This window comes from Diadema antillarum, unplaced genomic scaffold, assembly GCF_040938485.1.
Source record: "Diadema antillarum isolate AM-2024a unplaced genomic scaffold, OU_Dant_1.0 scf00000181, whole genome shotgun sequence".
NCBI classification, from domain to species: Eukaryota; Metazoa; Echinodermata; class Echinoidea; order Diadematoida; family Diadematidae; genus Diadema; species Diadema antillarum.
Window position 1 is genome coordinate 1388176 of NW_027271070.1, and position 72089 is coordinate 1460264.

Consider the following 72089-nt stretch of genomic DNA (forward strand, 5'->3'; position numbering starts at 1 on the left):
TGGTAGAAAGAAGGCATCAGGGAAGATGAAGAAACAGCATGTCAAATGAAGCAAACATCATTTGTTCTTTTTTATGGTCTGTTTTGTGACAAGTTTGGACGAAGCAGTTTCCTGTACCATTTTGATAGTCCAAACTTTGGATTTGTGTCAAAAAAAAATTTGCTAAAGTTAAAGTAAGTTGTTAGAGTAAGTTACGTGCACATCAAGTTGATATTTTTTTCTTGTAAGATCTTGTAGCTAGTATTTATAGAGTGTCCATACCCTGTTCCTTCATTGTCTGGATTTCATGATCTGCGTATCATGCAGTCAGCTCTGATTGTTTTTGTCATCCGTTGATAAAATAGTGGATAAAACTCAACAGGTAAGCAATGGATGATTCCCTCCTTGTGGTTCAGAGTGAAATTGATGGTCTTTGATGTAGAAAGAAAACTACACTAGTGAACTGAGACCCCAGAGGGACCTTGATGTTTGCACCTGTGGATTGTGGTCTACCTTGCTTGCCACTTCTATTACTGACCCAGCAGGGAGCAGGGAGTTAACATACCAGATTCTGGAACTAGATTTCTTTGCTGCATTTGGCCATGGCTTATTCATCCTGTGTCTTATTCATCCTGTGTCTATGCACTCATGCTGGGCGGAGCCAAAGGGAGTCAACCTCTGAACTCAAAGCACAACTTTCACTTCGAAATGCTCTTTTATAGCTGATTTATTCTTTGATTCCAGCCCCTCCATTGTGACGCTGCTCCTCCTATTCACACACAGACAGATACACAGACAGACAGACAGACACACATATATACACATACACACGCTCTATCTTCCTTCTCTCCAAGCGCCTTCTGTCTGTAAGGCATTTAGCTATCTCCTTTTTTTTTTCTGTCCCATACATTGTATATCTATTATATTTGGGGATTCAAAGGTACTTGATGTAAGGTTAAGCAAAGTCACAATTTACTAGCTGCATTTAAGAGTTTGAGACAGTACCTATCCAGCCCTTTTTATTTTTTTTTTTATTTTTTATTTTTTTAAAGCAGACAGGAAAAACAAGTCAAGTATAATGATGTGTTGAAACCAGCACTTTGTCATTCTTTTGCTTTATACTTTGTGTCTTCAAATGCATAAAAGCAGGATTTGTTGTCAATATTTTTTCATCAAACCCGTCCAACCATCCAGAGTCGGCAGGATGTCAGAGGGTGGACCAAGGCAATGTTACGTCAGTGGAAGTCACAAATCTCTCCGCCAACCACACGTACCAGTTCAAGGTGCAGGCCTACAGGAACGGCAAGCAGGGATCAGCGACAGAATTTGTGGAGGCGTCGGGAACACCACCAGGTTCGTTGCTCCAACTATCGTTGCGTTGGGTGCATGTGTGTGACTTGTGAAGTGACACTTATGTATGATAGCTGTGTATATGTGCAGGGAGCAACATTGATGCACACTTTGTCTGCAAAGTTTGTTCAGTGTTTGTGGTTGACAAATGAAAAAAAAAAAGAATATGCAGGATAAGCAGATTATTAAAGTAACAAGTTTCCATCTCTGGAATCTGTTCATTGCAAAAGAATTTGTCCAAGTGAGAGAGTAAGGCATTAAAATCTTTGTTTCTTAAAAACAAAACAAAAACAAAACAAAAACAAAACAAAAACAAAACAAAAACAAAACAAAAACAAAACAAAAACAAAAACAAAAAAACCACTACAGTTTGGTTAGGTCTGTTTGTGTGTGCTTGTATGTCTGTACATGAATGTAATGAAACTTGGTTTGCCCATTCCTGGGTGAGTTTCAGAGATGCATTTGCTTTATAAGTGAAGTAAAGCAGACAGGGAGCATGTTGGGGGAAATGGGAGAAATCACAAACATACACTCACAAAAATCCTGCAATTGCTAGATCCCTAAGGCCTACAAGTATAAGTAGAGTGGCTGAGAGGGTTGGAAGGAGCAAAACTTTGATGATGAGTGGAGGAAAGGCAGACTGATCAAAGTGCCAGTCATGCAAATTACCCACTATTTGCAAGATCGGAAGACCGACTTTTAGCGGGGATGTATGGAGAAATGAATGCTTGTAGCTGCCTCTCTCTTTTCTCTGCAAATGATTGACAACAGAGATATCTAGTCTCCCAAGAATCATCACCTCTCCCCACCTCCTCCCTACTCCCCCACCCCGGTCGGAAGAGCTATCAGGAGATCACCTGTGTAAAGCTGATTCCCCAGACTTGCGTGCCTTGGCCATACATGGCTGTGATAAACATGGCAGTCTATCTAAACACGAAAGCCATGAAGACCAAATCAACGAATTGATAACCCGTTTGCAGATCCCTGGGACAGGGCGTGTTGTCCAATCCTTGGACTTTTTCCCCCCTCTTCCTTCTCTCTTTGCTCTTTTCTGTACTTTTTTCTTTTCTTTTTGGTGGAATCTGTAAACATGCTGTCAGAGACTGGGGTAGGCATTCATCATGGCATAGGTGGTGACGTGATACCAGCTGAGAGTGATGAACAAGGATTTGTTTGTATCGGGCTGTCATCGAAAACGGGGCTCCTTGAATTCTGCGCTGCCACTCGCACGAACAGCAGAGATGCCTCATGAATAGGGAGGGATTTGAATTGCATCACCCTGGCCATGCTCTAATTTCACCACTGGAAGAGAGAACCGTATGATATCAATTTGATTCTAAAATGGCATACTTTGGACATAATCAATCTTTACAATACGTCTCTCCCCTTACCCTCCTCCCCCACCCCAAAACATCAAAACAAAATGGGAAATATTAGGTGTCTTCATGGAAAAAAATGACTTACAGAGTATGTAATTGTAACATGCATTATGTGGCATTGTAAGGGTACTGGAAAGTTTTGAAAACTAACTGGGCCCTGTTGCATAAAACCCTTACCGCTGGACTTACCGCTCCTTTCTAGCGGTAAGTCTTCAAATCAGCGGTAAATTTTATAATCCTTGATGCTGATTGGCTGTGATGCCTAATTTTGACGGTAGTTACCATTGATATTCAATGATAAGTTTTATGCAACGGGCCCCTGGTATTGCAGGGATTGCGTATTGCATATTAAAATGTGTAATACATTTGATTGATTGGATGATTTACTCATGATGTGTTTGAGCTGGGAAAAAAAAATCAGTGGCAATTACCTGTCATTTGTTATAAAGTGCCTCAAGTGGTCATCCTGTCTAGGAGCATATCATTTATACCTGACAACTGTGCAGGGGGGGGGGGGGGGAATGGATGCTTCAGCTGAATGTAAGCTACCAAAGATTTCAGCAAAGTTTCAAAGTTAATCTAGCCATATGAAGAATCCCTACCCTGAACCAATATCCCTGGTGTCTCAATCTGCCCTGTACTGAATCCTGAATAAATCACTCTGCTGGATATCCACACCCACAATCTTCTTCAGATGTGAACTGAGTGTCCCTGCCTTATACAGCTGTCAGACTAAATGAAGAGCCAATATTTATCTACCCCCACATGTATGAACCCCTAATATCATTACCTTCTTCATTTTCCCCCATCAGGATTAAAAAAGTGAGTTCTTTATATTGGCTTTGCATAGACTGTCCTCGCATTTATCCAGCTACCATTGTTGCAATCATCTTACTGTTTTAAGTAGTATCAGTAGTTTAAGTAGTACTCTTTCATTATGGTGCATTTAAATATTGTCACTTACTGTAATTGAAGCAATCATGCCCACAACTAGCCGACCAATTTACGGGAGTGGTTTTTCTCCCCCCCCCCCCCCCCCCCCCCCATTGCTATGGTGTTAAACTTGTTCTAATGACACTACTCGGAAACATTAATGGGATGAACAGGTCCGTAGAAGAACACATTTTGTATGACCACATTTGGAGTGAATTTTTTGAAGTATTTCTGCTCTACTGGCCTCAGTGCGATATTCCTGCCCCTTTCCCATCTATCTGCTTTTTGCCCAACTTGCCCCCTTTTCGTGTTCCCATTTCTACCGCTTGACTCCTTTTCTTTTTATCGGGCCCAGTTATTTGCCCCATTCATGACGTCAGGAATAGCTTCCGCTCAAACGTGGAGAAGCAATTAGCAGTGATGTACAGGCTCTCACTTCTGCTAGAAATCATGCAACAAGCCCTCTTACCTTGGGCCTCAGACTTCTGGCTTCATCTTTTTTTGGTCCCTCCCCCCTCATTTTCTCTTCTTCTTTCTTCTACTTCTTCTTCTTCTTCTTCTTCTTCGTCTTCTTCGTCTTCTCTGTCTTCTCTCTCTCTCTCTCTCTCTCTTTTTTTTTGGGGGGGGGGAGGGGTAGGATGGTGGGGTGGGTTGGGATGGTGGGGGCGGGGCTCTGATATGATCTACTACAGATGTACAAATGGAATGAAATATCATCCTGCCATCCCAGTTGGAGAATGCTTTCGCTCAGTTTTATTCTCAGTTCACAACTTCATCCAAAGGCCTATAGATTGAAGGGATTGTTTTCCATCTCTCTGTCTCTTTCTCTGTCTGTATGGCGTGCTTTTGCCCCGTCTTTTTACATGGAGATCGACATATCAATATCTCTGTCTTTGCGTTACCATAGAGTGAGAAACTGTGGTGCAGGTTATCAATTTCCACCATGCAAATGTTCAAGTCTATGAGGAAGTTGTTTGTTTGTTTGTTTGTTTTTAATACTGAAGAGATCAAGTTATCCTACCCATCTTCTCAAACCTGCAAAAAAACTTTCGGACTTTCTTCACAATTATGGTAGAGACATCTGCAACATAATGGTAATATTGTCTAACTTATCTTGATGAGGTAAACCTGCCCTCCTTGGTTGAATACTGTAACTCCTTTTGAGCTGTGTGTTGCTACTCACTTTACTTCTCTTGAATTCCTTGTGCAGATGCTCTATTTACACCTTCTACATGTTGTAATATTGATTTTTTTTTTCTCCAGCATCAAATCAGTGCAATATGTTGCAAGAGGCGTGCATAAAATGAATGGATTCCCACCCCCCCCCCCCCCCCCCCGTATTTCTTGAGGCGGTTGGGGTGGGGTCACATCAAATGCATGTAGTAGCTACTGTATGAGTGAGCTTGGAATAATGTATAAATTGAAATAATGATGGCTGATGTATTGCTTAACATACATTGGGATTTTGAACGTGTTGTTTTTCAAAGTTATGTTTTAAAGACTGATCCATAACTCCCTTAACGTCAGTAGCAGTCTACTCCATCACCGTGACATTTGTGATATTGTTTTTTTCCCTCCAGAAACTAGGGGAGGGCAGGGGGGAGGGCTGCACGTATCTCTCAGACCAAATGCGTGTGTGCATGTGTACAGAGGTAAATTAGCAGCCTTTTACGTTTGTGGCATTGGTTGGTAAATAGCATTGGTGACACGACTCCCTCATTCAGAGGAGTCTTCCCCGGGCAAACAGACGGCGCGGGATCTGTTTTCACGCCACTTTAGAATCACTCTGCGTCAAGTGTATGATTGCCAATCAATTGCTTTTGGCTTGGGCTCTCCAGGAAGAAGTTTTCGTTGAAAAATATGGATCGATGAAGTGAACAAAAAGGCAACTTGGGGAATATGCACGAAAACTTCAGGCATGATAAGTTCTATGATGTTCACGCTCAGGGAAGATCGATCAGTGCTGGAAGGTGTCTCATGCTTAATGTATTTGCCACATATAAGGACTAAATAGTCCTCTCTTATTTCACGGAATCAACTTGCAGAATGAAAAAGGGGGAAAAGAAGAGAAGGGTTCTTTTGATTCCTGCATTATATCACATCTGATTTTTTGAGATGAAATGAAAATATCATTTTTGCCACCATGTGCCAGTACTTTTGTGAATATCCTATATTTGATCTATGTGACTGTATGTGCACATATCATGAATATCAGGGTACCACAACACGGTGCCCCTCCTAGCTAATTATCACGTAGGATAAGTGACAAGTAGTCATTTAGAGTTATCATGACTCGGGGGAGGGGTTGGAGTCGTGTGAGAATGTCTCGTGCGAAATTGATAATGTTAACTCTATGGATGAATGCGTAGATGAACATACGCAGAAGGGTTTGATGACGGAGAGAGGACGTAGACATAGAGACAATGATAGAGGACAAGAATGAGGAGGAGCAATGGAACTGCAGTTAGTTTGTATGCACGGACATGTATAGTAATCTTTTAAAGTGCTTCTGAGCCCAAAACGCCCTTGATTGCCCGTTTCGTGCGATCGGCCGCAGCCTTGGCGCTAATTAATGACAGAGGAAATACTGGAATATCGTATCTGCCTGTCAAAATCCAATCGCACGCTTCTCATGGCAGGCCATATTTGCTCTCTTCTCTCTCAGTCTGGTTGGTTTTTTGAAAGAGATTTCGTTTTTCCCTCTGTTGTCGTGTGATTCTGTTCTTGGCACCATGTTTTCATTGTGTGATGTTGTTTGCAACTTGCACGCATGGGTAAGGTGCATTGAAACTTGCTTGTGTGATTTGTGTACAGTTTGTTTGTGCAGCTAACACAAATTTTACATATGTCTGATCCAACCTAGTAGTAGTGAAATAGTTTCTTCATCGTGATCTACCGAGTAGGTTTTGTTTCACCAAACCCACACAGTTATTACCAGTTTTAAAATCTTCCAAAAAAAAATGTAGTGAGATACCACTTCAAATATCAGCTCATTTTGACCGACAAGGTAAAAACAAATAAAGTAGGAGGATCAATGCTTCATTAGAACTGAACAGAAAATAAGTTATTGAACTGCAAAGTTCATGTTGCCCTGAAACTAGTCACTGCCACATATGCAAACTGTGATCAACGATGTCATTGCTATACAAATCTTCCAATTGTTATTGCACATTTATATTATCTTAGTAATGTATTAACTAACTGTACAACTCTAACCACCAACCCCTGTTAAGTCAAAATTTGCAATGTTTTTCCAGCCTTAGAAAAATTTCAGGCAAAGGAATACATTTCACTTTCACGAACAAAGGAACTTAGTAGACAGTTATGTGTGGACCAATAAGGGACTTGCAAGGCCATTACACGTCGTCTCAAATGCACATCTTGATTGAGTGAAACAAATATCCCTGTTTTGTGAAGTTTTGAACGAACAAGCTTTCTTATGACAAGCTTTCTTAAGTTCATGCTCAGTTCTAATTCAGTATCTACCATCCTGTTTGATTTTGTTCCACTGAAAGTTAGCATGAATATGAATAGAATTTCACAATATGTCATCCTGAAATCTGCAGAAGAAAAAGAAATGAATATACTTTAGGTTGCAGAATGACACTCCATGCATCAGAAAGCTGGAATGACTATGAGACAACCACATGCAGCTTTGATTTTTCTTACCCTCCCTTCATCCCAGTTTTGTTTTGACTTTCAAGCAGCTTGCAATGGAAAAAATAGTCTGGATTGTTGATAATTGATGAGGTAGCAGGCCAAAATAAAAAGAGGAAACAAGACAAATGACAAGGTAATCTTGTAGGCAAGCCACTGATGTGTGGTCTGGGCAGAAGCAGTCAGTAATCAGCCGTGAGCGACGGACTAAGTTTTTACCGTGAGCAATCCATTTGGCTAAAGTCAGCCAGTGATCCAGAGGGAATTATGTTCCACTTGTGGCCTCATGGCGACTACATGATCACAGTGATCAATATTGTCGCGTCGTCCTTTTTGGCATTCAATCGGGACAAACTTCTTTTTTTTTTTATCTTGGGGGGGGGGGGGGGGGGGTAGCGTCAACAACAAAATTTCTTCAGCATATGTAATGGCAGTATACGATATTGTCAGAAACAGTTATGATAAACATGAAGAAAATACAGTGCTGGAAGTTGTGATTTCTGTATATTTTCACTTTTGCAGGTTTTACACATAAAAAAAATTACCAAAAAATCGGTGCTGGAGTTCTACTTTATTGAAATTATACAATTACAGCACTTGTCGTTAACCAGAATCAATGAGTAATAATTTTTTTGTAGTTTTGTTGTTGTCATTCAAATCATGCTGATATTAGTATGTACATTACATGTATAGGCTTGTTTTGTATGTGGTGGTGGTGGTGGTGTGTGTGTGTGTGTGTATTTGTGCATGATTTTCCAATGAATTCAAACTTCACGATCCTGATTACGCCCCAAATTTTGAAATTCTTTGCAATGAGGATGTACGTATGAGATTTTGAAAGTGGTAATCTCAAGGAAGACATGAATGGGTATGTGGACGGACAAACTCATCCAAAGTGGGGAGTTTGAGTTGGATCTGCTCACTCCAGATGTCAACAGGCAATATGATGCATTAACACATCTCTGTGTTATGATTGTTTTGAGAGGAAAAAAAAAGGAAATACAAGATATAGGTCAAAGAATATTCCCCTCTTTTACATGGTATATCCTCCTCAGGATGATATTTGCGTATGTGAGTGTGTTCTTGTGTGAGAATACATCTACTATACCCATTCGGTCGCATCTCCCCCCCCCCCCCCCCCCCCCCCCAATGCCTGTGGCAGGGGTTAGGTCACGACCTCTGCAGTCAGAGAAATTGACAAACACACAGCCTCTCTGTTGGAGAAAATGAAATCATGCTGGCAATGCTAAAAACAGGAGAATGAAAGAAAAAGAAGATGAGAAATTCTCAGAGTTTTGGATTGTGATGGGGGAATGGGCCAATTTAATGATCATTGGTGACTAGTAATTTCTTCTTGTGATAGAGGTTCTATTTTTTTATTTTTTTAAGACTGGAGAATTCCCAGATTGAACACAACAAATTTGGCAGTCATGACAATGTGCTGTGTAGTTGATTGACTGCAATATTTGGGGGAATGGGTAGTTCTGTTGTTGTTGTTGTTTTTTTAATGATATTGCTCCGTATTGAATGTCCGGGGGGATATTTGTTACTAAACAACAAACAACATGGGAGATGCAAAATCCAGAATATTTTGTTTATTCATCAGTGAGAAGACCATCAGTCTGTCCTGGAAGAGAGTCAAAAGAACCTTTTGACCAATAGGCCTATTTCTGTTTATGCTTCTCCCCTTGATTAGTGTATTAATCAGGGCTATGGACAAAGGGGATTTTGAAATCCCTTGCTTTCCCATCAGCATGTGCCACTAGCTATCTTTGCTCCCCATTTTATTTGTCCATCATCCATTCATCCCCATGGTGTAATGACTTTAAAGATTGCTTTCCATTTTTAAAAGACTGTCTCCTTCCATAGCCTTGGTTGTCCCCCCCCCCCCCCCACCCTCTTCTTTTTGTTTTGTTTTCTTGACTTTTGTAAGTCTGGCTAGAGTGAGCAGTGCTGTTTCGCAAACCAAAACATGTTGAATTGACTGTCTGTCAAGCATGTCAAACTGCCTCTTGTTTGTGCAAATTCACTACACCAGAGCTCAAAACTCAACAAGCAAACAAGACGTGTCTCTTCTCCCCCCCCCCCCCCCCTTTATGTGTCTCTGTCACAACACCTTCTCAGCTTTTATTTATCAGTGTATTTTTTTTCTCCATCTCCTTTTCCTTTTCTTCAAAAATGAATTTTATTTTGTTTTGTTTTTTTACCACCCTTGATTTTTGACATATTTTACTGTCCTAATCATTTTGCGCAATCTGTTTTATAACATTGCTTCATGTTGTGAATGAAGTTAAGTTTTATTTTGCGTAAGGAACTCTGCAGGAAAATATGATTGACATTTAATAATTATGTTCTCTTTTTACTTCATACAGATGTATACAGTTGTCATATTGACTGACTAGTTTCACTTTAGCATTGATGAAGAAACATTGACGGAGTAGCATTTATATTACCTTGGACATTCTTTTTTTTTTTTGATCAGATTTTATGCTTGCACAAACAAAACTACAAAATTTTATTACATGATTGAACCAAACTGTTCTGTTCAGTCTCATGACACCCATGTTATACTGAATATGAGACCGAGTACTTCAGTTGCAGCTATGAAGCACTCACATTCACAGTATATGTAGGCCTATAGGCCTGAACGGGCTTGATAGCTATGACACTCTGAAACTGCAGAGGGCGCTCTTTAAGGTGGTTCAGGGATACTCATCAGAAGAACTTTTAGAGCAGGGAAAATGTCAAGGAGTGTCTTGTGTGCTCATAAATCTAGTGGCCTTTAACTGGAAATCATATACCATTCCCAGGGTGATTCCTCCTGTGAACGTTATCAAATGCCTGTGATCGTTATCGAATGTGATACGCAATATATTGATACACAGGAGAAACGGCATTTGCCACCGAGAGTTGCTGTGTATCATACACAGTGATAGTGTTTACTCCCAATCGGCACATGCTCACATTTGCGCATATGATGTGTAGGAGGAGAGCTATGAAGTCAAGCATAATGTGAAGGAAACTACTCAGCACAAGGGGGCTTCGTAAAGATGATGGCATTTTGGTATTAAACATAAGCTCATAAGATAGGTAAAAGCAGGGGTCTCCATTACTGTATACGATCTTGGACATGTCTTGGATGGTTGGGACAGGGTAAAATAATTACGGACACATGGTAATGCTCAGTATAAAAGAGTCTCCCATCAAAGACTAGCTGATCATCCGTTCTTTGTTCTTTTTTCCTCTTATTTTAAGTTGTTGTTTTTTCTCCCTTTCTGAGATCAATAGAGAGTGTGTGTTGGATCTTTGGCTCAAGCCAGGTGTATGAGGAAGGAGAGAGGGGGAGACTGGGAGATACCCTCTCACTGCAGGAATTCTCTCATTACTTGCTTGTCTTGCCAGTGGCACCCATAGAGCATCAGGCCTGATCGACCAACATTGTAGGAGGAGGGGAGGTGAGGGGGGGGGGGGATCAGAAGGCCGCTGTCACACGCAGTGACGTAGCAGGAGGATGGGAGGGGGGTCAGAAGGCTTCTGTCACGCAATCTTTGTCGTCACGTCACCCCAGAATCTTCGTCCATCTTCAGTCTCTTTCTCTTTCCTGCTCCTCCTCCTCCCCTTCCTCCTCCTCGTCCCTCATCTTTCTAGCTCTATCGTCTTTTTTTTTTCTCTCCTGTAAATGCAGTAATCTTCTCTCCTCCCCATGAGGTAAACCATTATGGAGTTGATGAGGCTTGGTCGTTCAAAATTGCATCAGGATGCCAGCCATAGTCCCCATACCCAGTGAATTGTGTGTCCGTGTGTACTATAATAGTTGAATTTCAGAGTAGCGTTCCTGCTCTCTTCCCCCTTTGCCCCCGCCCCCAGACCAAATAAGAAATGTTTTTGGCAGGTGTGATACCCATTTCTTGATGGATAAGGCCTGATGGCCGTGCATTATGAATGAAAGTGTTTGTTGATCCTGTTTCCTAAGATTTGGGATGGTCATCGGCTTGTCGAAATTCCAGCCAAGCTCGCGTTAGCGTGCCTCCTCCTGTCTTTCATCCATCCAAGCCAGAGGTTGATGTACCTTCCAGCCACTGATTCAGGGGAACGGGGCCAGAGGTATTTGTGTATGTATTTACTTCATTGAGGGATGATTTTGCTTCACAAGCAGCCTGTCAACAAGTCTGTCAAAAGCCACCAAATATGAGCATGCAGTGCCAAGCGGGCCTGCAGTTCTGCCATCCAATCGTCATGCATGTGTCTGTGTAGATGTCAGATAGCCCCTCTAATACATTTCCAGGAAGAAATCTTCGATGTCCCAATAACTAACATTCAGTATGAAATATGTGAGAAGTGAGTACTTGTGGTTCATTTTGGTGCATCAGTATTTATGGAATGGCGTGATCTCTGTTTGTCTAATGGTTATGAATTTTGTGCTGTAAAATTACCAACAGCGACTCTGGGGTTAAACAAACATTCAGGCATGTCAATTTGGCAAGAACTTTGTATTTCCACTGGATTTTGCAAACCTTCAACTTTACCTGTGCACTTGTCAGTAAAACAGGAGGCGGAGAAATGCATATCCGAGCTTTTTCTATTGTTCTTAAGTAGGAAGCTCCAGGTTTTGTGATGACAAATGGTCAGCTTATCTCCACTGTTGAAGATGCAAAAAGAGTATGCTGGTTACTTGACCCACATCATTTCTGTGCTGGTAGTGATGATGGAAGAAAAAAAAAATTAATCAAAAAAAAAAAAAAAAAAACCACCTTGGCTTCTAGCCCAATTGAAGTCCTGGGGCCCGTTTTATCAAAATATATAATCGATTCTAAATTTCCATGCGACACAGGCTGCCATGGACTTACCATAGAAATCAACTAACTCTTCCTAAAACAGGACCATGGTCATATTTTTGCTGCTAGGCACTAGTGATTTTGTAATGTATGGGGGTCCAATGGAGATGAAAGGGAAAAAATTGCCTACTTTTATTTTTCTATTAACCACTTACAATTTTATGGCGAGTGTTATGCTTTCTCAGTTCCTATTTTCTTTCTTTATTTTCTCAAGTGCTGAGATGCTGTATTGCAACCACTTTCGTATGATTTATTGCTCATTGCATTTATGCTTTTTGATGTCCTCAAACATTACGGCTCTCTATTTGCTATTAGTGTTAATGCCCAAGCCCACACGAAGTATTATCAATTTGCAGTGCTGTATTTTCCTTCCTTTGGAGATCCGTGCTGATACTGGTATCCTGTCAGGATTTGAAAAAATGCGTAATTACGTTCTATGATTGAGTGTGCTGTATCTGAGTTCTTTTATACATCGAGGGATTTTCTATTTAAGTCATAGCCAAATAGGTATTTTCTTCTCCTCTCCCCCCCCCCAAAAAAAGATACACAAATGTGTAAATTGCAGTGAATAACATTAGATCTGTAGTCACATGAGTGGTTGATGTTGCCTGGAGTGTTATGCTCAAATTGTTACTTTGGAACCAGAAGGCTTTTAGTGGCGTACCAGAACCTTGGAAGTTAGGACCTTGTCTATGAAATTATGTGACTGTAAGGATGATTTATGTCCTCACATATAAATGATATGATATAAAAGATTAAGAATGTACTGTAAGTGGTATAGATGACGTGCGAGAGCTTCAGCAGGATGCTAAGGTACCCCCCCCCCCCACTTTTTAAGGCATCTGCAAGTATGGAAGTTGTTCACTACTCTTTAAAAAACAGGAAGGAAAAGAGAATAAGTGAACTGCAGCAGTATGCATCTCAGCCAAATAGTACTGAAGAGTTTACATCCGTTTTCCTCACTTCATGGCCATGGTCTTGCCCATTCCTCACCCATCACTTTTTTTTTCTACAATTTTGTTTTTATGTTTTCATAAGCAACTGAGAGGAGAGGGATAGAGAGAGAGAGAGAGAGAGAGAGAGAGTTGAAGAAGTTGTGGATGGGCTGTTTGCATGTACTCACTTTGATTTTCTGGTCGGAGTTGTATTATGATTGATGTTGACGAAGCACAGGGTTTACTCATGATCAATCAAAGTGGGGCATGCCACGCACGTCCTGGTTGTCTGTTTCTGCCAGATAGTACTAGTGCTCAGAAAGATGTCGCCACGGACCCCACCCATTCCCCACGGATACCATCATCATCGGAAGCAGAAGAGGACTTCACCATTTGTCCTTATAGCCTCCTTGTCTTGCTGTTGCCGTCTTGGGAGTGTATGGTTGTTTTAAACATGCTAAGAAATTACGAAAAATATTGTGAGAATAAGCAAATTGCTCTATTTAAAGAAGATTGGCATTAAGAGGGGAGAAACCTAACTGGGAATGAGTAGCTTAGTCATAATAAATGAATTTTTAACCAATTTGGTCTCGTTTTTATATCCCTATACTTCTGAATCGAAACTAAACCGCTATACAAAGAAGAGCACTGCCTTCTGTATGTCCACAGGTGTTCTGTTGTAAACGCGGTGCGCTTAGTCTTTATTCAAGGCAGCGAAGGAATATCCAAAGGGTTATGATGTCCACAGCTGTCACACGGTGCGCTTAGTCTTTATCTAGACCAATGTACCGTTACCATATCTAAAGTTCCTCTTAAAAGGGATTATCTATACTGTTTTTATACTACCCTATCAACAAATACATCAGTTTTAAACAAAAATCACTCTGTATACCACAGAGCTGAATTTTACAGCTCTATGGAACATACAGAAGACAGTGCTCTTCTTTGTATAGCGGTTAGTTTCGATTCAGAAGTATAGGGATATAACAACGAGACCAAATTGGTTAAAAATTCATTTACTATGACTAAGCTACTCATTTGGAAATGCTATCATAGCTTGATAAGCATATCTATGCCCGACAAACAAAATGACACCAAAAAGGTTTTGCCACCTCAGATGGTACCAATATCTGGCCTGGCCCATGGACTACTAATTTTGTTTTCACAGGTGGCCCATTCGGACCATGCATCACTGAAATCTTTAAATGAGAAATTTTGGTGGCCCGAAATATTTTTTTCCGCACTTTACGTAATTTATTTTTCTTTCTTTTCACTTCAGTTTTCATTACAATGTATAATTGATATAAGGTTTCACAATTAATGAATACTCTTTTCAATTTCAAATTGTTTTGCTTATGAAACCTCATTTTTTTAATTTGTATGTGAAATCTTATTCTCTGTTACCAAAGGAAGAAAAATGTTCTTGTCGAAAAAAGAACATAGAGTTTGAATTGAATCGAAAAATAAGATGGATCTTAATTACTTCTCTCGGCCACCTGAAGATACTTAATGTAATTACTTCACACATAAAAGCGCAGAAATCTAGGTTTCTTGTTGTTTGTTTGTGTGCTGTTTTGATTTGCTCCCTGGAACCGCTCGTGGTTAATGACATTGGCCGTAGCCCATGATTTGTCCTCTATTTTCGTTTGCTCCTAGTGCTGTTGCCTGAAGAAGTATTCCGAGAATGAATAGTTTCCGCAATTGGGAATCACTTGACGAAAGTATATATCATGGCAAATGTATTCAGTAACAGGGTAATCTTCGGTCCCAGGGCGCACGAACGGAACTGATATCCCTCGACGGTGACACGGGCAGCTCGCAATAGGCAATCCAAGACGCCAGCCTGATCAATATACTTTGACCAAAAAAACAAACTAAGCGCACCCCAAGTGCGGTCCCCGAGGGGTGCTTTGGTCACAAACAGGAAATCCGTGTTTATAAGGTGAAAACAGAAACAGAAGGTAGAGGGAAAAAAAGAGAACATTTAATTTGATCAATTATCGAATAAAAAACAACAGCAATTATAATGCAAGGATGATGACATCCTTCTGCGACCATAACCTCCCCCCCCCCCACTCTTCCCCTCCTCCTCTCCCTGAAAAACAAAAGATGACCTGTGAGCTGCATCTGTCAACATTAAAAAGAAATTCGGGTTGAGAATGATGATGTGTGGTCTCGACCGTCTCTAGTGAGCTTTCGCAAGCACGACGCGGCCGGTAGTTGAGCGTGGTAGTTTTGCTTCTGCGCATGATCCAATCTCCCGTCCCGGGGAAAACGAGAACGGTTCTCGGCCAAAATAGCTTCCGGTCCTGTGATGTTGGGCAGGATTGAGCCAGCCAGCCAGCCAGCCAGATATTGTGGCTACGCTTCCAAGTTCACTCAGGAAAGCGAAACTGCTTAGATATGGGGACGGGAGTCCGAGTGTAGGGACTGTCATAGCTGATTGCTTTAGAGTACTCTCGGTCTTCCCGTCGTGTAGCGAAAGCTCCCTATCATCCTTTGGATCCGCCGCGGTCGTGACGTATACTCGGTAAGAATCGAGTGAAGTTCATTATTCCGAAGGTTCGTCATTCCGAAACACACAAATTCCCATGTTCGTTAATCGTAAAATGAAACAGAGCGGTCGTGAATCCGAACATTTCGTGGCGTTATTTCGAAGGTTCGATATTCCAAAGGTTCGTTAATCCGATAATGTACAGGAGGTGCGCATACATTCGGAATTATACAAACCGTATTCAGTTTTTGGATTGACGAAACTTTAGAATAACGAACCTTCGGAGAAACCTATGAAATAAGCAAAGAAAAACAGGGACGGAAAGGGGCGGTATGCGCGATGAGCAGAAGATTAGCGATTGCTGGGCTTTTTAGTGGTAATGCAAAAGCAGCTTCGCGCGCCTCTGGATTGGCTTGGAACAATATGAATGAAAACTGTACAAACTGCTTTATAACATTCTAACTTCTCTGAAACCATCTGGATATCATATACCCCAACTCAAGAAAGATCAAGATTTCTGTGTGATATTGTTCTTTCTGTGCTACATTGTCCCATTATGTGCGTATTCTCAATACGTATTGATAACAACTGCAATTATTACGTAAGTATAACACTAGTTTCTATTACTTTATCATGTACATTATCGAATCATTACTGCCATCTCCATCAAAACAAATGCCATCTTGGTTTAAAAAAAAAGATATGTGTAAAGGGGTCTGATGGAAGTCAGGGTGCAGTTTTCTTTTTTAGTTAATCAGAAGATGTGTCAGTAATTGTTTTCTTCTGTGTATTTTTGTCAAGCAAGTTTTACAAGTAATACCAATGGGATGAAGGGAAAATTAGCACTGGATTCACAGTCTATCACACAGAGGGGAATGTATCTAAGAAGAAATATATTCGGGCAATAACAACAAAAAAGAAAAAGAAGCAAAACTACGACAATAACAGCATAATTATGTTTTCCTGATTCAAGACATCGCTTGTTGCAACACGTATCACATGCATTATGGCAGCGTTTCCTGCCATTATTTTGAATCACATAATTGGGAATGAAATATTGAGTGCGATATCAACGCCGTAACGCCAATTCGTGCAGGACGCGTTCTAATGAAGTCAGGCGACGTTTACCCACCAGTTCACGTCTTCTATGTTTTTTATCGCCCCCCCCCCCCCCCCGGACAATAGGGCGGTTGTCCGACACGATTATCTGCGCAAGCTGACTATAATAGGCGAAAGCTTTTCAAAGTGTTTTCTTTTTCCCCCGACAAGTTTTCCAGTCCGCTAATATGCTACATCCATCACATTCGTTGCTCACATCAATGGCTATCGTCTCGACCGTTGCAATTCTTGTTCTTTTTTCCATCGGCAAAACGTCAAGTTTCATCGTGCAATACTTATCGTCTGGTTAGTTAGTATAAGTACACGAATATTTCTCCTTCATTTATAATACATCATCACGGGAAAGAGGATGAATGATTAGCCAAGCAAGCAAAACATTGCTTCTCTCTCGATCTAGCCTTTCTGTTGTTTGGTGTGTTTTTTTCACAGATCCTCGCAGCTATAGCTCTGACGGCTGTAAGCGATGAGGGCCGAAGATTGCGATTATCATTCATAGCCGGGAGGAAGTTTTTACCCCGCGCTACTCCTCCTGCATGAATAATTCAGCACTGAAAGATTCAGTTAGTCATTTACGACCGATGGAATTCAAGTTTCCATGACATTTGCTCGTAGCTGCGACAATACATGCTCCCATGATATATCTGCGCGCTTATAACCAACATAAATTCTGCCCACCAACATAACCATAACCATACTCCTTACGTCAAACTAAACCTAAAATCCCAACACAACCCTAACCCTAACCCTAAGTCCTTGGAGAAAATAAGACCGGTGCATTAATCGCGAGAGCAAATGTTGCGTCACCGGAATTCCTATAGATTCGCTGCAGTGATTAATCGTCAGTGCAATTTGTAATATGCACGAGCTTCTTCGTGCAGCACAGTGTTGATTAGCTATAATAGCGACTTTTAGATCTACGACGCGAACGCTAAGAGGACGCTAATAAGCCAGAAATGGTGTTCTGTACATGCGCGATACAGTTTCCATTATTGTCCAACCCGGGGGAGGCTGCGTCGTCTTAGCGTTCGCGTCGCAGATCTAAAGTTCGCTACATGTATTATCTTTGCTACCCATTGCTGGTAACGGAATTAGGGAAGGATATCCTGGCGCAAGATGAGAGACTCGGACATGTCTTTAAGCTAAGCCAGTTAAGAGTCAAGTCACAGAATACCTCGAGAGGCTTGACTCTGTCGCGCGTGAAGATCCTCTGCTCCCTTCTCATGCAATTACACTAGGGAGAGGGTCCTTGGTATAAAGGCGATCCGTTTCAAAGAGTTCTTTGAAGGGAAAGCCCCTCACTTCTCTACTCAAGTATATATGTGAAATTAAACTCTGCTGTCAAAGTCTTGTAACAAAACAGGACAAGTGCAAAATAGCTAATAAGTCTCTGCTCGTGGGAAAACGAACAAAATGAAAAAGTTCGCTCAAAAGAAGAACTTCACCATGCACTGCATGGGTGCATGTTATGCTAAAATACGTCCAAGAAGAAGAAGAAGAAGAAGAAGAAGAAGAAGAAGAAGAAGAAGAAGAAGAAAGGTCGAAGTCATGCCTGGAATGCATACTGTAATGCCATCTGGCGGTGAAGGGTTTTAGAGAAAAGGGAGGATTGTAATAGAGAGGATATTTTGATATTCATCTCCACAGTATTCAAAGATGAGTATCGCTCTATACTGATAGAGCATAAAAAGAAGGGCAAAGAGCGCCACTAGGGACGAGAGAAGTGTCTGGATCTCTCTCCCTCTCTCCCTCTCTCTCCCTCTCTCTCTCTCCGTCTCTCTCTCTCTCTCTCTCTCTCTCTCACTCTTTCTCTCTCTTCTCTCTTTCATGCGCATGAATAATATCAAACATAGTGGTTGGGGCAGACTATCTAGACATTTTGTCTACGGGGCTTTCTCAATGTCTGAATGTTATCGTCCAATCTGGTATCGGATGACAGTAATCGAACGACGTAGTATACTATCAAGCGAAGTCCCCACCAAGCCAATGTGTAACCATGGCCATCGTGAAAACAACAACGGCAACAACGAGATCTGCCACAGTGTCTGATTGTATGCTCTTCAGATGTGTTGCTTATTTTTAGCTCCTCGTGAACATTTGACCGAATGTATCCTCGGTCTCCCCGCTTTAAAGGACAGGTTCACCTTCATAGACATGGGTTGACTGAGTGCAGCAAACACATCAGTGAGAGTTTGAGGAAAATCGGACAATCCGTTCAAAAGTTATGAATTTTTGAAGTTTCTGCTCAGTTATGGCTGGACGAAAAGACTACTATAGCTTGTGATGTCACATGAGTACAACGATATAAAGAAAGAATAAAGGAAATTCAACATAATAATTTCCTTTTTTCCTGCATAGTAAAAGAATACTCGACTTCTCTCTTTCAGAAGGCAGGGGGAATAATATTACACTTATACGTCCGTAACAAGTCGAAGAAATGTGCACTTTATTCAAAAAATAAAGTTTTGTGAAATTCTCTTTTCATTTTCCTTATACCGTTGTACGCATGTGACATCATACACTGTAGTAGTCTTCTCATCCAGCAGTGATTGCGCAGATACTTAAAAAAATTCATAATTTTTAAATAGATTCTCCGATTTTCCTCAAACTTTCGCTGATGTGTTCTACTAACATTATATTGCTGCATTCTCTCAATCCTTATGTAAATGAAGGTGGACTTGTCCTTTAAAGAGGGTAACGTTCCTTTCAATTTGGGTGAAGCAATTCCACGCGATTCATAAGTGGTATGAGCTCAAACACAATTGTATGGTGTCTCTTCGGAGGACAAATTAATGAAGCCAGCAATATTGATGTTTAAGAACAAAAGCGATTTGAAACGGGTATGGATTTCTTTTGAAATTACGCAATGCTATCTCTTCTGTATCGCATTTGATAGGAAAGACTTTTTTCTTTACTGCTTTGCTGCTGTGAATCTAAAACCAACAGGAATGTAGCAGTCATCGTTTTCATTTCGAGAGTCGTTGGAGTATTTTCTTGAACTGGTTTTCATTACAACCTTAGGTCTTCAAACGAAATTAGATATGACTGTACCGAATGTCAAGCTCAGGGGACTTCTTTGCCCTAAAGCCAAAGAGTATCAACTGACATTCATGTACAATATGCCCTTATACACTACGCGATAAGAACAACAAACAAAAAGGAAGCAACAATAAGACAAACAAGGCCCACCACATGGCCGATTGTATTCTATTTTCTATTTCGAGCAAACGAGGCAGTATTAGGACATCAGAATGCAACTTTGAGATCAAGTGTCTGACTATCATAGCTAGGGTCTGATTTCGGATGACATTAAGAGAAGAACGGCAGGATCTTTCCCTGAAAAAAAAAAAATCTCCTTTTAGTGGTGGTAATCCGAGAAACCATTGGCCACGAATGCTGCCATGAAAGCCATTAGGATGACAGATGGTGTGCGTTTTACTGATCAGGAAAGTCGACAATCGCTCGAACGAAATTGTGTAGACCCTCCCCCCCCCCTCCGTCAGTTTTACCTCCCGTCTTTCATACAGGAGAAGCAAATTATAATTATTGTAGAAAAACACTCTCATAACGCATCTCATTGCATTCATGTATATATTCGACGACCGTGCGCATAGCAGGTTTAGGTCAGCAGAATTACTTTTATCTCAAGCAACTTTTTGTTTCATACAGTACGAACATTTCTTGAAAAAAAAATCTTTTAGAACTGTGGCATACATAATAATGCACGCAGACGCACACACACGCACACACGCAAACACACACACACACAATCATGCTCGCACACAACATCACTAACACGTTAACACAGTTACCGTTTTTCTACCTTTTCAAAATACAAATGAAGAATCTGTCATATCCACAGTGTGATTTGTCATCAGAAGTACTATATGACCTTCTCAGTATTTTTCTGTGCATGAACATGTCTACATCTACTAAAGATTACTTCATGCACAACCACAAGGAACCACACACCATTACACTATGCACACGTATAACACACACGCGCATGCCCACAGAGAGAGAGAGAGACAAAAATCACCTATCTATATTATATGCATCCAACACGAGGCGTACGCACACAAGCCGTCACACACGCACACACACACACACACACACACACACGGATGAGAATGAAATGATCTTTTCAATGAGAGGTGGGAGTTTTCTCTATCACAAACGTGATTGTTATATTCGTGCACGAACGATTTACACAAGATAGGATTATGTACAGAGAAATTATATCATTAACTTTATGCTTATAGGCCTATACATTGAATAACACATACATGATACCCTTGATATTTAAACTAGCTTGGACGAAAACATAAAGGTGAACCAACGGGAAATCTATCTAAATTGCCTGACTAATTGCAAAATGTTGATTGATAGATAGTCGATTGTCTGGTATCTTATTGATAACATTCGTATATTTTCATTCACACTGAGTTCTCATCAGATGATTAAGCGGAAGTGCAAGAACGAATAAATACAATTACGACTTTGTTGAAGTTACATTGATTTAATAATAATAATAATAATAATAATAATAATAATAATAATAATAATTATAAACCGTATTTGTATAGTGCATGTCACAAAAATAGATTAATGTCTCTATGCACATTGAAGGAAGGAACAAATAGAAATTGGGAAAATAGACATGAGAGAGAGAGAGAGAGAGAGAGAGAGGAGGTAAAACGAGATGAAAAGTCACAGAGCTGCGACATACATTGTACAGTGTTAAGCCTAGTCCACGGACATGTTAAAAAGATGCGTTTTCAACAAAAAAATCATCTACTGTGTCGGTTTGCTTGAGATACGTGGACAATTTGTTCCATAACTCTGCTGCTGCCAGTTGAAAAGATGTTGCGCCGTAAAACTGATTTGAAGGTTGATTAGACATAAATGAAAAAGAGATGATATCGCTTACAGTTAAAAGCAAGGACTATTGAAATAATATGTCTCTGAAAGTATAGAAAAACTTTTAGACGCTGTGTTGGTTTCGTTTGTTTGTTTTGTTTTGTTTCTGTTTCTATTTTTTTTTTCAAATACCAATATAAAGAGAACGAATATATCAGATCTACACATTTGCATTTGTATTGGATAAAACTAAAGTCGTGACAGCGTTAATTGTTCTTTGTTCCCAATCTATATTCCCAAACCTCGACACAATAACGTGGCTGTCAGAAAATGTCAAACAAGGCTGAGACTTTTGATGAGTGTTTCTTGCTTCTCGGTCTGTCGACGTTGTTTGTAAAACTGTCCAATTTCGGGATGGCCACTGAATTACGGCTGTCACCGCGTCTGAAATCAAATACAAGCAAACAGAAAATAGGGAAAGGTTTTTTTTTTTTTATCTTCCTTCTCTCAACATAAGACACAAGTTTGTCTTTATAGTAAGAGAGATTATAGGAACTGTCCATCTTACTGTAATTTAGGGTATATACAGTATCACACTGATGAATACTCTTCTTATACCACCGGGGACTTTTAAAACGTATCACCGACAAGTTTACGAAGGGAGGAGGACGAGAAGGAGTCGCATGTTTATTGTCTGTGCGGTTTTGTTTACACTTATACGCTGTCACTTTGTCGGGCTGTGGGAACGGTTTTTAGGATTGATGGACGGGTTGCTTTGTTTCGCTTTGTTTTGTTTTGCTTTTTGTGTGTGTGTGTGTGTGTGTGTGTGTGTGTGTGTGTGTGTGTGTGTGTGTGTGTGTGTGTATGTGTGTGTGTGTGTTTGTGTGTGGCGCTTGTATTCTTTTTTTTTTTGGGGGGGGGGGGGAGGGGGATGAGGCCAGTGCTGAATGTAATTGTAGTGCTCATGACATGGAACGAATCTCATATAGTTATTATCACTTTAAAGACGCGGTAATTGCGCACCCTAGAGCTCTGTGTTTAACCGCTTGTTTACTAAAAAAAAAAAAAGGGCCACATCCCGGACAATAAGAGCAAAATGTATTAATGCAGCAAGTAAAGTTACGAAGGAAAACTTAACTCTTTCCCCTTTATCTATTCGTAGCACACTGACTGACTCACACAGCAAAATATGTTTGTAAGAGGAATGATCGGCTGTTGTATAGTCACTCATATAGACACATTTTGTATTGACGTTATTTTGTAATGATTGTTAATGTTACGATCGTATTGATAAAGATTACATTGCCGATTACTATACGATGGTAATCATAATGAAATGATCATGATAAAATTTTCCTCGATTGACTGATTTCCAAGGATGAATTGATGGGTAAAGTTTATCAACAGCGGCCATAAAATGTATGTTCGATATTCATATCGCATGTCCCTCCCCCCTCCCCCAAGATGATTCCTATAGGGAATGAATTGTTTTCAATTTCGCTCTCTGCACGAACTAGCTCCTTTAACATTCGTCAGCTCCATTCTCGATATCTTCGCTCCTTTCAACATTACTAGGTCGCCACAGACTGGCTCGAAAGATAAGAGTAGGTGACTGGTTATTGGTGTTCGGGCACTGTTGTCTTGAGCACCGCTACACACTGGAACACAACGGAGCAGAGTAGAAAACAACAGAACAGAAATAACAGAAGCAAGTCTTATAATGAGCGGTTTCACACTGCAAAGAAATTTCGTTTAGTTCGCGTGCTCATAACACAGTGGCCTCCTCTAAAATGATTCTCAATAAAGAAAATCTGTGTCACACGTCTTTCCCAGTAGTGAAAGCTCCCTTCCCTGATGATTTTGGATTTGATTTAGATTCATCTGTGATGGACTATAACCGATTCCTGTAGTGGAGAAGAACACTCAAAGCACACACAATACACAGCTATCAGCAAAACAAACAAAAATACACAATAGTAAATCGTAAGGCACAATATAGAAAACTGCACAAAGCAACGTTTTTAGGTACAAAGAGACGCATGCAACGTAGGATCAATCAAAGCGGATGACCGTATCTGACAAGAATTTGAAATATTGTTTGAGTAGTCCGCTTCAAGACCACTGCACTTTGGAATGAGCGACAAGGTAGAAAAAAAAAAGGATGTGTCACATCATAGTCCGAATACAAATAAGAAATACAGGTTATCATTATTGAGAAGTGTAATGAACGAATTTCAGTTAATCTTCCTGTTCTACCACTACTGCAAAAACTACGATCACTACTATTACAGTTTGTAGCGTTTAATTGTCGTGTTCTTTTCTTCTGCTTTTTGTGGTGGAGGTGGAGCAAGATTCGCAAGCATAACTGATAACTAAATGTCATGATTTTATTCTCGACAGTACAGCCGTACATATCGATTTCAATAGGGTGCCTTTATCTAAGGTGTAACACTATACAAACCATTACTTAAGGGGAAAAACAAATCAAAACAAAAACAGAAAAGCTTGGGACTATAGGAGGAATATCGGACGAAAGGAATGCTAGTAATACGAAACAACTTTTCAGATTTTCAGATTGGATGTCAAGTTGGAGATTCGTAGAGTTTCATTAGATGCCTTTGATGCAATCGCTGCATGCCTTAACAAGAATGCGTAGGTCATATCTACCGGGACAACCGTCTTGTGTGACCTAAGGGTTACATAAACAGTATACCATCGAGTTGACGTCAGTGTGGTTTCTTCATGAGGACAGGACAGGAATGCTGTGAAAACAAAGCCTACAAACAAAAATATTTCTTTTGGTGGATCCTCATGATATCATGTAACAAGGAGAAGAAAAAAGCAGCAGCAGCAGCAGCTGAAGAAAAAGAAAATGAAGAAACAGAAGAAGACGAAGATGAAGACGAACCCGTCTTCTTTGCCCTTCCTCATTCCTAGTTCCCTTTTCACTTGTCTTCGGAAAACATAGGGAAACAATCGTCATGTAAACATTGATGGCAGAAGATAACCGATACCATCTGTTCCAAGCAAACACAGCCATGGATACCGCGCATCATCTCCACGATGCAATCGACCCCGAAAATCGGCTGCCATTCGATACGTCTCGGCGAGTACATGTGCTCGAAATGAAAAGTCAAAAGTTCAATTTCCGTGAAACATACTCGCGCTCTGTTTTCGTCCGCCAGGGTTCACTACTGCACCGCGAGCTATGATGAATGATAGAGCTATTACGAATGCACTACCTTCCGAAGCTTAAGTATTGGCTTTTCGATAACAGCGCATACGGACCTCTTTGGGATCACTTTGGAGTAGGAAAAAAAAAAAGGGGGGGGGGGCAGAAGGAGATGGCGCAGGAAGAGGACAATGACTAGGAGATGAACAGGAACAAAAGAAAGAGAGATATTACAGGATTTTGAAATAAATTAAAGTTTCATAAAAATATCACACAGAAGTAAGCAATATCCCTCAAAGAGATTCCGACAAATTTTATTCATGTATGTGTTATTTTTTTTTATGCCTCCGCCAACGAAGTGGCCGGAGGCATTATGTTTTCGGGTCGTCCGTCCGTCCGTCCGTCTGTCCGTCCGTACGTACTTCCGTCCCGTTTTGTTTTTGTCAATATCTCAAGAACCGTGTGGTGGTTTCACATCAAACTTGGTATGAGGGTATATCCTAGGGGATAATACTTTGTTTGGATTTTAGGGTGACGGGGTCAAAGGTCAAAGGTCACAGGTTATTTTGTGAAAAAAGGTTGAAAATTCATGTTTTTCTCCATATCTCGCAAATGGTTCAAGGTATCTTCATGGAACTTAGTATATATGCTTGTTCCAATGGGCAGTGATTATCTAGGGAAGTTGGAGGTCATGGTTCAAAGGTCAGGGGGGTCAAAGGTCAAGGTCAACTCCTCAAAAATATCACTACTTTCCTTATATTTATGCAATGGCTGAAGGTTTTTTTTAAAATGTTTTTTTTTTTTATGTATACATGTATTACCCAATATTCTGTGGGAAGTTTCTTCCCAAAAGGTCAAAGGTCAAAAGGTCAAAGGTCAAATGAAAGTGCTGAATTGCTTTTTTTCCTCCATATCTCAAAAGTAACTCAAGGTATCATCATGAAACTTACATATTTATGCATGTTCAACCTAACAGTGATTCTCTTTGGAACTGTGAGGTCAAAGGTCAAAGGCCAGGTTTAGATAATGCTATTTTTCCATTTGATACTGAAATTATACTTTTTCTTAATACCTTGAAAATTACTCAATGCAGAAACTTATAAAAGGGTCAAAAGTCAAGTAAAAATCATCAGTTCCCCAAATACCTGCACTCTGACATTTTAATCATTCATCCAATTGAACCTAGTTCTAGGAAAGTGAACATTCAGCACATTTGTGTCAAACCTGTCATTTTAATATTTTGGCAATTGTGTGAAGCTGTCATCACATATCGTCAAGACATTGTACTATAGACCTATTAGGAGAACCATGCATTATGGCGGAGGCATATCAGTCGCCGTAGCGATATATCTAGTTTTTACAGACAGCCGCTATGAAAAATGTGAACTCTTCTATGATACTAACAAAAAAAAAAACTTAAATCTAAACGACAGATTTGTGAATTCTGCTTTTCGTCAATATCTTAATGTTCAGAGAGATAATAGCCTGCTCTCTCCTGTCGAGTTAAAGGAATATTTATCTCCAACGAGTATCATACAATAGTAGATGCCACATTGATATTGCGCTTTCTCTCTATTAAATTTGTTGTATATAATACTGCACGGAGAAACTTGAGTCGATTACCTTGAAGGGATGTTATTCATAACCTATTTGCTGAAATATCGACAAAAAGACCCCCACAAAAAGCATAATATTCAAAAGATTTGTATTACAAGCATAGTTGTGGGGATAAACACATTATTGCTTCACCTCACTGAATCACGTAGTTTGAATCGGTACCATTGTCTCGCGAAAACGATGGACTTTTTAAAGCTCAGTACAATGTACCTCCCTAATTTCAGCTTCGAATGGACTTAAATTTATCTACCGTTCTGATTGTATGACGTTGCTATAGTAATAAAAGTAAATGGCATTGATGAAATTTGCGAAATGTAGCAGTAGACTTACTGCAAGTTGTTATTTTTTTTTAAATTTAAGAATAAGTTCTTGAAAGAAATCAGGCTGGCTATTCCAAAATTTGCAGAAACAGCTTTGTATAAATATTGTTCAATTTATCCAAAACTGAATATTATAAATGTGGAAAACTCCAAATTCATATCTTTAACCTCATAGAAAGCATATCTGTCTATATAACGCACAGGGAGTTTGAGTTTGTTGTAAATCAGGATCCCTCTGCGGTACCTTGTCCACCAACTCAATGAATTGGAGGAGCCCTTAATCACAACAGAGCAAAATATGACTAAATATTTGGTTCCATTTCCTATTATTGTCGTTTGGGCAATGTTAAGTCAGACAGCAGGTCTGGGAAAATGGTGCTTAATATTTCCCTCATAATCCTTTTTGTACTTCAAAAGCGAGTTAATGCGCGTCATAAGCTTCAAAATGATGCATCTATCTCCTCAATTTAATTAAGGCTGCGTCTCATGCCACAGTGGTCTTAATTCGATGAAGAATTAGGCTTCAATTGGTCTCATATTGGATGCATCTATTTCTTGCAAGATCTCTCATAATGGTTTTCTTTTCGTCGTCGCTTGTGACAATAACGTTCGCCAGTTATGAGATATTGATATATATTTGCTTCGCCCATGAAGGTTAATACAGGATATAGCAGGCTATCTAGGCAACTTTTCATAAGTTGATTGTTTTTATGAAGACGAGGGAACTCTAAAGACTGGCTGCCGCCAATTATTGTGTGTCACGTGATGTTTAGGTCTGCCCGCACCTCTAGTTTGATAGAAAGTGATTTGAATGCAAGTTGGCAGCTTCCCCTGTGAACCCTGTCATCACCGGTTACAGTTCATTCTTCCGAAGGTTCATTCTTCCGAAGGTTCGTAATTCTGAAGGTTCGTTAGTCTGACGCACCTTCTATTCATTTCGAATTAACAAACCTTCGGAATACAAAGCCTTCGGAATAATGTCATACGTGTTTAAATCAACAATAATATAAATTATGAGTGTCACTATTGACTCGTGACTTGTAACATTATGTTCATTATAATCTTGGGAGAAATACTGTGTCGATTTGTTCGAAATCGTTGTATCATTGGAAGAGAGGCTTACATAAAAGACAAGCTTGTAGCGATGTATGCTACTTAATAAAGTGGACGTCATGGGCCGTTTTCTGATGATGATGATATACAACCAACAACGCAGGATTTTGTCTGGATTCCTTGGAATGATTTCCTATATCAAACAAGTGTACCGGAGTCTTGACAGAGAGGAACCACATGAAACAGCATTAATTCACACTGCAGTGACGACATAGAGCTTGTGAGTCCCTTTTATCTCACCACAAAGCTACACTAAAATCATAACAAAACAAGCAAAGCAATCTTGATCCACCCCACTACTCTCGAAGGATGATGATCGAGAGGGGAAAAAAATTCGTTACCACCTATTACATACGTCTGCAGGGACTATGGCAATGTGTTTAATGAAGCCTTTCTTTTTCTGATTGCTGTGAAGGCGTTTGCGAAGCAATTTCCAATGAATATTGCAAAGGAAGCGCAAATAATGGCGTCACTATACAAAGAAGCGTTTGTTTCTCGCTTTCTCCTTCTCTTTGTTGTTGTTGTTGTTGTTGCTGTAGTTGTTGCTTTGCTTCGAACAAAGACCCCGTGGATACTTCAAAATAACGGTTGAAAGACGTGAATCTTGTTCGTGGTCTTTTAAGCATGGCCGGTCATGCGCTGTCCAGAAGATATGGACCATCCACGTCGTTAGGTTGAGTGGACAATTTGGCTCGGTTAATGGTAAACAGTACGTGACGAGCGTTGAAAAATCAGCTTGACTTAAACACAGGTCACTTGCTTTGGGCTGACCAAGGTTGACTCTTTACTTTGTCCGTAAGATCCTCTCTTTTTCTCTGTTTCTATTCTCTTGAGAAGGCATCCTCTACGTTTTTCACCCCCAACGTAGAATATCATCGCATGCGCTTCGGGACCGAACCGGTTGTTTCCGATATACCTGCAGGCCTAGTGTCCCACAGACAAAACGCATAAACCAGTACAGCTTCTCGTACGCAAATAAGGTTAACGGGTGTCACTGAATATAGGTCATTACCATAATGATGCGTCGTAGCGCTCTCGTGGTCCTTTATGCAGGGCCAGTGGGACACCGATAAAAGGCGTCATTTTTGTCACGTCTCTTCCAAAGATCGAAAATAATGTGCAAGCTGTCTGCTCTCGGGGAATAGTGGTTTAATGTCCTCATTTATGACTGTGGTGATGAAATCTATATTCCTTTAAATCATTTGTTTCGATTGCAAATGTTGAAAGGCGTCTAGGGCAATTACCCCCTGGGAAATTACCCCAGACTTTTCCCCTGACCCTAACCCTAATCCTAATTCTGAACCTAATCCAAACCCTAACCCAAACTCTAACCCTAAACCTAACCTTAACCCTAATCTTTACTCTAACCATATTTCACTAAGCAGTCTATAGCGGGGGGGGGGGGGGGGGGAGGGGTAGTTGTCTTCGGAGGGTAATTGCCCTGATACAATGTAAAGGTTCAGTTGATGGGAAAGATTTACATGCGTTAACATAATAGTATTTTACTGTCACACGCCCAATGACATAAATCTGGGTCCGTATGTGTTCTTACCATGGATGTCATCTTCAGTAGATATAAACGTTTCACGCGCAAGGAAAGGTACTTTACCTCTGAACGTGAATCACACTGAGGATATGACAGATTTCGACTTACAAAACCTGTGCCGAGGGTAAGAGACAGTAAAAATACAGGAATGATGATTAATTTTCACAGCTATAATCAGACTAAGGATTTTTAGGTGTCATTATATTACAAAGGGTCACGCAACATTTGCTTCGGGCGACAATTGCTGTGGTCTTATTTTCTCCATAAGAATTTAGGATTAGAGTTTAGATTGTGGTAGGATTTTAGGTTTAATTTGATGTGAGGATTCGAGTCAGGGTTAGGGTTATGTCTGTGGGTAGGTTTTAAGTGTGGCTTTGCAAATATTTCATAGCAGCAATATTGTCGCAGGGGCAAACGTTATGGAACCAGTAAAGACACATTTGCTTATAATCCGCAAGTGGATATGTTCAGTTCAGTTCAGTTCAGTTCAACTGAGATTTATTCTCTATTCCGTCACAAAAAGCCGAAACAAAATACAAAGCATAAAATTATATCAAACAATTATTGTTTTATCATTTTGTAGAATATACGTAATAAAATATCATCAACACCTAATCATGTACTAAAATGTATATCACTAATACGCATACATGGACTAGAATAATATTAAGCACATTTGTTTGATTATTGCATTCGGAATTTGTTATTGTTTTATTGGCACAATGAAATATTCAGTGTTTATGGCGAACCATGGTGTATTTTTAGCGCTGATTTTTTTTTTTTAAATCTTCGAGGGGAATCCAGTTTCAAATCAAAGGTAAACAGAAGTGTGATCTGACTTGATCCCGGCGATGAATAATGCATGCCTTCCTAATGCACCATTTTAAGTTGTATCATATATCCGAAATTGCATGGTAAGTCCTCATGTAATAACATTTCCCCTTGCATTTCTATTCTGTCCACATTACTTCATGATAACAACATGGGTCTTTACGTGGATACAACGTGCGTATGATAGCTTATGAATAAATGCACATAAGCTACAGAAGACAGGAATGTAGATATGTTTTTCTGAAACCCCGAAGGCATTTTACTTTTCCATAGTTATGTTTCTCTTCGAATTGTGGATCTGTCTGGTAAATCTCCCTCTATACATTGCCAATATTACCGGAGATAAGCTAAAGATAGAAAGGAAAGAAAGATAACGAGACTAGGAAGAGAGAAAAGATATACATATACATATATACTATATACATATATATATATATATATATATATATATATATATATATATATATATATAAACAGTTATATATATATATATATATATACATATATACATATATACATATATGTGTGTGTGTATATATATAGAGATAGTTCCCTTCCCAAACGTACGCGGTGCCTCATTGTGGGTAGCATATATTATACTGAAAGAAATTAGACTGAGGCGGACGTTGCTCTCGATCTTGTTCTCCCGTTTATTCAGTCAAGCTTTCGGCCAGTCATGAGGCCTTCCTCGGGATCTACTAACAGAATAGTTATTATTTAAATAACCTGATGTGTCATAATATGTAATGCAATATCATATGATGCCAATTTTCGGAAATATTACCTTTATTATACACAAATCAATCAAGGGAACTTTCTCTCGCACCATATATATATATATATATATATATATATATATATATATACACTCAGCAAAAAAAGAAAGTAAACGTTTTTTTCAAGTTTGTATTTCTCATAGAATATGAGGCTGAAAACTAATGTATTATATACCATATTTAAGGTAATTTAATTGGCTATCAGCCTGGTAGGTTAACAAAAAGGGAAACTTCACCCATGATTGCACACTTTTGTTTTTCTCTTCCAGGGCACAAAAGTAAAAATTGCAAAACTGAACAAGTTGTCATTCATGTGTATGTGCTCTCCCATAGAACATTAAGAACAAACAACAAATTTCACACAAAACGAAATATGAATTAAGTTGCAAAAATAAACCTCTGATCTCTATGATATCTTTAAAGCCCAAATTATCAATGAAGGCTAAAAATAATGGAGGAAAATAAAGAATCTTATGTCAAATCTAAATTCAAATGAAATAAGAGAAGTGATAATTAACAAAAATGGTAGAAATTTGAGCTTTTTTTCAAATTAGGAAATTGTAAATATTGTTTGGTTCTTGAATTTGTCTCATGAATTCTGAAAACACTACATTAGAAGAAATAAACAAAAACATTCTGCTCATTTAATCATCTGTGTGCTTATTATTCCCTATGTCATTTGAAGTTTGACTTGACAGAAAATTCTTATTTTCCCCCTTTTAGTTTCCCATTTTGCTTTTCTTAGAGGTTATAAAGAGATAAAGACAAAGAAAACTTATTTTTTGCTATTTCATTCATGTCTCTCATTGTGTTAAACTGGTCTTTTGTTGTCAATGCTATTGTGAAGGGCATTTGCAAATGAAAGAGAACATGTCAATTTTTGCATTTTTTAATTTTGTGCCTTGGAGGACAAAAACAAATGTGCTCACTCATGCGTAAAGTTTTCTTTTCAATCAACCTATGAGCTTAATAGCCAATTAAATTACCTTTAATATGGTATATAATAGATTGATTTTCATCAAAATCTTCTATGAAAAATATGACCTCGAAAAAGTGTTTACTTTCTTTTTTTGCTGAGTGTTTATATATATATATATATATATATATATATATATAGAGAGAGAGAGAGAGAGAGAGAGAGAGTTGGTAATAGTGTCTGCTTTATATTCGAAAATAAATGGCTTAGATGAAGAGTGGAGATGACATAAAGATAAAGTCAAGGTCAATTCTTAAAATAAAATAAAACCAAAGATAGTATGCTTTGAATATCACTGTATAAATGACATTGACAGATTGAAGGACACTGCAGAGCGTGGACAAAAAAATGTAGCCATTGTCAAAACTTTGAGTGGTAAAAAGGCAGAGCAGAGAAATTCAGTAAGCTGCAAACGAGATAAAAGAGAAATAGTATTGTATAGATAAGAAAGGAATATTTTTTTTTCTTTCACTCACTTTCGAGGCTGTGCCCTTCGCAGAGCCAACGTGCGGGGAATGTTATCATCGATAATTGTTGTTCACAACGGAATGTTCTTGTGTCTCTGTGCAAGTTAATCTGTTTATCGCTTCGTTGGACTTAACTTCGCAGGTCCGCGAGAAAACCGGATTACTACGGAGGAACATTCATTACCCCAAAGGCCTTCGAGGGGGTAACGGGAAAGGTTTTTTTTCCCCTCTTTATAGTAGCAGTCTTCATCGTGCAAAGGGTTATGAAGGAACATCAGATGGTATGGGGAATGATACTGAGTATATCCAAATACCCTTGAGAGGATGTACGTTAACGCAAGATAATGCAACATCACGATTAACACTATGATGAGAAACTTGGGCAGAGAATATAATGGTGTTTATGCTCCGACCGCGATCCCTATAACCCTTTGCGATTGGAGATATAAAATGGGAAAGTGAGGAAAATTAAAGGACTTGGATACATTTCCGTCTGAATACCTGGATCAAGAATAGTTTGACTCCAAATTGGACTCGTGGCAGGATCTCACAAAAACAGAACAAAACTGAAAATAAACGAAAAAAATCACCATTGGGATTAACATCTGTGCAAAAGAAAATCGGAAAATGCTTTCAAAAGGTCTTTCTAACACCGTGCTTTAAGAAGCTAGCAGGAACCCGCATCGATCGCAGTTATTACAACTGTTTTTAATTTCAGCGAGAGCTTCGTCTTTATCTTGTCCACAAAGTTTGTCAACTTTTCTGATTGTTAATACATTTACAAAATGCTCTCGTTCGTCAAATTCTCTTATACCTCTCGTAACCACTTTTCGAACAAAAGTGGGAGGTTGAAAGTTTCTCTTCGGAGGAGCAGTACTTATTCAAAGTTCTTTGTTTGTTTGTTTTTCTGTTTCGGTGCCATAATACTTATTCTGATAATGTATTTCCTGCATATAGCTTACTTTTCTGTCCTTCATGAAGTATTCAGACTCTCCAGCAAATGAAAGTCATCAGACGACATGAACTCGTTTTTGTTTTCTTGTCATCGATTTCTTTTTCTTTTTTTTTTATCTGTATTTTTCTTCAGTGTCGAAAATACGAAAGACGCTGCCAATTTGGGGAGGAATTTAAAGACCGAAGCGTTTTCTTCGAACAAGAGGTGATTCGTATTTGACGTCTTGTGAAGCTGTAAATATTTTTTTCACAATTTTCTCCTAGATGAGCATATAAGTGATAAGAAATGGTGTTGGAACGCCAATACTCCCTTAGAAAGTTTGAAATAAGCTGACACTTATTTCTTTTTTTGCATTGTATTTCATTTCGCAGTGTATATCATGCATTATACATCTTGTTATTTCTCTCATTTACAAAAAACAAAACCCACAAAAACACCAAAACAAAACCCGAAAGCAAAACCCAAATGAATCTGAAATGAATTCAGTCGCAGAAACGAGTATCAAGTACTAAAGGGAAAAAACAGATAAAGCAAATAAAAAACTACTCAGATTGGCAATCACCTGAGGCAATTCTATGAAATTGGTGTTTCCCCCGAATATCGATTGTCATTTTCTCTGCCGATATGTGATGGATCATGATAAGATTAAGGGCATTACTTAGAGCAGGATAAACGTAAAAGATATTGAATTAAACCTTTTCTTGTGATAACCCCCAGAATAAAAACAAGCAAGCAAGCAAACCAACAAACAAAAACGAATCAGGACTTCATGGACAAAATTAAATGTCTGCTCTCGCTTCCGCACAGACATGAGGGTGTATGATGGTTAATATTGCAAGGAAAGAGTGAGAAGGGACAAGATATCCAAATTCGCAGACGGATGAAATATTAAGATGTTGAAAAGAAGTGAGCGTGACTTAGAATGAAACTTTCAGGGAAAGATAAGCCGGTGACTACCGTGGTGTTAATTTTGCTGTATGATATCTCAAAAATTTGACAAAATAGTTAGGCTATTTTCTTTGTTTTTTTCTAATTGGCGTCCTTCTTTAGAGCTTGTATAGGGAATGAATGATATGACTGCATTTCATGTCGATACTCGTTCTTTATGCTTATATCATATTGGCAATTTTACGTTGATTGTGTCAAACATAAACTTCAACTTTAACCTCACAATCACGCTCAAATCTACTAAAAATCTGTATTCCATGTTATGGATGTAATTTGGAGCTGTTTTATGCGCTGGCGCGTGCGGTCCATTGGAATATCCTCGGGGCTTACTGCTGAAAAAAAAAACACCAAAAGCAACACAGCGCCACCCTCTTCTTATTTGGCGCCATCGTTCGACCTCGGGATTACAGCTAAAGCTAATGAATGAATATCTTCCTCATTAATACTGACGACACGTGCTTCTGCGTTGGCTTGCCATCCCTTCTTATCTTGGCTACTCTCCATCCACTGGATGGAGCATGGGTACTCAGGGACTCACGTTACCCCGCCACGGGCCTGGGGGAGGAAGAGGTGGGGTGGGGGGGGGGGGGGGGGTATAACAGGAGAAGACGATGGTTTTGGAAGACGTTCATTGCAAAGTCTGAAATAGCTATCGTCTGCTAACATCAAAGATGATGGTAACACAATTTAAGATGGCAATATTGACAGAACTCTTCCTGAATTTGACTTGACCGTTCACACGCTCGCCCCAAGCGATATACTGGGCGGTAACCAGGCGGTAAGAGCCAGAAATGTAAGACCTCCGATCTATTCTGATAAGGTCAGGTTCATGACCAAGTATTTTTGTCACTCACGTGCCCTTATGACCTTAAACCACCACTACAATATAAAGGCTACGTAAAAAAAAACAGTGTTCGGTTGCGGGAAACAATAAAGAGACATAGCTTCCTCCCCGCTTCACTATAATAGCTTAAATTTAGATCTCGTGTGACGTGAGAGCTAGAAGGCTTTCAAACAGAAACAAGAATACTCTAAGACCACTGGAAAAAGAAGAAAACGACACCTACATTCGCCACAGGTCACAACCTGACTATCGCGTCACAGGAATATTAAGTTAAAGTGAGTTCACGACTGTTCGGCTTGCAAATTTCCAAAAAGGGGCAACAAATTTGTCCATTACATCTGCGGGAAGCAAAGGCGAGCGATGATGTTTATTTGTCCATTATTTTTAGCCTTGGCGGGCCCTTCAGCTCCTTGCCTCCAAGCGTGGTTGTAAAACAATACGTATTTCAGTCTTGCCATCACACGTTTCAAGAGAGAGAGAGAAAGAGAGAGAGAGAGGGGGGGGGGTGGGGAGAAACCCACCGAGATTCACGAGGAACACTGAATGTGTATGAGACTATGTGTGTGTGTATGTGCGTGTGCTTTATAATATTAAACCAGAAAAGTCCGTTTTCCTAAAAGACGTTAACCTTCTGTTTGTAGGGTAATGTGTGATCTGATTAAAGATAATGTGCGGACCCCGTGGCACAATATCGACCCACACCCCGCTCTTGACCGTCAGTGAGGGAGAAAAAGAAGAAAAATCAATGGGAGTGATTTACAAGTGGTTTTGGTCAACAAAATGGTGGACGTCTTCGCCAATTTCGCATGGTCAAACACAAGTCCGAAGTATCTGGCTATCTCGCATATCTAACCTCCACCATTACTGACTGCATGAGCACAAGGATGCGTGTGTTCGATGACTCCGAGCCCCTCTTACTAGGTCCAAGGTGAACAATGTTACCAAAGGGGCGAGCGAGAGATCCTCCCATGCCAGAGCAAAAAAGAAAAGAAAAAGAAAGAACCTAATTATAACGATTAATAAAGTTGATGAATGAGATCATAATTATGTTGTATCTATGCAAGTCTCTACGATCAATATTAATTTGTATGAGTGGACCTAAAAATGAAAAAAAAATTGTCACAAAGATAAGTACGTGGATGATAAACAATTTTGGCAATGTAATGAGTCTGTTATTACCAATAATTATACTGTACTGCTTCTTTGCCAGTATACCATCACTTTAGGTGTTAATGTCTTTTTTTAAAATTCCTATTTTGTCTATATAGTTAATGTGATATCGTCATATCTGACAGTCTGAGATCATCATGGTGACAAGGTTGAAATCTCGAAAACAGACACCAACATGACCGAAACTTACAATTAGGAAAGAAAAATCACAAATTTTTTTATGATACCTTGAACCTTGAACCTTGAAGTAGTAATCCCTTTCAGCAGTTCCTTGAAACTATCCCGGGATGGTAGAAGTGTCGTGCGTCAGTGAGAGGTGACATGGTGAACAGGATGATTTTAAATGTCACTAATGTACAATAAAAGTGACGGTGCATAGTGCTAGTAAAAAAAACATGCATCTTTTCTTAGAGCATGTGTGACCCAACAGGAGGCTGCATCACTCGGATGACTGGAAGAGCAGCCTCTCTGAATGTTAATGGGTTGGTAATTGTGACCACAGGTCCTGGCAGATGGTTCCAGGTTCTAACAGCTCGGGGAAAAAAGGAAAATTTAAACACATCTATGGTCGCGATTGGGATTATGTACTTGAGCTTATGATCATGCCTTCCTATGTAGGTAGCTGGGAAAATCACATGTGGTAAACGTAGAAGTTGACAGTAGTGTATCTTATGAAAGAGGGTGCACTGTGCAAGGAGGCGTCGTGTGTGGAGACTATCCCAACCAAGAGCCGAGACCAGCGTTGAGGAAGATGTTGAATACCTGTAGTCTCCATGTACAAACCGAGCAGCAGTTTTCTGCACCTGCTCAAGAGAGTTTACCATTGTAGCTGTGTGTGGGTTCCAGGCCTCTGATGCATATTCTAGTTGGGGCCGGACAAGTGCGGTATAGGCTCTGGCCTTTACTTCCTTCGTGCATGGGGATAATGTTCTGCGGAGAAGCCCTAATGTCTTGCTTGCTCTGTGTCTGATGTTCTGGCAATGTTTGTTCCAGCTCAAGTCATGAGTGATTGTCACTCCCAGGTACTTGTATTCCTGTGCCTTAGGTATATGGACATTGTGGAGATGATACTGGAAAACGGAGGGATTACGTTTCCGGGTGATAGATAGGACGGCACATTTCTTCACATTGAAGCTCATAAGCCAAGTTGAAGACCACGTGGATAATTGCAGGAGGTCTTGTTGTAGTATGTGATGGTCTGAGATTGCATTTATTTCTCTGTAAATGACACAGTCATCAGCAAAGAGGCGGATATTAGACTGGATATTATCTTGTATGTCATTTATGAAGAGGAGAAAAAGAGTTGGTCCTAGTACTGAGCCTTGGGGCACTCCAGACGTGACATTCTTCCATGTGGACTTGGAACCATCAACAACCACAGCTTGCTGTCTGTTGGTGAGAAATGACATAATCCAGTTTAGTGTGTCCCCCGTTATGCCATAATAGCGAAGCTTGGTACACAGACGTTGATGGGGCACCCGATCGAAGGCCTTCTGGAAATCCAAGAAAACAGCATCAACCTGGCTACGCTTCTGGATGGTGGAGGACCAGTCATGTAGTGTAGATGTGAGCTGAGTGGTGGTGGAGAGTCCTCGGCGGAAGCCATGCTGTGCATCTGAGAGGATGTTACAGGATGCAAGATGCTTTGAAACTTGGCTAAGGACAATATGTTCCATTACCTTGCAACAAATGCAGGTTAGTGAAATAGGCCGGTAGTTTGAGGTCTCGCTCTTGTCACCAGACTTGTGTACAGGAGCTACGAGGGCCTGTCTCCATTGTGATGGAACTATACCATCATTGTAGCTCTGTTGATATAGGAATGACAGAGCTGGGGCTATCTCATGTGCAATAAGCTGCAGGAGTCTGGGTGGGATCTCGTCTGGCCCGCTGGCCTTGGAGGGGTTTAATTGCTTTAGTTGCTTCTCCACTCCAGTCCTGTGAAAGTGCAGGTGACCTATCGATGCATAATCAGAGTGGCCTTTAGATGGGTTCTGTTCAGTATTTTCACTTGAAAACATCTCATGAAAATAATCGTTCAAAGCCTCTGCTTTTTCAGTAGCTGTGGCACACAACTTGGATGTAGTACGAAGAGATGGTATTCCGATGTGCTCAGATCTGCAGCTTTTGACGTATGACCAAAAAGCTTTGGGGTTGTCTGCCAGACTGGGGTCCCGATTATGTCATTTACAAAGTCACGGTGGGCCTTGTGCACAGTTTTTGCCACTTGATTTCTAAACTCTCGGAACTTCCCCCATGTGGCTGTACTATTCTGACGAAGGGCACTCTTGAAGAGGCGGTCCCTCTTTCTCATCTGCCGTTTAATTGCTGGGGTGATCCATGGTAGATGTCGCTTACCTTTGGTCATCTTCGATGGCACGAGTTCCGTCAGACATCTCGTCAGGAAGTTTGCGATGATTGTCCAGTTTGTTTCCACATCTCTGTTTTCAGGGTCAGACTGAAGGAAGTGAGTTGAAAATTCTGCAGCAGCTTGTTTGAGTTCGTCAAGGTCAACTTTGTTGAAAAGGTGGATTTTTCTTGGAGGTTTTGATTGGTACTTTGGCCTAGATGAGATGTTGAATGTCAGGATGTGATGGTCCGAGATGCCAGGGTGTACTTTAACGTCATCAATAAGAGCGGGGTTAGACGTGACTATCAGATCGAGGGTGTTCCCTGAAGAAGGGCGAGTAACATCTTTCACCATCTGAAACAAGGAATTACTCAGTAGTACATCCAATAACTTCTGATGCGTAGCAGCAGTAGCAGGATTTGTTGTAGACTGCATGTCCCAGTTTATGTCTGGATGGTTGAAATCCCCAGCTATGATGACATTTGGGTGTTTACGACAACTGCTCATCAGTAAGGACAGGGATTCAGCAAGGCCATCAACACTAGCCGGACGATTGTTTGGTGGGCAGTAATAGCAACCAAAGATGAGTGGTTTTGAACCTTCCATCTCTATAGAACACCATTGGGATTCACAGTTAGTAGTAAATTGAGGACATCCACTGGCTGTAATTGAGTTTTTGATAGCAATGAAAACACCACCACCATGCTGGTTTCTGTCCTTTCGGAAAACTATGTAGTCATCGGGGAAGATTGAGTAAGAAGAAATATCTTCATTAATCTTAGATTCACATCCCAAGATGATATCAGGTGCATGGTGTGTAATGGCTGCTAGAAAGTTAGCTCTTTTTGAGCTCCCCTTAAGACCGTTACAGTTCAACGCCATCGCTTTCAAGACCTTTCTCTTGATTTTGGCAGGACGTGAAGGTCTTGGGGATGAAAAGCATGGCTTAGGGGTGGAGGTTTTCCTGTTTGGACTACCTTTGGGCGTGGAAGTCAATGGGAAGTTAGACTGGGTGTTGGAAACATCAGCTGCATCTTGATCCAGATCACGCAGGGGGGAGAACACATTTTCATCGGAGAGTATCAAATCCTTGTAATGATATACATGGCGTGACGTTCATGGAGCCACACTGGAAACAGCTCCATGCAAAACTTTTTGACTGATTTACAAGGCGTTGATAGGAGTGTGAAGAGATCCCAACACAAGTAATGTGACACCATTGGTCACAGACATCACATAGAATTGCTTGATCAGTTTCACATACCTCGTTACCACAACAGTACATGGATACTCTTGCACTGTCGAAGGGCCAGGATTTGTTTCAACTTGGCCACCAAGAAGTAGAAGAATGGCAAGATGACTCATTGATGTTGAGCGGAAAGCAAGGAAAGCTCAGGTTTGTATGAAGAATCTTTGGTCTTTGTGCACAGTCATGTAGATAGCTGAAGAGCTGTCAATATTTGACATTCTGTATGAAGTTGCTTGCATACAGGTGTTACAACAGCCATTGCTCACCATATGGAGCACATAAAATGCACTGAACAATGCAAAAAAGAGGGATGTGACCTCTTTACCTCCATGTTGTACAAATTATGCAATATCTGGTTCACCACTGGAGTAATAATAAGAAAGAATGGTAGAAGCAGCAAAAATACATCACCACCGGGTACAGGAGAAGAAAATCAACATTGCTTGAACACATCTGAGAGCCATGGGGGATGATATCTTGTTCTTGATGCTTGCTGGTAGGAACTTAAACTTGATGTGTAGATCCACTTGTTCACTCTGGGTTGGCAGCTCAGCATACTATGAAGACATGCAGTTCCATACGCAGGATGAAGTAGGTGGGACCTCTGTGAAGATTTGTATTCCCTCACAGCACATACCAAAAAATTCACCTTAAAATATCACAGTTCATGTGGGTCCAGATGTAAAAATAATCCACCTATATAAACCTTTGCACATTAAAAAGGCAGGATTTTCATCATGAAAAATATGATGCTTCCAAAAAAAAGGCTGAATTTAACAGATTTCCAAACCTACAAATTCACACATGTCACTCTCTCTGACAACACAACAACACCTAATTGGTGATCGAGCTATACTAACATCAAGTAACACATATTGGGTCAGTCCATGTTCCTGTCTCGGTGTACGTGGAGAGTTCAGTTCAAACTTGCACTATAAAGCGAAATCTTTCTGGCATCCATCCAGTGAAAACTGACCGTTCATGGAGTTGACGTACGCGATTCTTAGGTCTAGATGACACTTTGAAACCTCTTGATAGATTGGGGCTGTAAGACTTGATCCGTTTCGTCATCTCGATTTGTGCGCCATGAACTTTCTCCATCAATCAAGGTATAGTGGCTCGTGCATTGGTCATCAAAACGCCGTGATTTCTTTCGAAAATCCAAGTCAGAACCGGAATTCATCGTGAATTTGTTTCCGTTGATACCAGTCATGGGAAGTGAATATTCGTTCACATTTTTCGTGGTAATTCTCCCATAGTCCAAACACATCACTTTTTTAAACGTTCCCGATTGTTTGTGTGTGTGTGTGTGTGTGTGTGTGTATGTGTGTGTGTGTGTGTGTGTGTGTGTGTGTGTGTGTGTGTGTGTGTGTGTGTGTGTGTGAGTGAATGTGTGTGTGTCCAACTACATCACTATTTGACCTTTCCTGATTGTTTGTTGTGTGTGCATGTGTTTGCTAGAGAAAAAGACGGTTATCAACCTTAAAGCGTAGACGTCTCCTATACTTACCATGGGACTTACAGAGCTGCCTGTCTTTCATCTCACCCCCTAATTAGAACTAACATTGAATATTTTCATATCTTTTGTTAGAATTTTATCTTTCACTTTTTTACCAATTTACAAGGAGCTTGTGATTCTGTTGTAATTGTAACTTTTGGGGACATGACAACCTGCTTTATAGTTTGCAGAGAGATATTTCCCCGAGAGAAATCTGCTACCATAATCATACAAATATAACACATATCGACAACGTTTCACGTAAACTTTCCTTGTTTTATTATCACTGGAATTAACATTTCATGCATTCTCCTCATTAACATAAACTGACCCTAACTAACAATGAGCCTCTAGGGTGGCAGATGAAATTGCCCTTTCAATTTGAAACTGTACCATCATGTATGTCTTATTTTTTTAAATTATTGATTGGCCATGACAATGTACACACGTTCTGCAACCCATCACGATCCTACATAACACAACACGACCTAAACATTAAACTCTTAACCTCGCATTCACGAATGTGTACTAGATGCACATGCACATCACTCATTTTCCTCATGAGCTGTCAATTCCTGTCATTACAACCTCTACTTCCAAGTGGATAAGCACCTCTTTTTATGGGCGTAACCGGTCGTAACCCCTTGTTAACGAGGCGATACTGATGGTAATTTTTCTTCCTCGTTCACCGACGCCATCAACGTTCATAACCATCAGTAACGATCGGAGACTCGATTGCTGACTGTCGCATAGCGAATCAATTCAGAGCGCGCGCCAAGTGAGACAGTTATTAGATTTTATACCATTGGCAGACTCGCGAGTGCTCATGTTTTAATGCAGGAAAGTCAAACCGATTAACGTGGTAATTGATTTGATCTAGTGCTGCAACGTGATTGTGGTAATGGTTTGCATAGCATCAGCAGTCGCATGACTTAAAGCACTTGCGCAAGTCATGCATTCAGCGCGCTGCATGACTGCTTAAAATAGGAACTAAATGTTTACTTAGTTTGAACCCCGTGCCAAAAATTAAGGTGATTAAGTCAATCAATCAATCAATCAATCAATCGATCACTCTCAGAGAACTCAAGACAAACAACACACGCGCATAATGTCTATATCTATATTCAAAACAAAGAGAAATGTGCAGACATGTCAATTTGTCCATCAAGCCGACTTTTAGTGCGATTTTCACTACAGTATAGGGGAAGACACAAGTAAGGGATTGTACTAGGTATACTAATGATCAAATAATGTGATACCTGATGCTGTTCGTGTCCATTCTAAATGGTCAGTTGAGAAGCCATTGTTACGTCATCATCATCCATGACCATGCACTGCGGTCAGCTGCAGTTCTGCTATCTGTATAGACATTCTTTTGTCTATTGTCAGGTTTGGGCTCCCGGTTTGGGCTGCAAGATTTCCTTTTTTGTTTCTTTTCTTTCTTTCTTATTTTTTGGTCGGGGTCTTCTTAAAAACTGGATTCAGAGCAGACTTAACAGTCATTCTTTGCGCCTTATCACCCAGTCCTTGCACATAATATTAGACAAAAATCATCGTAAGATGGTAAAAACCAAGGAAAATGTGCTAAGCTGCAGTCACTCGAGTGCCATTTTGTACTTTTATCATAAGCTGTTTTACTCTTATCTCTTACTCTCTCTTTCTCTCTCTATTTTTTTATTCTTGTATATAGGCCTATAATTCATGTATACATATATGTGTATATATATATATATATATATATATATATATATATGAATATATATGTACATAACACATATATGTATATACATATATATACGTATATAATACACGTACGTGTGTGCATGTATGTGTGTGTGTGTGTATCGTGTGTGATTAAGCAAGGATCTGATGATAATGAGTTTGATAAAGTTGATCAAAGTGAATTTGTATTGAAAAAAAAATGTCCAAGTTTTGTATTGTAAGACTGTTGCATACTCCGCTATATATATATATGTTTTCGTTTAAGCCTTTTTGTTTGCGCAAGTCTGCATGAAATACTTGTTTGTATTCGTTTCTATGTGAACACGATGATGGTATCAAACGCAATTCGAATAAGGAGTATCATAAAACAAAAGTGTGTGTGTGTGCGTGTGTGTGTGTGTGTGTGTGTGCGAATACATTATGCACGACAAATAACTGGGATAAAGCGGGATGCAGTGTATTCTGAACCTGCATGATGGCAAGTATTGTTTTACATGGAAACTCCCAACACTTCAGGGACATCGGCTTTTTTTTTCCTCTAGGCACATCAGCTCTCGCCATTATAAAGCGTGTATTTTCCCGCAAGTCAGGGAAGTGTCGCTGTTTTTTTGGCAATGACAGAATGCATAGCGAGTTTACTCCCCCGTTCTCGGCAGTCCGTTTTCTGTCAGAATAGATGAAGTTGGTAGGTCAGTGTGGCGCTGTCACCGTGCAAAGAACAAAATCGACATCACTTTTTGCTTTCTATCTTTCTCTCCCTGCCTCTTTTTACCTCTGTCAGTGCAAATTCAATTGGAAGACACGGCAGCGCCGCCTTAAAAGCGCGAGCAAATACAGACGTTTGCGTTTGTACCCTCAGATGCATGAGCCTTGTCGCTGGTTTGAGTCTTGTTGCGAGCTGGTACCCTGTGTTGCGTCGTATCACATAGTGTACTTGGAAACTTGGACAAAGAATATCGTGGTATGCACATTAAAAGACATCGCTTACCTAACTCACCACATCTTTGGGTATATATTTTTTTTCCTGCAGATTTCTCAATCTTTTCATTTCTTAATTGGGCACTAGCATCGCAACTATACAACCTTCTCTAACAAATCTAATCACTGCATAGGATTTTACGATAATTTGTTGTTGGTGATGTAATATACTCTTTTTCATTTAGCTCTTTCAATAAGAGACAGAGGTAAATTTTACTACGAGGTTTGCTAGACTATTATAACGATATAACTTTCTATGACTTTTTTTTAAAAGGTTTTTTATGACATACTCTCTAAAAAAATCGAGTGAAAATATTCACTCTTGAAGGAGTGAATACAAAAAAGAGTGAATTTAGAGTGAAATTGGTGTGAATTTTGAGGGAAAATGTTCATTTTCACTCGTTTTAGAGTGACGTCAGGGATCACTCCAAAATCTTCGAGTGATCCCTGAGGTCACTCCAAAATGAGTGAAAATGAACATTTTCACTCAAAATTCACTCCAATTTCACTCTAAATTCACTCTTTTTTGTATTCACTCCTTCAAGAGTGAATATTTTCACTCGATTTTTTTTAGAGAGTACTTCTTCAGTAATTTTCGATTAAAAAAAAATCATTCAACACAGCCGTCGTCACTGATTCACAATGCATGCACCGGAATATCGAGCTTGACACATGGAGCGCAGAAATATACTAAAGTATGCATGTAATCATAGTGGGGCAATCGACTAGCCCTATAATGTTTTGTCCATCTGATGGGAGGTCGTGTAGAGGCGGTAGCGTGGCCGAGCGGTCTAAGGCGCTGGTTTAAGGCACCAGTCATTTCGATGGCGTGGGTTCGAATCCCACCGCTGCCAAGAGTCACTTTTTTTCTTTTTTCTTTATAGATCAGCTTGCTCGAGTGTACTGGAACTCTCAATCTATTTACTTTTTTTTTTGCCACTGTCTTTCTGAATGTGAATTTCAGTTTTCTAATGACAACCTGAAGTACACTCATAATGATACGTGAAGAACACACATCACAAACACACCATACATGTCAGGGTCTACACAACATTACGTTCCAATTAGTTCGCTGCTACATGCTATAGAGACTATACGTGAAAGATGACGCAATGGGGATGCAATTCCTGCATGCTCTATTTCCTTGCTCAGAGGGGCGACAATGTGCAGCGTGTTCTACATGCACACAAAATAATACACACATACTCAACAATGGATAAAACACATGTCAAACATTGACGGGCGAGGAAACACGTGACGTAGGTATCGCATAAAAAAGTACAAAGTCTAGTCCTTATTCACATGTTCGATGTACGTATCTATGTAATACATTTATGTAGCGCATTTTCCATAAACGTACATGTTCAAATGCGCTTTACCAGTGGATTATTGATATTAACGGAACAAGTGGGTTTTTAGATGTTTTTTGAAGGTGATGAGAGATTGCTGGTTGCGGAGAGTTTTGGGTAATAGTTGATTCCACAGTTTGGGAGCAGCAGATGAAAATGCTTTATCACCAAGTACGGCCAGCATCTTGGAAGTTGGGTGATTCAATGTGATACCTTGTGAGGGACGGAGGGTGTACCGGGATGGGTGACGGATGGTTATGAGTGACTTACATAATATGTATTTATACGTACATACATTTCTTTAGATTTTGGATTTTAGCTTGCTTTAAGACACAACACACTCGTCGTCACTTACAGTTTAAGTCTTAAAATTTCTACGCTGTATTCCAAGTTAAAGGAACATATTAACATGAGCAGAAATATCTGGGGCAGATGTTCCATGACATCTAACATTTAAAAAATGGGCATGAAATGCATAAGAGTGCATATTCATGTGAAACACACGTGCACATGACTATTGTTATCTTCTGTTCGCAATACAATGTATAGCAAAGGGAGTCCTGTATTGTTGTTGTTTTTTTTATCTATAGCTGAAAAGCATATGAATTAACAAATTTTTTTCTGTTTCTCTCCGTTGAAAAGAGTTTGTCTTCAGTCTGTATTATTATGAACACCGAGTGAAAAAGAGGGAACTACCATGGAAATTGAACCCACGCCACTTATCATTAATATCCAACATATCGTGTATATGATAAGCGGAAAAGTATAGGCCTACAGCTTTCTTGTGCGTATTGGTGACAAGATTAGGCGATGTGTAGATTGTGATGTTTGTAGGAGGAATAAGCGTTGCAACCATCGACCAACAGGGTGACCAACGGTTGCTGATAGATCCCTGATTTCCCTCTTTCAACCCCCGCCCCTTTTTTAATGCATTCCACTCTCTCTCACCTCTTGACTGGAGGCTAAAATTCTTTAATATGGATGATGTGAGATTTATACGCAGAACCACCTTGAAGAGTGATGGCACTCCCCCCCCCACAGGCACACAGTCTCTCTCCCTCACTTCAAACACACACACACACACACACACACACACACACACACACACACACACACACACACACACACACACACACACACACGCACACACACACCAGTGGCGGATCCAGGCGTGCATGCCCCCTTTAATTTTGCCATTAAAAAAAATGAAAAATGGGGCGTGTGCGCCCCCGGCGCCCCCCTCTTTTACGGAATTCCTGGATCCGCCCCAGCACACACACACACACACACACACACACACACACACACACACACACACACACACATACACACACACACACATACACGTTCATCACCTTTTCCTGATATTTCCTTCTACGGTCCCCAAACGTCCACATGACCCGACACCTACCCTCTTAGAGTGTCAAATTCAGACACCTTTGGTTTGAAATGTGCACACAGCTGTCATGACGAACTGGGCTTTTGCCGTGCATTGAACTGTGCTGTGTATACGCAGTGAAGAAGCGTGGAAGTCAATTTTTTTATACATTTTTAAATACCTTAACCTTTTCTATAACAAATTCCGCATAGGATCTTTGTACACTATACCACAATGTTCCCTCCCCTAATTTTACAACAGAGTCGCATCACGAAGAAGAACGGATGAGTAAAATCCATAAAAAAAACTTTCTCCCAAATTTTTATCTACCCATGAACCATTTCGTTGAACCAAATCAAACAATTTGCGTCCCAATGAACTGATACTTACCTCGGATGTAACCAAAGCTTAATATTTGCAAATATTTTCTTTCTTTCATTTGTACAAACAAATGTTGGAGTGACTAACAATCTTGTATAAATTTTGTTACACCAACCCATTATACAGAACATCTCCCATCCTAATTATACTATTATTTATTTTCTTGTCGTATTGCTAAAACTTGTAAATTTGTCATGAAGCTTATGTACAAACAGCTGTTGCTTAATCAGAATCACCATGGAATTTAAAGCATAATTTCTCTTCTCTTAAAGACCAAAATTAGTATTTTCCAACTTAATCTGAATGTATACTCCAGACTCTTCGTTTATCATTTTTTCCCTTTTCATTCCAAATTGATTCACTGATAACACATTAAATATAAGAAATGTTTTATATTCCAACTCTTTTTTCTACAAAACGAACATTTATCATTACTGACTATGTTTCCATCCTGCGCAGTTTCTTGTTCAGGATCACAACAAATAAATAAACAAATTGATAACAACAAGTCGTCGATAACAACAAATAAATTCTTTTGCTGGTCGTTGGCCGTTTTAAATTACCTCTTTTTTATTCATTAAGGCATTTCCTTACAACACTTTGAGATTATCAAATGTATGAATTTCAACGCATTATCAGAAGTTACGGTAAAAATTCCGACTGTTCGTTAATCCGAAAAGGAAGTAAGGTTCGTTATTCCAAAAATGACGACAGGTTCGTTACTACTAAAAAGAAATAAGGTTTTTTAATTCCGAAGGATCAGTAGTAGCAGGAGGCATTTTTTTTTCCGGATTAACTAACCTTTCTCCATTTTCGAAATGAATACGCTTCGGAATAACGAACCTTTATTTCGTTTTGGCGTTAACGAACCTTCGGATTAGGGAAACTTCGAAATAACGCCAGGATTTATGTTCGAATTATCGAACCCTATTTCATTTCTGATCATCGAACATCCAGGCATATAGAGAATTTGTATGTTTCGGAATAACAAGCCTTCCCAATAACTATCATAGCCTTATTTCATTTGCGGATTAACAAACCTTCGGAATTACGAACGTCACCTGGAAGTTACGTGCCAATAATGCTTTAAACTGAAATTTTAAGCACATTCCATCTTTTCTCCGGCAGCGAAACACTGCATATTTTGATAAGCCATACTACCTGACGGCGAGGCAAGAAACAACAACACTGCATGAGTAAATGCTAGAATGATAAAAGAAGAATTAAAAAAAAAAGAATTAGGAAAAAGAGTGTGACAGGTTTAATAGTCTCTCTGTTGATTCATCGCAACTAAAGACGTCGGCTTCGCAGGAGGAATCTATACGTTGGCGTATGAAAGATACCCACTTTGTTTTCAGCGAAAGCTGCATGCACCATTTACTCTTTCAAGAGGAAGAAGAAAATGCTAACCATATCACACTCTCACTGTCAGTTCTATTTCCCCTCGTAACAGTGGCAACAGGTGGCCTCGTGGGGACATTTCTGTGACTCTGAAACGAGTAGCTCCTTTGAAATCTGACGGTGCCCTGGGCGGTGAATCCTGATTTATTATACAGCACATTATCTCATTTTCCCTCCATTTTTTTGTAAAGTCTCAATCTTGCAAAATACATTTAAGCGACCTGTCACTCACACTCTCCTTCTATTACACACATACAAACAAGCACTCATTGCTCAAACTACATCAACAGCTCTCACAGCATTACAGACAAACAATGGCTGTGATTCCTCTTCTTTTCCCCCCATTAGGTTGACAGCTCAGATATAAATGTAAATTACCTCACACTAAGGAGGCTAAGTGGAGAAGAAAGGTGAACGAAGAGCGAGAAGGCACGAAAACACCGACGGAAACAAGCCAACATCAGATTAAAGTAGGCGTGATGGGTAATGGTTTGTGGGGGGAAAAACGTCGGAGAACATGCATGTCACAGTTTGGATCTTATAAACAGAAACTTTAGAAAAAAATATAAGCGGAGTTATTGAATCATCATTCTTCAGATTAAAGATGTGAGATTATTGACTTTGATGGCTTTCTTATAGACTAGCATTAGGTATTTCAAATATTGTTTTTATCTGGGAAAATCGTTGTTTCTTACGAAAACTATAAGAATGACTTCATTTGCTGAGATAGATTAAATGATGATGATGATAACAATAATAATAATAATAATAATAATAACAATAATAATGTTAATAATAATAATAATAATAATAATAATAATAATAATAATAATAATAATGATAATGATAATAATAATAATGAAAATAATATACAACTTAAATTGCACCAAATTTATACTCTGTCTGTAGCATGCTCGAGGCGCCGTTTTGCAATACAACTTGCTTATCGGCTTAAACCTGAAAGTACTCGGCTATTGAATGAAATTCACACGCAACTCTACGATCGACGTCGAGATTCGTAACTGGCTCCAGCTCTGCCATCAGGAACACTCGATTACAATATCATCCATACCCTTTGAATACATCATCGATGCCTTGAAGGTTGTCTGCGACAAGTAGTTGTACATTCTGTTGACATTCTAGAATTACTCCAAGACTGCAACACAAGATTTAAGAGAGAGAGAAAAAAAAAAACTTGTTGAATGCCATAATTTCCGGACTCATTTACACTACTATACACTCCGAGTCGCTATTTCAACTCAATTTGGCGGGCAAGCGATCCGAGAGGTGAAGTGGAAGACGGGTGATGGAACCCTTATTGTGAATCTTCTGAACAAACTACATTCATTGTAGACATCTCCACCCTCCTCCATCGCCCCCTCAAAGACACGCTTGTAACTACAAACTGTGTAAGTATCTAATTTAGTCATCTTTAATCCATCATTATCAGCCGGCTCTATTTACCATTTTTCGACGGCAACAGTCTTGTTTCAGGGGATATATAGGTATATATAAATGGGTAGCCTATACATAGAGACAACGCCAATATAGCGCCATGATAAATGAAAGAACATAAAGTGTAATACCCACATCGCATTTTGTTATGTGTCACTTATAAACAGAGCGAACTCAAAGACGGACAGAATGGTCGACGTTCAAGGGAACATTACAGAAATATAAAGTTCTTCACATTTTCACCGAACGGTTATATTGATATCGCAACGTATAATGTAAATTAGATGAGGCAATTTATGTCGTGGGCTCACAGGGTTTCCATAAACTCACATGCATATCTTAAAAAAATTGCATGATATTGACATGATATCATAAGAAAAACTTGCCTCCTTCGCATCAGAAATTTGTTGTGTTGCGATAAACTGTAGCTAAGACAAATGATTGTAGTTGCGGGGTCATTGTCCAAAACATCATTATGATGTCATTATGCATGATCCATGATAACAGTAATTATGACTTGACTACAAAATTTTGTGAAAACATAATATATAGATATATCTATGATGAAACTGGTGCCACATATTCTATAATTCACAATTCAATTGTATGCTTTGACAAAGTCAATTCTTTTATTGATATCCTGAATTTACCGCAGGAAAATAATCAAGAAATTCTATTTATAGCAAGTAACAAATAATGATTCAACAGCATTACTTTATTCGATGTCAAGAAAATACCTAGGCCTTACATCTTTATCATCTTTATTTTGCACATCAGAAAAATTGAATGGTCGACAGATATTGATTTTAGTGTGTGCATTGTCAAGAGTCGGATTTGTAAAAGCGAGAACTGGATTGTGATACCACCAAGAATTCTACTTCTCAATATCACGAAATAGGTGTAAATGTCAAGACGACACGCAGACCGGTACCAACCATTTATTTTCAGTACGTTCCCGACACATCCCGCCATCCACACTCCCCCAATTTATGCCAACAAATATTTGCGCTGCCGCAGTATCGGCTCCTCGCATTTTGGCGCGAAAAAAAAAGCATCGCATCAAGATAAACCCTGTGTGTCTCCCAGTTCTGCATAAGTTGAAAACACCAAGCATGTATTGGTGGATAAAGTAACAAGAAACTGCTAAAACTGCCCGAATGGCACATAATGGAGAATGATCTTTGCACTTTCACACGGGAACAGAATCACCCAAATTTAACTTCATGCCAAATTCTTTAAGGTTTGAGAATCCATTGCTGACCAGCAGGAGTAGTCCAACAGATTGTGGTGAATTTGGGCCAATATTGAACATTTATGATGTTTGCAACCATGCAGGCAAAAAGAGAGAGAAAAAAAATATGGATGCGTTTGCCCTTTATAGTATGAAGTCCGTTTTACTGTTCGCATCTTCCCCGTCCAATTTTTCAGCACTTCGATGTCTACAAATATTATTTCTGGATTTTTTTTCGCTTGTTTTCCACTGTATTGCTAATAACAGGATCTTCTTTAGCCAGGATAGACTCTTCATTGTTACCACTACTCTACCAGAGGACCCTGCCATCATCATTATCCCAGCGTCGCCAGGCATCCATTTATACACCTGGAAAATGGTGGATATATCATATACTGAGTAGCCACTTGAGGGATCTCAACCGGGATTTGAACCTGGGACCTTATTCACTATGCCACATCAGTGTCCCGGCAATTCTAGGTTGTTTGTCGGAGAAATAAACAGGCGTAACTTAACCACGAAAACAAAAAATCATACACTTCAAACAACTACACTGCAGAAAGTCCGGTGTTAAATAGTGAACACCGAGATGGTGTTAAATTTTCGGTGCTCATTTATGGTGTTAAATTAACACCTACGGGTGTCATTTCCAAATTTTAAACTGTTTTTTGAAGAGTTTCTTAGTAACTGCAATTCTTGTTGATTTTTGATTTAAACAAGACGATCAAGAATTTTACATTAAAATACTAGATTTTTGAAAAAATGTGAAAATAAATTTACACCAAAGTAACACCAGCTGGTGTGGTCCCTTATTGAAGCTGGACGGGTGTTAAACCATTGATATTAACACCAGCAAATATCAAATCAACACCATGCGGTGTCATTTTTTAATTAACACCAGTACAGTGTCAAAATAACACCAGGTACAGTGTCAATTAACACCACGAAGTGTCAGGTGAACACTTTTCAACACCATCACAGTGCATTTTTAACACCTGTGGGTGTGGTCCTTTATTGAAGTTTGATCGGTGTTAGATTTAACACCCGTGGTGTTAAATCTAACACCGATGTTTTTACAGTGTACTACAATCAACCCGCTGTTAACTTCTTTATAGCCTCTTGCAAAGGCAGCTCGCATATGGACTCGCACGCACACAGCGATCGGATCGGAGTGAGCGCCCTTTCAAAAATTCTTATGTTTCTCCGTGTTTCTTTGATTATTTCTACGGAAACTGGTAGGAAAAATGCAACCAATCAGAGACGCCGACTTACACATTAGAATATGAATATGTATAACTCACGTGATCACGATCACCAAATCAGTTCGACGAGCTACATGGAGTTCGCTAACGAGCCCGTTGTTTGTCGTACGTGCGAAGCCTAGCCTTCAGCCGCGACACGTCTTGTTCGGCCGAATCGACATGCAGATCTCGTATGGGGAAAGTCCCCGGGAAACATCAACAGAGAATCGCTAATTCAGTTCTTTTCACGTGGAGAATACCTTAAGGCCCTGTCACACCTTTTCGGGCAAGCTATATACGTGGGCATGTTGGGTATAATATGTTTTTTGAGAGGTTATTTGGGTGAAACTGAAAGAAAAACAAATCAGTCACAATCAGAATATAACACATTTTCAAAAGAAGTTGATATTAAAACTAATTCTTAAAAATATGAAACATGGTGCATGGTGCTTGATTGAAACTCATTACATATACTTTTAAAAATATCCCCCTCTAATATGAATGCAACAATCTCATACTTTTCCCTACCGTTCTGGCGTTTTCTTTGATCGATATTGTAAGATATGAATTATGCAGGAAAAAATGGCATAATATATTGATTATGCACGATGTTCATCATCAGTTACTGAATATTGAAAGTATTGCTTTCATCTGGAAAAATATTTGTTTCTCACGAAAACGTTGTATACGTCGTATTTTGATTGTTACTTTTGAAAAAGCGCTCGCAACGCTCGCAGCTTGCCGGTCGCACACTGTGTGTGCGAGTCCACTGCTGTCTGTGTGCGTGTCCTATAACGATGCGACTTCGTTTCCACCGCTCGAAGCTCGTACCACGCTCGGCGACCATGAGCGATCAAGGTTCTGCATGCGCGTTCAAAATCATGTACATTCGATTCGGGCCGCGGTCATGGCGGGGCACAGGAGCGAGAGAGAAGCTGATCGACCGAAAATGAATCGCTATAAACGCGTGCGCAATGTGGCGAAAGGAGTTTCCTGGAAGGAAAAAAGCAAACTACGTGTGTTTGTCGTTACTGGATCACGTGATATCATTTTCAATTGCTACACTGCAAAAAGTCCGGTGTTAAATATGAAACACCGAGCTGGTGTTAAATTTCCGGTGCTCATTTATGGTGTTAGATCAACACCTTCGGGTGTCATTTCAAAATATAAACTTTTTTTTTTCTTCGTTACTATTCTTCTTGTTGATTTTGAACTTCAACAACGCCATCAAGAATTTTTTTTTTCGATAAAGTACTTTATTTTTGAAAAAAAAGTGTGAACATTTTACACCACAGTAACACTAGTTGTATCCTATTGAAGCTGGATGTGTTACACCAAGTGTTATACCATTGGCATTAACACCAGCAATATCAAATCAACACATGCGGTGTCATTGTTGAATTACACCAGCGCAGTGTAAAACGTATCACCAGTTACAGTGTCAAATTAACACCACGGAGTGCCAGGTGAACACTTTTCAACACCATCACAACATACTTTCTATACCACACCTGCGGGTGTGGTCCTCTATTGACACTTGATCGGTATTAGATTTAACAACCAAGGTGTTAAATCTAACACCGATCTTAAGTGTACCGTCGGAATTCTCTCTTCTGCCTCACTCTGTGTATAATGCTTACGGAGTGACGTCATGAAGTGACAGGTGAAAATATTTTGATAAAGTCGCTTGCAAGTGTCTTTTTCTGACTTCATGTAATTTCTTCATGTCAAGGAGAGAGAAACAGAGATAGGAGAGAAGGGGAGAGGCACGAAAGGGAGATATTGAAGGAAAGGTCATGATAGAGAGAGAGAAAATAAAAAGTAGTTGAGGTAGACGGAGAGATAATAACAGAAAGCGAGAGAAAGACGGGAGTGAGAGCAGATGGGAGGGAATGAACTTTTCTAAATATTGAAGCCGCAATCTTTACCAAAAAATAATGCTTTCTTGTCGATGAAATGCGATGAAGATGGCAGTTCCTCGAGGCAATTTTTCTCTACTGGCAACTTTTGTGCTTGATATCATCAACGTATAAAGAAGTAAATAGCTGTGATAGCGTGCAGTAAACATATTATGAGCTGGCCTCCGGGTACAAGGGAGACACGATTTTCAGGTACTTAACTTTGCCCTGCAGGTCCCCCAATTTTCAGCCATATTCGATATCAGGATTAGATACGACAAGCCGTGACTGAGACAAACAGATCCACTTCGAGACAGCCAGAGAAGTCAGACATATTCGCTGGAGAAGTGGAAAGTATCGTATCTTGTCGTTTTCTTATGAATTCGCCTTTTCGGGTGAGCTCACTCGCGAAAGAATTGGTCGACAGATATATCAAATAATACTCATTCTGAGAGGGAGAAAAAAAAGGCAAACAAGCACATAAAAGACAGCTGACAAATCTGAGAAGATATTATCCAACCTCGCCGTTTTCACATACTATTATCCATGGTAGATATTATTTTTAGAGACTTTAGAGACTAGAAAAGAGTTGCTTAAAATACGGGAAGTGTTCAAGTTTTCAAATGCAGCAGGGAATGAATTATTGCAATATTCACCAAAAACCCAAAAAGATTATATCAGAGACTTTTTCTGTTTTTAATGAAAGACAAAACAAAATGGGGGTTCTTAAATATCCAAATATGTTTATCCGCTGCAAATTCGTAATACTCTTTTTAACAATAAAAGAATTAGAGTGCTTGCAATGAACATAAACGGAAGTTACTGATTATTTCAAGGTTGATGATGTCATATTTGTGTATGAATGTGTCTCTATTGTCTTTGTCAGATCAAACTACATGTAGTTTTACCCAAATTTATTGAAATTTGGTTACCATAGTAATGTCAGGTGATTTTTCTTTGGTCTTTTGATATTTTCGGTCATTACGTCTGAACGAAAAGTTAGAGAAATACCATTTTTTTTGCACCTTTGATGCCATCGATCCAATGTGTACGTCGAGAATATCGAAGTATATTTTGTACTTTGATAGATAAAATGATGAATAAATGGATGAATTTATAACAGAAATTCAATCATTAGATAGACGACGAATTGGCATATCAAATATCAGAGTCTAAGAGCAATACAATAAAATTAAATAATAAAGTGATAATTATGAGAACAATAACATTCTTACCCAGGGAGCCTTTTCGTGTGGATACATGAAGCGTCCATCTTACCTTTCCTATTACACAGACAGATCATGGTAGTATAAGGAAAAGTACTTTGTCTAAGTATGTCCTCATGACTACATGGATCTCTATTCACTTAGCGTAAAATAACTGCACTGATTGAATCATTAAAAACCAAGAGAACACAAGGGATGCATTTCTGATGTAATCCTATATCTTAGGATCTCTGAAACCGTTTTGGCTATGTTGCTGTTGTTCTTGTTTTTTTTTTGTTTTGTTTCTTTTTTTTTGGGGGGGGGGCATTGCTCACGACAGTCCCGTTGCCGTAGTTAATCAAAACCTCTCGATGTGAAATCCTACCTCACCAACATTTTTTTCCTCATAAAAGCCACTTCCGTCGGGATCTTACACTCTTGGGGAAAAATGAACATTATCTTGTCTGGGGGATTATGGGACAGATGTTGTCTAGAGACGACGTTTAATGATTACTTTCCCTAAATAGTAACAGAAATGCCACATTGGCATTGAACAACAGAAAGTGTGTGAACATTATTTTCCTCATGTAAGAATGGAAGTCATCGTCTCGCTTAAGATGAACATTACATTCTCAACGTTCAAACGAAATCTACATTACATTCCCAACGTTCAAACGAAATCTACATCACATTATAGCCAGGGCCTTCATTTCCTTCCATTAGGCTAATAGACAACAGTATTTCCGAGGGTTCATAAGTATTCATTATGAAAAACAAAATACAGAATGTACTGACTGTACTATATTTAGGAGTAATACACTCCAGTTGTCGGTATAGGTGATTGTAAAATGACTTGCATTGTGATGAATGCTCTGTCAGGTAGGCGACGGTCATTAACATGAAAATGAGAAAGACAATATGACGAAAGAAAAAAAACTTGAAGCAAGGCGAATATCATACTCGACCTTTATGAGTGAGAGAGCAATTCATTGTTACGTGATTTGTCCCGGGGCTGGACCGCCGGGACTGGATCGTCTGAGAAAATTTGAGATGCCTCAGCCACCGCGCCGTGGCTGCAGAATGACATCTGCCTCGTATACATTAGCCATCGAAGGACTTCAAAACATATTGTTACGGGGGAAAACCCCCATTATATAATCAAAGCAAGAAGTAAACCTACGGGGACCTTGATAAGAAAGAGCTTCCGGCCAATGTTGTCGCCAAGGCATGGGCATTGTCTCCCGACGGTTCGCTCAGTCTTGCGATGAACGTGATATCCTCGATGATTACGATTGTAAGAAAGGATTGAAATTTGGTGAATATCAATTTTTTTCTTTTGCTGAAATTGAAGAGCATTACACTCTGTAAAACACAACTAGAGAGAGAGAGAGAGAGAGAGAGAGAGAGAGAGAGAAGGAGAGGGAGAGAGAAGGGGGGGGGGGGGAGGAGAGAGAAGCTGGCGTATAGGTCATCAAGACCTTTCGATTCTTTTGCCAGATTAGGTCATGCTTTCAAAAGCATGACACCACACAAAGGAAATGTTAGTAATGTTTACTTCTTGGCTGTATCATAGGCTACATGCGTATCGGTTCTTCGTGACACATTCAGGCTTAAACTTTTATATACAAAATGACAAGTCCTGCCACTACTAGCACCTAAAGTAGGGTGCGTAATTGTTTGTTTCTTTTTTTTTACCCCATTTGCACTCAGATAATTTGTTTCCTCAATTCTCGCCGTGCGCGTCGTGTTGTTAACATAATCTTAATTTATTCGGTATTTCAGCGGGAGAGACAATGCAACAGCACGAATGATAAGTGTATTCCTTGAGGAAAAAAAAGCACAAAGAACAAATAAAAAGTGAGGTGGATGCCTGGTAGGCGGGAAAGATCAGAAGCTTATCGATGGAAAAGAACTTTGTTTCGCCATAATAAGCCAGTTCGGGGTTAGCTCATGGGCACATGGGTACAAATAACCTTTCTTCTTTCTTAGTTGATTAGGCACTCCACTAGTTTCAAGCGACAGAAGACATAAGCTAGCCCAACGTAACAATTTGTGGAATTCATCAGGGTCATGTTCAAACAAAGGATGAACTTGCGTAGACCAGGTGACCAGAATGATCCTTCCATTGGTATTTTGGAAAGCATCCATTTCATTATTTTGCATTGAATGTATTAAAAATCTCTTTCTATTGATATTGTCAGATACCGCTTTTGCTGTCAGGTGGATGTGCTGGCAAGCACCACATATATGGATCACTTGAATTATCATTACATCACAGATGCTTATCTTAGTGAATTTAAAACCAACATGCTCTGCTGGTACAGATGACCTTTTTTCTGCTCATGCTCAAAGTCGAACCCCGAACTGGCTTATTACAACTGCGCCACTGATAAACACAATATCACAACTAATCTAAAAAAGTAGACGTTAATTTGTGCAATCTTTTGCCGGGTTGGTACCTTGTAACAATGCATCACTGGACGCCATCGATGTAATGTAGAGTGATATATCGCTAGCCCCTGCATGCACTCAGTTGCAACCATGCAGTTGCAAGCGTGATAATCTATAGACCTACTGTAGGTCTGCGTGGTGGCATGCTGCCGATTGCTTTACTATTGTCGATACAATGAACGCAATAATTAGAAATTACGTCCTCGCATTGTTGAAACTCAAAAAACTGACGACAGGAATCGATATGCGCAGTATTATTATCATAGTAGCTGCGCAATATAAATGTCCTTTATTATTATGTATTATACTCGATAATAATGTGCGCCGGACCGTCGCGAAGTGTCATCAGCAAGTAGGGAGTTTTCGCAAGCACGACGCAGCCGGTATTTGAGCGTGCCGTGTGCAAAATTTGCTTCTGCGCATGATCAAATCCGAGAACCGTCGTCCCGTCCTGGGGAAAACGAGTACGGTATTTGGCCAAAATAGCGTTCGGTCCCAATGCAGCTGGGCAGGAGTGAGCCAGCCAGCCAGCCAGCCAATCAGCGATCTTGTCCCCACGCCTCCGTCCTAACGGGAAAGGGAAACTGCATAGATATGGGGACGGGAGTCCGAGTACGGGGACTGTCACAGGTGATTGCTCGGTCTTCCCGTCCTGTAGCGAAAACTCCCTAGTATCACATCAGAAACAATGTGACATCAGTGAAATGTGTTCTTTGTATTACTGCGTCACGTAGGTGCTTTTTTTTTTTTCGGGGGGGGGGGGGGGGGGGAGGCTATGAGATCAACCTCAAAGCAGGACTGTTTTCCTCCTGTGTTCTCCTCTTTACGATAATAATGATAACTAGAGATTGTAATTTGTCATCACTGACAAATTAAGGTGATCCGATTTTTTTTTTAATCAATGATTCGAGTCCTGATCGTAATAGGCATGACAATACAAGTTTCATCTGTGTTTAGAGACATTGGCCGTGTGAGGTTTGGATTCTCATTTAGAAAAGGGAGTCACATCTGCCATCTTTGGTACCAATTCTGTATACACTGAATAACGAAGATACAGCAACGAATACATATGACCTTTGACCCACCTTTACACTCCCAAGATGGCATCTGAGGAAAAAGTGGTTATTTTGTGAAATGATTCTTGCGACATCGTCTATATTCGTGTGCAAAATATGGCAAAGATAGGACAGGTATTCACCAAGATGCAAAATGCAAAGTCTTAGGTACAACATAAAATCTGGGAGAAATTCACCGAAGGGTAAGTGAGAGCTAGTGCTCGATAAAGAAAAGCATGTCGATTTTCACATTAAAAAAAAATCCCTCCCATAGAGATAACACGTCATAACGAAAATACAGAAAGAAGTACATATGACCTTTGACCTCACTTTGCACACCCAAGATGGCGTCTGAGCAAAAAGTGGTTATTTTGTGAAATGATCCTTGTTACATGGTCTTTGTGTGTGCAAAATATGGGAAAGATAGGACATGTATTCACCAAGATACAGGATGAAACATTTATGACCTTTGACCCTAATTTACATACCCAAGATGGTGTCTGATCAAGTAGTTGTTATTTTATGAAATAATGTACGTGACATGAACTAAACATGTGCAAAATATGGGATTGATAGCCATTGTTGTTGTTCATCTATTGCACAGAAAGTAGTAGAAAGAAAGAAAAATAAAGAAAAAAATATGTTATTTTATAGAAATTTGAAGGAGAAGCATAAAAAAATCAGAAAAAGATAAAGTTAGGAAGGGAGATTAAGACTAACTAAAGAAAAAGAAGAAAAAAAGTGTTTAAAAAAATGAAAAAAAAAATATTGGCAGGGGTGAGCCTCGAACCAGGGACCTTAGGATTACGAGTCGGATGCGCTATGCAATGACCTATTTCATGCTCCATAGGCCCTGTGTATTAAGCAAAATGACGCTGCATCGAAGCCACGTGCCATTTTCAACCAAGTTTTTCGACGTGATGCCGACGTCGTATGAAAAAATGAAGGGCACATTTACGATAGCCCAAAGTCTCAGCTACAACATATTAAAATCTGGGAAAAATTCACTGAAGCATAAGTGAGCTAGTGCTCGAAAAAGAGAGTCATGTCAATTTTCACTGCCAGAAAAACTGCTCTCCCATAGAGATAACACGTAAACTGGTCAAATTCTACAAGGATACATTCAATCCATTTTTACGAGGCGATGACGTCATCCAATCAAAATGTTATCTTTACATTAATGAAAGAACATTTCATAAGCTACAACATACTGAAATATGGGAGAAAATTGGCTGAGGATAAGTGAGATACGCTCGAGTAAACTTGTAATTTGATGACGTCATTTTGAAAATTTACTTTTTTTACTTTATTAAGAAATTTGATATCTTTTAATCATTTTGTCAGCATTGCCTACCCATGAAATGACATGTACAACTCATCAGCTTTCAATATATGTAAAGAAAATGGGGGGTCACCGTCCATCCTGACGAGTAAAATCGGATTTAAAATTGGCAGTTTTTTGGCATAGTTGCACTGTATATCGCCATTGACGCGCGCGCGGAATTTCAACTTTGACGGCCCCGTATGACGTCATATTGAGTCAGATTGACTTGAAACGTGGTATAAATATTCCTTGACATTTCAGACATGCGATCAAAGTGAAAAAACTGGAAATTTCAATTGCATATGAGCTGTGCGTGCGTATATGCGCGCGCGCGTACGCGTCCGTCCGATTTTTTCAATTTTTCAAAAAATGCTCCAAATGGTCTGAAACGTGTGCAAAAAAATTTTGAGCTCGATTGGAGCATACAAATATTTCAACGCGCGCGTACGCGCACGTTTTAAGAGAAAATATGAATTTTGAGAACATGAGTAGAATGCGCATAACTTTAAATATATGTGACGTAAATTTCATTGAAAAATTCTATTTCATTAATGAGATATGATTGAGAATGTGTTTTCATATAATGACGTCATAGTGACGTCACGGTCGACTGATCACAATGATACATTAGATTTGCCGTCTTTGGGACATGATGCATACATGATATAATTTTGAAATTGACAGGCAGCGGACTTTCTGAGCTAACCTCTGCACAACTTTTGAGGAGAAATAAAGAAGAAGAAGAAAAACTAGAGATTGTAATTTGTCATCACTGACAAATTAAGGTGATCCGATTTTTTTTATCAATGATTCGAGTCCTGATACTGCAAAGTCTCAGCTACAACATATCAAAATCTGAGAGAAATTCACCGAAGCATAAGTAAGATAGTGCTCGATAAAGAGAGTCATGTCAATTTTCACATCTAAAAAATTCCCTCCCATAGAGATAACACGTCATAGCGAACATAGAAAAAGAAGTACATATGACCTTTGACCCCACTTTGCACAGACAAGATGGCATCTGAGCAAAAAGTGGTTATTTTATGAAATGATCCCTGTAACATGGATTTTACGTGTGCAAAATATGGGAAAGATAGGTCATGTATTCACCAAGATACAGGATGAAACATTTATGACCTTTGACCCTAATTTACATACCCAAGATGGCGTCTGATCAAGTAGTTGTTATTTTATGAAATAATGTTCGTGACATGAACTAAACATGTGCAAAATATGGTGGTGATAGGGTATGTTTTTCTTGAGTTATTGCACATAAAGTTGCAAAAAGAAAGGAATATCTCAATACATCGAAGATAAACTTTAATTTCAACCAAGTTTTTTCACGTGATCCCGACAACGTATGAAAAAACAAAGGGCACACTTACGATAGCCCTACGTCTCAGCTACAACATATTAAAACCTTAGAGAAATTCACTAAAGCATAAGTGAGCTAGTGCTCGATAAAGATAGTCATGTCAATTTTCATTTCCATAAAAATTGCACTCCCATAGAGATTACACGTAAACTGGTCAAATTTGACAAGGTTACCTTCAATCCATTTTTTCGAGGTGATGTCGTCATCTAATGAAAATTGTGTATTTAATTTATGAAAGAGCATTTCATAAGCTACAACATATTGAAATTTGGGTGAAAATTGGCAAAGGATAAGTGAGATACGCTCGAGTAAACTTGAAATTTGATGACGTCATTTTGAAAATTTACTTTTTTTACTTTATTAAGAAATTTGATATCTTTTAATCATTTTTTCAGCATCGCCAACCCATGAAATGACATATACAACTCATCAGCTTTCAGAATATGTAAAGGAAATGGGGGGTCACCGTCCATCCTGACGAGTAAAATCGGATTTAAGATTTGCGGTTTTTTGGCATAGTTGCACTGTCTATCGCCATTGACGCGCGCGCGGAATTTCAACTTTGACGGGCCCGTATGACGTCATATTGAGTCGGATTGACTTGAAACTTGGTAGAAATATTCCTTCACATTTCAGACATCTGATCACAGTGAAAAAAATGGGAAATTTCGATTGCATATGAGCTGTGCGTGCGTATATGCGCGCGCGCGTACGCGTCCGTCCGATTTTTTCATTTTTTCAAAAAATGCTCTAAATGGTCTGAAACGTGTGCAAAAAAATTTTGGGCTTGATTGGAGCATACAAATATTTCAACGCGCGCGTACGCGCACGTTTTAAGAGAAAATATAAATTTTGACAATATGAATAGAATTCGCTTGACTTGAAATATATGTGACGTAAATTTCATTTAAAAATTCCATCCCATTAATGAGATATGATTGAGAATGTGTTTTCATATAATGACGTCATAGTGACGTCACGGTCAACTGATCACAATGATTTTACTTGATCTGTCGTCTTTGGGACACGATACATACATGGTATAAGTTTGAACTTGATAGGCATAGCACTTTCTGAGCTAACCTCTGCACAACTTTTGAGGAGAAATAAAGAAAGAAACAAAGAACTAGAGATTGTAATTTGTCATCACTGACAAATTAAGGTGATCCGATTTTTTTTATCAATGATTCGAGCCCTGATACTGCAAAGTCTCAGCTACAACATATCAAAATCTGAGAGAAATTCACCGAAGCATAAGTAAGATAGTGCTCGATAAAGAGAGTCATGTCAATTTTCACATCTAAAAAATTCCCTCCCATAGAGATAACACGTCATAGCGAACATAGAAAAAGAAGTACATATGACCTTTGACCCCACTTTGCACAGACAAGATGGCATCTGAGCAAAAAGTGGTTATTTTATGAAATGATCCCTGTAACATGGATTTTACGTGTGCAAAATATGGGAAAGATAGGTCATGTATTCACCAAGATACAGGATGAAACATTTATGACCTTTGACCCTAATTTACATACCCAAGATGGCGTCTGATCAAGTAGTTGTTATTTTATGAAATAATGTTCGTGACATGAACTAAACATGTGCAAAATATGGTGGTGATAGGGTATGTTTTTCTTGAGTTATTGCACATAAAGTTGCAAAAAGAAAGGAATATCTCAATACATCGAAGATAAACTTTAATTTCAACCAAGTTTTTTCACGTGATCCCGACAACGTATGAAAAAACAAAGGGCACACTTACGATAGCCCTACGTCTCAGCTACAACATATTAAAACCTTAGAGAAATTCACTAAAGCATAAGTGAGCTAGTGCTCGATAAAGATAGTCATGTCAATTTTCATTTCCATAAAAATTGCACTCCCATAGAGATTACACGTAAACTGGTCAAATTTGACAAGGTTACCTTCAATCCATTTTTTCGAGGTGATGTCGTCATCTAATGAAAATTGTGTATTTAATTTATGAAAGAGCATTTCATAAGCTACAACATATTGAAATTTGGGTGAAAATTGGCAAAGGATAAGTGAGATACGCTCGAGTAAACTTGAAATTTGATGACGTCATTTTGAAAATTTACTTTTTTTACTTTATTAAGAAATTTGATATCTTTTAATCATTTTTTCAGCATCGCCAACCCATGAAATGACATATACAACTCATCAGCTTTCAGAATATGTAAAGGAAATGGGGGGTCACCGTCCATCCTGACGAGTAAAATCGGATTTAAGATTTGCGGTTTTTTGGCATAGTTGCACTGTCTATCGCCATTGACGCGCGCGCGGAATTTCAACTTTGACGGGCCCGTATGACGTCATATTGAGTCGGATTGACTTGAAACTTGGTAGAAATATTCCTTCACATTTCAGACATCTGATCACAGTGAAAAAAATGGGAAATTTCTATTGCATATGAGCTGTGCGTGCGTATATGCGCGCGCGCGTACGCGTCCGTCCGATTTTTTCATTTTTTCAAAAAATGCTCTAAATGGTCTGAAACGTGTGCAAAAAAATTTTGGGCTTGATTGGAGCATACAAATATTTCAACGCGCGCGTACGCGCACGTTTTAAGAGAAAATATAAATTTTGACAATATGAATAGAATTCGCTTGACTTGAAATATATGTGACGTAAATTTCATTTAAAAATTCCATCCCATTAATGAGATATGATTGAGAATGTGTTTTCATATAATGACGTCATAGTGACGTCACGGTCAACTGATCACAATGATTTTACTTGATCTGTCGTCTTTGGGACACGATACATACATGGTATAAGTTTGAACTTGATAGGCATAGCACTTTCTGAGCTAACCTCTGCACAACTTTTGAGGAGAAATAAAGAAAGAAACAAAGAAAGAAGAATAAAGAATCAGTACAGATACAGAAGGTGATCCGAGAGGATACTCGGATCACCTAACTAGAACCGGAATTTGTCAACACTGACAAATTAGGTGATCCGATCTCTTTGAAAATCAATGATTTGAGTCCTGATCCAAATATTCATGACCATACAGGTTTCATCTGTGTTGACGGAACATTGGCCGTGTGATGTTTGGATTCTCATTTAGAAAAGGGAGTGAGACCTGCCATCTTTGGTACCGAATTCCGTATACACTAATGGAAATACAGAATGCAGTATATTTGACCTTTGACCGCACTTTGCACACCCAAGATGGCGTCTAAGCAAAAAGTGATTATTTCATGAAATGATTCTTGTAACATGGTCTTTGCGTGTGCAAAATATGGGAAAGATAGGACATGTATTCACCAAGATACAGGATGAAACATTTATGACCTTTGACCCTAATTTACATAACCAAGATGGTGTCCGATCAAGTAGTTGATAGTTTATGAAATAATGTACGTGACATGTACTAAACATGTGCAAAATATGGGATTGATAGCCATTGTTGTTGTTCATCTATTGCACAGAAAGTAGTAGAAAGAAAGAAAAATAAAGAAAAAATTATGTTATTTTATAGAAATTTGAAGGAGAAGCATAAAAAAAGCAGAAAAAGATAAAGTAAGGAAAGGGAGATTAAGATTAACTAAAGAAAAAGAAGAAAAAAAGTGTTCAAAAAATTTTAAAAAATATATTGGCAGGAGTGAGCCTCGAACCAGGGACCTTAGGATTACGAGTCGGATGCGCTACGCAATGACCTATTTCATTCTCCATAGGCCCTGTGTATTAAGCAAAATGACGCTGCATCGAAGCCTCGTGCTATTTTCAACCAAGTTTTTCGACGTGATGCCGACATCGTATGAAAAAATGGAGGGCACACTTACGATAGCCCAAAGTCTCAGCTACAACATACTAAAATCTGGGAGAAATTCACCGAAGCATAAGTAAGCTAATGCTCGAAAAAGAGAGTCATGTCAATTTTCACTGCCAGAAAAACTGCTCTCCCATAGAGATAACACGTAAACTGGTCAAATTTGACAAGATGACTTTCAATCCATTTTTACGAGGTGATGCCGTCCTCCAATCAAAATGTTGTAATTATAATGATGAAAGATCATTTAATAAGCTACAACATACTGAAATCTGGGTGTAAATTGGCAAAGGATAAGTGAGATACGCTTGAGTGAACTTGAAATTTGATGACGTCATTTTGAAAATGTACTTTTTTTACTTTATCAAGAAATTTGATATCTTTTAATCATTTTGCCAGCATCGTCAACCCATGAAATAACATGTACAACTCACCAGCTTTTAGAATATGTAAGAAAAATGGGGGGTCACCGTCTATCCTGACGAGTAAAATCAGATTTAAAATTGGCGTTTTTTTGGCATAGTTGCACTGTATATCGCCATTGACGCGCGCGCGGAATTTCAACTTTGACGGGCCCGTATGACGTCATATTGAGTCGGATTGACTTGAAACTTGGTAGAAATATTCTTTGACATTTTAGGCATCCGAGAAGTGTAAAAAAACGGGAAATTTTCATTGCATATGAGCTGTGTGTGCGAATATGTGCGCGCGCGTACGCGTCCGTCCATTTTTTTCAATTTTTCAAAAAATGCTCCAAATGGTCTGAAACGTGTGCAAAAAAAATGTGAGCTCGATTTGAGCATACAAATATTTCAACGCGCGCGTACGCGCACGTTTTAAGAGAAAATATGAATTTTGAGAATATGAGTAAAATGCGCATAACTTGAAATGTATGTGACGTAAATTTTATTGCAAAATTCTATTCCATTAATGAGATATGAATGAAAATGTGTTTTCATATAATGACGTCATAGTGACGTCACGGTCGACTGATCACTATGATTTTACTTGATCTGTCGTCTTTGGGACATGATACATATATGGTATGAGTTTGACATTGAAAGGCAGTGCACTTTCTGAGCTAACCGCTGCACAAATTTTGGTTAGAAATAAAGGAAAACTAGAGATTGTAATTTGTCATCACTGACAAATTAAGGTGATCCGATCTTTTTTTTAATCAATGATTCGAGTCCTGATACTGCAAAGTCTCAGCTACAACATATTAAAATCTGAGAGAAATTCACCGAAGCATAAGTAAGATAGATCTCGATAAAGAGAGTCATGTCAATTTTCACATCTAAAAAATTCCCTCCCATAGAGATAACACGTCATAGCAAAGATAGAAAAAGAAGTACATATGACCTTTGACCCCACTTTGCACAGACAAGATGGCATCTGAGCAAAAAGTGGTTATTTTATGAAATGATTCCTGTAACATGGTCTTTACGTGTGCAAAATATGGGAAAGATAGGACATGTATTCACCAAGACACAGGATGAAACATCTATGACCTTTGACCCTAATTTACATACCCAAGATGGCGTCTGATCAAGTAGTTGTAATTTTATGAAATAATTTTCGTGACATGAACTAAACATGTGCAAAATATGAAGGTGATAGGGGCTGTTTTTCTTGAGTTATTGCAAAGAAAGTTGCAAAAAGAAAGAAATATTTCAATACATCGAAGATAAACTTTAATTTCAACCAAGTTTTTCCACGTGATCCCGACAACGTATGAAAGAACGAAGGGCACACTTACGATAGCCCTACATCTCAGCTACAACATATTAAAATCTTAGAGAAATTCACCGAAGCATAAGTGAGCTAGTGCTCGATAAAGATAGTCATGTCAATTTTCATTTCCATAAAAATTGCACTCCCATAGAGATTACACGTAAACTGGTCAAATTTGACAAGGTTACCTTCAATCCATTTTTTCGAGGTGATGTCGTCATCAAATCAAAATTGTTTAATTACATTTATGAAAGAACATTTCATAAGCTACAACATATTGAAATTTGGGTGAAAATTGGCAAAGGATTAGTGAGATACGCTCGAGTAAACTTGAAATTTGATGACGTCATTTTGAAAATCTACTTTTTTTACTTTATTAAGAAATTTGATATCTTTTAATCATTTTATCAGCATAGCCAGCCCATGAAATGACATGTACAACTCATCACCTTTCAGAATATGTAAAGAAAATGTGGGGTCACCGTCCATCCTGACGAGTAAAATCCGATTTAAAATTGGCGGTTTTTTGGCATAGTTGCACTGTGTATCCCCATTGACGCACGCGCGGAATTTTGAATTTGACGGGCCCGTATGACGTCATATTGAATCGGATCGACTTGAAACTTGGTAGAAATATTCCTTGAAATTTCGGACATCCGATCCGTGTGAAAAAATTGAAAATTTCTATTTCATATTAGCTGTGCGTGCGTATATGTGCGCGCGCGTACGCGTCCGTCCAATTTTTTCAATTTTTCAAAAAATGCTCCAAATGGTCTGAAACGTGTGCAAAAAAAATTTGAGCTGGATTTGAGCATACAAATATTTCAACGCGCGCGTACGCGCGCGTTTTGAGATAAAAATGAATTTTGAGAATATGAGTAGAATGCGCTTGACTTGAAATATATGTGACGTAAATTTCATTGAAATATTCCATTCCATTAATGAGATATGCATGAAAATGTGTTTTCATATAATGACGTCATAGTGACGTCACGGTCGACTGATCACTATGATTTTACTTGCGCTGTCGTCTTTGCGACATGATACATATATGGTATAAGTCTGACATTGAGAGGCAATGCACTTTCTGAGCTAACCTCTGCACAACTTTTGAGGAGAAATAAAGAAGAACTAGAGATTGTAATTTGTCATCACTGACAAATTAAGGTGATCCGATTTTTTTTTTAATCAATGATTCGAGTCCTGATCGTAATAGGCATGACAATACAAGTTTCATCTGTGTTTAGAGACATTGGCCGTGTGAGGTTTGGATTCTCATTAAGAAAAGGGAGTCATATCTGCCATCTTTGGTACCAATTCTGTATACACTGAATAACGAAGATACAGCAACGAATACATATGACCTTTGACCCACCTTTACACTCCCAAGATGGCATCTGAGGAAAAAGTGGCTATTTTGTGAAATGATTCTTGCGACATCGTCTATATTCGTGTGCAAAATATGGCAAAGATAGGACAGGTTTTCACCAAGATGCAAAATGCAAAGTCTTAGGTACAACATAAAATCTGGGAGAAATTCACCGAAGGGTAAGTGAGAGCTAGTGCTCGATAAAGAAAAGCATGTCGATTTTCACATAAAAAAAAAATCCCTCCCATAGAGACAACACGTCATAACGAAAATACAGAAAGAAGTACATATGACCTTTGACCTCACTTTGCACACCCAAGATGGCGTCTGAGCAAAAAGTGGTTATTTTGTGAAATGATCCTTGTTACATGGTCTTTGTGTGTGCAAAATATGGGAAAGATAGGACATGTATTCACCAAGATACAGGATGAAACATTTATGACCTTTGACCCTAATTTACATACCCAAGATGGTGTCTGATCAAGTAGTTGTTATCTTATGAAATAATGTACGTGACATGAACTAAACATGTGCAAAATATGGGATTGATAGCCATTGTTGTTGTTCATCTATTGCACAGAAAGTAGTAGAAAGAAAGAAAAATAAAGAAAAAAATATGTTATTTTATAGAAATTTGAAGGAGAAGCATAAAAAAATCAGAAAAAGATAAAGTTAGGAAGGGAGATTAAGACTAACTAAAGAAAAAGAAGAAAAAAAGTGTTTAAAAAAATGAAAAAAAAAATATTGGCAGGGGTGAGCCTCGAACCACGGACCTTAGGATTACGAGTCGGATGCGCTATGCAATGACCTATTTCATGCTCCATAGGCCCTGTGTATTAAGCAAAATGACGCTGCATCGAAGCCACGTGCAATTTTCAACCAAGTTTTTCGACGTGATGCCGACGTCGTATGAAAAAATGAAGGGCACACTTACGATAGCCCAAAGTCTCAGCTACAACATACTAAAATCTGGGAAAAATTCACCGAAGCAAAAGTGAGCTAGTGCTCGAAAAAGAGAGTCATGTCAATTTTCACTGCCAGAAAAACTGCTCTCCCATAGAGATAACACGTAAACTGGTCAAATTCTACAAGGATACATTCAATCCATTTTTACGAGGCGATGACGTCATCCAATCAAAATGTTGTTTTTACATTAATGAAAGAACATTTCATAAGCTACAACATACTGAAATATGGGAGAAAATTGGCAGAGGATAAGTGAGATACGCTCGAGTAAACTTGTAATTTGATGACGTCATTTTGAAAATTTACTTTTTTTACTTTATTAAGAAATTTGATATCTTTTAATCATTTTGTCAGCATTGCCTACCCATGAAATGACATGTACAACTCATCAGCTTTCAATATATGTAAAGAAAATGGGGGGTCACCGTCCATCCTGACGAGTAAAATCGGATTTAAAATTGGCAGTTTTTTGGCATAGTTGCACTGTATATCGCCATTGACGCGCGCGCGGAATTTCAACTTTGACGGCCCCGTATGACGTCATATTGAGTCGGATTGACTTGAAACGTGGTATAAATATTCCTTGACATTTCAGACATGCGATCAAAGTGAAAAAACTGGAAATTTCAATTGCATATGAGCTGTGCGTGCGTATATGCGCGCGCGCGTACGCGTCCGTCCGATTTTTTCAATTTTTCAAAAAATGCTCCAAATGGTCTGAAACGTGTGCAAAAAAATTTTGAGCTCGATTGGAGCATACAAATATTTCAACGCGCGCGTACGCGCACGTTTTAAGAGAAAATATGAATTTTGAGAACATGAGTAGAATGCGCATAACTTGAAATATATGTGACGTAAATTTCATTGAAAAATTCTGTTTCATTAATGAGATATGATTGAGAATGTGTTTTCATATAATGACGTCATAGTGACGTCACGGTCGACTGATCACAATGATACATTAGATTTGCCGTCTTTGGGACATGATGCATACATGATATAATTTTGAAATTGACAGGCAGCGGACTTTCTGAGCTAACCTCTGCACAACTTTTGAGGAGAAATAAAGAAGAAGAAGAAGAAAAACAAAGAATCCGTACAGATACAGAAGGTGATCCGAGAGGATACTCGGATCACCTAACTAGAGATTGTAATTTGTCATCACTGACAAATTAAGGTGATCCGATTTTTTTTTATCAATGATTCGAGTCCTGATCGCAATAGGCATGACCATACAAGTTTCATCTGTGTTTAGAGACATTGGCCGTGTGATGTTTGCATTCTCATTTAGAAAAGGGAGTCATATCTGCCATCTTTGGTACCAAATTCTGTATACACTGAATAACGAAGATACAGCAATGAATACATATGACCTTTGACCCACCTTTGCACTCCCAAGATTGCATCTGATGAAATAGTGGTTATTTTGTGAAATGATTCTCGCGACATCGTCTATACGTGTGGAAAATATGGGAAAGATAGGACAGGTATTCACTAAGATACAAGATGAAACATTTATGACCTTTGACCCTAATTTACATACCCAAGATGTTGTCCGATCTAGTAGTTGTTATTTTATGAAATAATGTACGAGACATGAACTAAACATGTGCAAAATATGGGGGTGATAGGGCATGTTTTTCTTGAGTTATTGCAAAGAAAGTTGCAGAAAGAAAGAAATATCTCAATACATAGAAGATAAGCTTTAATTTCAACCAATTTTTTATCGTAATTCCGACATCGTATGAAAAAACGAAGGAAATGAAACGATAGCGCAAAGTCTCAGCTACAATATATTAAAATCTGGGAGAAATTCACCGAAGGGTAAGTGAGCTAGTGCTCGATAAAGACAATCATGTCAATTTTCACATTAAAGAAAATTCCCTCCCATAGAGATAACACGTCATAACGAAGATACAAAAAGAAGTACATATGACCTTTGACCTCAATTTGCACAGACAAGATGGCATCTGAGTAAAAAGTGATTATTTTGTGAAATGATCCTTGTAACATGGTCTTTGCGTGTGCAAAATATGGGAAAGATAAGACATGTATTCACTAAGATACAGGGTGAAACACCTATGACCTTTGACCCTAATTTACATACCCAAGATGGTGTCCGATCAAGTAGCTGTTATTTTATGAAATAATTCACGTGACATGAACTAAACATGTGCAAAATATAGAAGTGATAGAGGCCGTTTTTCTTGAGTTATTGCAAAGAAAGTTGCAGAAAGAAAGAAATATCTCAATACATCGAAGATAAGCCTGAATTTCAACCCAATTTTTTGACGTGATTTTGACATCGTATGAAAAAACGAAGGGCACACTTACGGTAGCGTAAAGTCTCAGCTACAACATATTAAAATCTGGGAGAAATTTACCGAAGCTTAAGTGAGCTAGTGCTCGATAA

At 39.1% G+C, this 72089-nt stretch overlaps 1 protein-coding gene and 1 non-coding gene across 3 annotated transcripts in view; both read left to right on the forward strand.

Moving 5' to 3' along the window:
• Positions 1-1599, forward strand: part of LOC139723118 (fibroblast growth factor receptor-like) — a 25368-nt gene extending 23769 nt beyond the window's left edge. For both annotated transcript variants that reach the window (XM_071634386.1, XM_071634384.1), the window contains exon 4: positions 1174-1599. In XM_071634386.1, the coding sequence (XP_071490487.1) occupies positions 1174-1382 (209 nt within the window). In that variant the 3' untranslated portion in view covers positions 1383-1599. The remainder of the gene's footprint in view (positions 1-1173) is intronic.
• A 43240-nt stretch (positions 1600-44839) lies between these two features.
• Positions 44840-44921, forward strand: Trnal-aag (transfer RNA leucine (anticodon AAG)). The gene has a single exon. It is a non-coding gene; the product is annotated as a tRNA-Leu (tRNA).
• The last annotated feature ends 27168 nt before the right edge of the window (positions 44922-72089 follow it).